Here is a 72,089-nt window from a genome sequence, read left to right as displayed (position 1 = left end):
CAAATTATGCTAAACGAATGAATTCCAATTGAAAAATATCAATTTTAAGCACAAAACCCGAAATCAGTCAAAACCCGACCCCGGACCCGCATCCCGGAACTGGACAAACTTTATACCAAAATGTTCTTCATCATCTCACGAGTCCGTACATTTAAAGAGTTAAAATATCGGAGTTCATTTGACCCCGCAAATCATCCCTAGAAGGTCTCATAATTATAATCTCAAGCCTTAACTCCACCTTTTTTTACTGATTTTCATGTCTAAATCCATGCAAGATCACATATTTAACTCAAAAATAGGAAGAAATCACTTACCTAGTGCTGCTTGGTGAAAATCCCTCCTTGAGCTTTCCAAAATCGTCCAAGCCAAATGAAAGAAATGAAAGAAATGGGCTAAAACTCGTGCTTAAAACAATCTGCCCAGGCTTCATCGAGTTGTACCTTGCGCTGTGCAGGTTGTACATCCTCTTACCATTTTCCCCTGCTGTACACCTTCTGTTAAAACGCCCATAACTCCTTGTGGAAATATCCAAATGACAAACAGTTTGAAGATTTAGAAATTAGACTTGAAGATCTTTCATTTGATAGGTTGTACACCATATAAATCTTTATATATTCCGAGATATATGCTTCTAAAGTCGGCTCCATGCATCAGAAAATTCTATCGAAATTGCTCCACTAGCTATCTTCAATCGATCATAACTTTCAGATAAAATGTCCAAATCATGAATGGTTTAACTTTCTGGAAACAAGAATACAAGGGCTACAACTTTCCTGTTTTGCAATTTTTCTGATTTCTTATAGATTCCAAGATATGAGCTTCCAAACGCGACAACTTGCATCAGAAATTTTCTGGTGAACAGCTGAAGGTCAAAAGTCTGCAACTTTTCCAAAGCATGAAATAGTCCGTTTAACCACCCGAAACTCACCCAAGGCCACCGGGACCTCAAGCAAACATGCCAACATATTCCATAGTCAATCAAACTTGTTCCAACCTTCCGAACGCTCAAAACAACATCACAACACCAAATTCGCATCGGATTCAAGCCTAAGAATTTCAAAATCTTCTAAAGTACGCTTTTGATCAAAAACCCAACCAAACCACGTCCGAATGACCTGAATTTTTTCACACACATCCCAAATGACACAACGGAACTACTGCAACTCTCGAAATTCCATTTTGACCCTATCAATATCTCACCTATCAACCGGAAAACGCCAAAAACTCAATTTCGCCAATTCAAGCCTAAATCTACTCCGGACCTCCAAAACACATTCCGATCACGCTCCTAAGTCCCAAATCACCTAACAGAGCTAACCAAATCATAAAATTTCCAATACGAGATCATATACTAACAAGTCAAATCTTGGTCAAATCTTTCAAATTTCAAGCTTCAAACTGAGAACTGTTCTTCCAAATTCATTCTGATTGCCCTGAAAACCAAAACCAGCGATTTACATAAGTCATAATACACTACACGGGGCAAGTCGTGCCCGAGAACTGGCGAGCAAAGTGCAAAAGCTCAAAACGACCGCTCGGGTCGTTACATCCTCCCCCACTTAAACATACGTTCGTCCTCGAACGTGCCCAGAGTTGTTCCAAAAGCCAACCAATCGCCGAATAACCTTACCACGCATATACCCAGGGGTGTTCCCACGTCACCCTATCTCATATAGGTCCGATAACACATTGTAACTGAAATTTCACAATCAAATCTAGCCCATAAACCATAGAACCACATTTTCACTTTTGAAATCATCAATACGATCAGAATCTCACATTTATACTGTGAATAAGTTCGAACAAGCTGTAACAAACCATATCTGTAACCTCAGGTGCAATTACATGATATACCCCATAACTCAAACACTAGTAGCGATAACTTCTAATCACAGCAGCTGCACACAACAACCGAATATCGATAGAGAACCTCTTATCAACTAAAGTCTCATTCCGTCACTTTCATATACTGCCAATGATAAATGAAACACGCAATAAGCCATAACCATTTCTCTGATCAACCATTCATGAAGCCACTTCTCCTTTGGCAAAGACCATAGCAAATTTCTGAGCCAAACCTCGATATTATCCTTCCAACATGCTGAAATCGAATCAGTTTGTACTCATTTCAGATCCCGACGATCTCATCTAATCCAACACCACTACTCTGGTGACATGACACATCAATACAATCTAAAGCCACTAATCGTGCAATCCGTGCACCAATAAACAACAATCTGAATGTACTCCAATCATAAAGACGACTCGAACGAAAGGCCTGTACCACCACAACAAAATGTTGAGAACCCATCACACGTCGTAGAAACAGAATACGCGAATCTAACCCGAAGGGTCATACCTCCACATAACTTCTCTGCAATGTGCGACCCTATCCAAACACTGGTCCACATGAAACACCTCAAGTCACTATGCTCGAAATCGACAACCACGCGCAATTTGATGTCTGGAACCAAAGCAAATCATTATACCCACGGTAAAGCAAATAACATACACCACACAAACCCGAAAGGACATAATCGATACGCCATTCACCGAGCAACACCCAATTACTCTTCCCGCTCGACTTCCACTATGAAACCCCAATAGAACCGCACCATATGTGCATATAACCAACAAATCATAACGCCTCGCAACACAGAAAGGTAACTCATAGATCTCCCCAGATTACTGATAAGCTCAATAACAATCGAATCAACATATCCCTCAACATTACAACTCGGAGCCAACCAAGGCGACTCAAGTTAGAACACACATCCACATTGGCCTGCCCACGAACCCCTTATCAAGGAAACCCTGAAGCTTCTCCTTCAACTCCTTTAACTCTGCCGGTGCCATACGATACGGTGCCCGGCACCAAATCAATCCCAAAATCAACAACCCGGTCCGACGACATGCTCGGCAGCAGGAAACACATCCGGAAGAATCCCTCATCACCGAAACTAAATCAATGGTAGGAGTCTCTGCACCGACATCCATCCCGAAAACCCAAGTAAGAAAAACAGTCCTTCCCAGCCATCCGCTGAATCTTCGAAATATAAAACCACCCTACTAGACCATAATCCGTCAAACTTCGCCACTCAGTCCGTGGCATTCTCGGCATAGCCAACATCGTCGCTTTAGCGCAATAGTCCAGAATAATACGACACGGAGACAACCAGTCTATACCCAATATCCCTCAAATCCTAACTTACCAAGCAGCAAAAGATCCACTCGGGTCTCCAAACCCCGATAGTCACTACATAGTGCCAATACACGCGACCCACAACCATAACATAACCTGTTTATGAGAACTCCCAGTCTCCAACTCCATATAGCACACGAATCGCCATATCCGATCTCATCTATTCGAGTTCCTCTGATTTCACCTTCAACTTGACACTTATTCCTGCTATCACATCACAATCCTCGACCCGGACTCGCCACACGAGACCCAAGCATAAAGCCACACTGTCTAAGGCTCATAAGTCGCTGAATACTTCCTTAAATATTCCCAAAAGCACCACGCTCAAAATACCTACCCCGACGAGACTTCCTGCAAATCCGGAACCATTACCTTCCTAACCCTTATATATATAGAATCCCATAATTGATATAGAAATGACACAAGTCTTGACACCCTCCAATGCAACCCTCGGTTTCTAATCGAATCATACACTTGAAAATTTCCAATTTTTACATGTACAATCTCGAACACATTCGAAACATTCTCTAGAGTCATCCACTCTACTCAAGCTTCAATTAGCCTGATCAAATGAACCGAACAACCCGTGCCTCATTAGCACTCCGACACCGCAGAATGTAACCTCATCCCAATAAAACCAAGAAACTTCCTGCTCTATGCATCGAGCATTCCTTACCAACAACAACTCAAGACATTCCGTGAATTCTCACACACCTATGAAGCATACTATAACCTTTGCCAAGAATTTTTTTACTCGAGCCATCCTCGGTCTCAATCTCCGTAGGCCAAAACTGATTCACCAGTACGCCTCAAACTGGAACCAACATAGCACATAACCGTGCAATCAACAACTCAATAGCAGACTCCCCCACTTGGCTCAAAGTCATAGGCCAAAACACACACAGTAACTGATAATGCATATACTCTATTGCTGTCATAATACCATAGTGAGATTAAACTCAATCCTTCATCAGCTTGTGAAACACAGACCATCTAGTACTTTAAATCTTCTGAAAATCTCGCATTCACTCTCGCAACAGTTAAACCCACTCTCTTAAGCGACCCAAACTTAAATTTCAACACATATATTTCACTTGTAAATGAGATCTTCTAGCAGACAACATAAGGATCACACAACTTTTAAACACTCCGCATGAGATAACCCACCTGTTTTGCCTCAAACTAACATTTCTGTATAGCTTCCACCATCATAAACATTACGTAGTCGCTTGATCTTCCTGAGTCTGAATTCATACCGCAACATGAAATTTACTTCACTCCCAACTAGGAAACATGAAAAGGTTCTTCACACACCCATAACTTGGGGCTATACCTCGAATCAAGATGGAAATCAAGCACCTAATAGTTCTTCTATCCTCCAGCAGACCCTTCTCGTCGCTTCTAAATCATATGAATACATCTCGCAGTCACATCACACTCATCACGTAACTATCCAGCCATCACTTCTACTAATAGGGGCACTACCGAATATACAAGTTCATAAACACGGCTCACATAATCAGTACCTCGGTGCTCAAGCTATAGGTAAAAATCTGGCCTCAAGTCCTCCAGACTGGACCAACGTCAAACACACAGAGATCACATCTCACCCCTCGATCAGGGAATCACAAGCCATCGATGCACATCAGATACTAAGCGCTCAAGCGCGCATACGAACGCGTGGAAGGAATTTCAAGAGTTACTTTTTAAGTTGAATCAAAGACGCACGATAAGAATTCAAGAATGTGAAGTTTTTCCTAAAGGTTCTGCAGCCTCTCGAGGATAAATACAGACGTCTCCATACCGATCCGCGAGACTCTACTAAACCTGCTCATGACTCGTGAAACCTATGTAACCTAGGCTCTGATACCAACTTGTCACGACCCTAAATCCCAACCCGGTCGTGATGGTGCCTCTCGTGAAGACAAGGCCAGCCGACACACCTCCAATTCACTTTAAACAACTAAAACAATAACTACTAAGTCTTTAATCAGAAATAAAATCCCAAAATGAGCATTTAACAATATAATTTGCGGAAATAAAAGCCAACACAGCCCGACATTGGGGTGTCACTAGTCATGAGCATCTACAAAGGTCCGAATACAACTAGAGTCAAAAATGTACTAAATACGGTCTAATGAAATTGAGAGGGAGAAAAGCAGTGCTGCGAACATCGGGAAGCTACCTTGCTAAACTCCGATGACTCTACCTCTGAGCAACCAATACCCGCTACCGGGTTCAGAAATACCTGAATCTGCACACAAGGTGCAGGGAGTAAAGTGAGTACTTCCAACTCAGCGAGTAATATAAATAAATGAAGACTGGGTGATAGGAAATCACGAAGAGTACATCAACATGCTGTATAGAAGCAGTACAAAACCAGTAAGAAAGCAATGAAGCTGTGAAATCTCTTGAGCACCTTAGCTCAGTTTAAACTTCTTCAAAAAATGGCTTTTCAACAGTTAAGCAATTGAATGCAAGCAATTAGAACAGATAAGCATAGAAGATCCGCCCCTCGGTCACAAGTACACAATTAAACAGGTACATGACAGGTAAATAAGAAAGATAAGTACATAAAGGTTCGCCCCTCGGGCACAATGTCAATAAATCCGCCCCTCGGGCAATATCTCAGAATAATACAAGCCCCTCGAGCTATATCTCAGAACCATACCAACCCCTCGGGCTATATCTTTCATCACAATGGGTACCCGCGCTCACTGGGGGTGTGCAGGCTCCTGGAGGGGCCCCTTACGGCCCAAGCGCAATATCAAGCCATCTCGTGGCATCATAAACAGGCTCTCGACCTCATATCAATATCAAGCCACCTCGTGGCGCACAATCTCAGGCCCTCGGCCTCATTATCATAATCAGTATATCACTGTTGCGGCATGCAGCCCGACCCAAAAGTATCCTCACAATACAGGCCCTCGGCCTTACTCGGTCAGAATCTCATAAGCCCCTCGGGCATCAGTAAAATATGAAGCCCAGCTCAAATATCTTTGAAAATATCAATTAATGTGTTTAAAACAGAATAACATAGCTGAGTTTTTAAAATAGTGAAAATATAGCATGACTGAGCACAAGTATGAAATCAAACAGTGAGGAAAATATCATTAACAATCCCCTAAGGGTTCAAACAGTTGGCACAAAGCCCAAATATGGCATTTAGCCCAAAGTATAATAATATCAAACAATTAGCTGCCAATTATATAGAAAAATAGTCATTCGGGATGGACTAAGTCACAATCCCCATTGGTGCACGACCCCACACTCATCATCTAGTGTGTTTTTCACCTCAATATAGCATGATGCTGTGCAATCCGGGGTTTCATACCCTCGGAACAACATTTAAAATCATTACTCACCTCAAACTAGCCTCAAAAGCTACTCTGCAACACGTTTGCCTCTCGACCCAACTTCCGAGTGCTCCAAATCTACCAAGTTCATATTTTTATCATCAAATTATACTAAACGAATGAATTCCAATTGAAAAATATCGATTTTAAGCACAAAACTCGGAATCAGTCAAAACCCGACCCCCCGGGCCTGCTTCTCGGAACTGGACAAACTTTAAACCAAAATGTTCTTCATCCTCTCACGAGTCCGTACACATAAAGAACTCGAAAATCGAAGTTTGTTTGATCCCTCAAATCATCCCTAGAAGGTCTCATAATCTCAAGCCCTAACTCCACCTTTTTTCTAGTGATTTTCATGTCTAAATCCATGTAAGATCACATATTTAACTCAAAAATAGGAAGAAATTACTTACCTAGTGTTGCTTGGTGAAAATCCCTCCTTGAGCTCTCCAAAATCGTCCAAGCCAAATGAAAGAAATGAAAGAAATGGGCTAAAACTCGTGCTTAAAACAATCTGCCCAGGCTTCACCGAGTTGTACCTTGTGCTGTGCAGGTTGTACATCCTCTTACCATTTTCCCCTGCTGTACACCTTCTGTTAAACGCCCATAACTCCTTGTGAAAATATCCAAATGACAAACGGTTTGAAGATTTAGAAACTAGACTCGACGATATTTCATTTGATAGGTTTTACACCGTATAACTCTTTATATATTCCGAGATATGAGCTTCTAAAGTCGGCTCCATGCATCAGAAAATTCTGTCGAAACTGCTCCACCAACCATCTTCAATCGATCATAACTTTCTGATAAAATGTCCAAATTATGAATGGTTTAACGTTCTCGAAACAAGAATTCAAGGGCTACAACTTTCCTGTTTTGCAATTTTTCTGATTCCTTATAGATTGCATGATATGAGCTTCCAAACTCGACTACTCGCATCAGAAATTTTCTGGTGAACAGCTGAAGCTCAAAAGTCTGCCACTTTTCCAAAGCATGAAATAGTCCGTTTAACCACCCGAAACTCACCCAAGGCCACCGGGACCTCAACCAAACATGTCAACATATCCCATAGCATCATTAAAACTTGTTCCAACCTTCGGAACGCTCAAAACAACATCACAACACCAAATTCGCAACGGATTCAAGCCTAAGAATTTCAAAATCTTCTAAAGTACGCTTTTGATCAAAAACCCAACCAAACCACGTCCGAATGACCTGAAATTTTGTACACACATCCCAAATAACACAGCAGAACTACTGCAACTCTCGGAATTCCATTCCGACCCCTATATCAAAATCTCACCTTTCAACCGGAAAACGCCAAAAACTCAATTTCGCCAATTCAAGCATAAATCTACTCCGGACCTCCAAAACACATTCCAATCATGCTCCTAAGTCCCAAATCACCCAACCGAACTAACCAAATCATAAAAATTCCAATCCGAGATCATATACTAACAAGTCAAATCTTTGTCAAACCTTTCAAATTTCAAGCTTCAAACTGAGAATTGTTCTTCCAAATTCATTCTGATCGCCCTGAAAACCAAAACCAACGATTTACATAAGTCATAATACACTACACGGGGCATGTCGTGCTCGAGAACTGGCGAGCAAAGTGCAAAATCTCAAAATGATCGGTTGGGTCATTACAATAAGGTACGAGCTGATAAGCCGCCATGTGAGACTATGCAACAAAAATTAGCCAAAAAATCCAAACTATACATGAGTCAACTCCTGTGTATGAGCCTTTAAAGGAACATAAGTGCTGTAACATTGCCAGAACAGGGCCCCCACATACCCATAATGTCTATAACAAAAGTGCATACCATGACCACGGCAAGTCCAGAGAAGTAATCTCCCTAATAACCGCTGAAGTGGGTAGTCTACTGTGGTAAGAAAGCTACGTCTACCTGTCTATCAAGACTTACAGCACGACAGCATCCACAAATAAAAAGGATATCAGTACGAATAAAGTACCGAGCATGTAGGGCAGAAAAGCGTAAATAAGAACAGTAATGTAAGCAGGGATAGAGAATAAACAACCTGTAACATTTGAGTGTCTTTGAGGGTGACTGACATGAAATGCATAATAGGTGTATCTCCCTGTATCGGCAAACGGTCTAATGAGTTGGAAACTAAACTCATAGATCTTCACTTTGGTAGGTATATCTCCCCGCAGTTCCAAGTAAATTGGGAGAAAAGCTTCTTAATATTTGACCTAAAATTTAAGTAAAATTATGAACGTAAGTTTCGACAACTTTTGCCGACATTTGTTTCATAACTCGTTTGACTTCAAGACTTACGATACGGATATTATATGATTCAAATACCTTAAAACACACCTCTTGAGAATATTAAGCACCTCTAGTTTTACCCAAAAATACGGGTTACAACATCTTTGATTCGTTTAACTTCGAATTCTTGTTATACACTCTTATACACCCTTGTATCATTTAATACCAATAGGATTAACTTCTTATCATCTCAAAGATAATATCTTCTCAGATTTATGTCGAATAATTTAGGGCATAATCTAACGTACGCGAATATGGTTTATAGTATTGGGAATGTTATAACCTATATTTTTGGAGTGATACAGGGGGATTAACATGATAATATGGTGATGTTATGAGGTATTTCACTCATTTGATATTCGTGTGATAAGTGTAGAAGTCAAACGAGTTATGAAACAAAAGTTGTCGCAACGTACGTTCATAAGTTTTTTGAAAATTTAGGTCTAATGTTATTGAGCTTTTCTCTCAATGTAATTAAATTGACGGGGCTATCCACCCACCAAATTTAAGACCTACGACTCTAGTTTCAAACGCATTAAACCATTCATCGATACAACGTAATAGTAGAGAGATATTCTCAATTTTGTGAGACTGTGAGAGCTGATAACTAGGGATTCTAGTTCATTTTACACTCCTTTTTACTTGATTTTTGATCAAAAATGTATACAAAATAGTCCCAAAGGCATACATATCGTACTTGTTTGCATGGTTTGGTCAAAATGGTGACAATTAGTCAAAACCAGCTAAAAAAGGAGCGAAACATGCACAAGTACCAAGGACAAGTCCAAGCACAGTTGAAACAGATCCACTGCGGCTGCAATCCATTTTGTGCGGTCCGCAGTGATGAGATTCAGAGAGGTGCAGTTTTTGGTAAGTCAAGCACTGCGGCCGCAAAGCATTTTGTGCGGACCGCAGTAGCCTCACCGCGACCGCAAAGCATTTTGTGCGGTCCGCGGAGATGAGATTCAGAGAGTTATGAAAAATGGAGATTGAAGGCAGCATGGTCCGCAAGCCATTTTGTGCGGACCGCATTGAAGCCACCGTGACCGTGGTGCATTTTGTGCGGCCAACGGTGGCCAGATTCAGAGAATGCAAAGTCAAGCCAAAAAGCCTCAGCGCGATCCGCGGAGCATTTTATGTGGACCGCACTACCTCGTCAGGGGTATTTTTGTCCAGAAAATTCGGCCTAGTATAAATACTTTCTTTTCACATTTTTAGGTCATCTTTTGTAATCTAACTTTGGGCTGAGCACGTGAACGACTCTTTTATTCTATTTTGAGTAATTTGTAGCTACATTTACGCTGAATCTTCATTATCATAGTTTGTAATTAAATATTATGAGTTATTCTTCATCTAATTTCTTGTTTTCCTCCATAATTATGAGTAGCTAGACCCATTAGCTAGGGTTGTGGCTCAACGCTAGTGTGGGTATTTGATGGGTCTTCTGTTTTAATGCTTAGATGTTTATGGGTGGTTGATATTTAGACTGATTTGTGTTTTGTATGTTGAATTAGTGGTTGCAAACACTAATTTATGCCTAAGTGACTTGGGCTCTTCTTGAGAAAGAGAGTTTAAATCTAGGAAATCAGTCCAACAAGAAATTGGGGCGTACTCAAGAGATTGATAGCCCCAATTAAAGGGTTAAATTTAGAGATAGTAATACCCGACTTGAGCCACATTTCTTGCTTAATTTCGACACCCAATTGGTCTTGAGAAAGTCAATTCAGGCAAAGTCACTCGAGCTACCGAGAGGTATAGAATGAGTAGTGTCGTGAAAATGACTATATTGCGATCCCAAACATAACATCTTTGCGTTAGACTTAGGAACCCGTCAAGTATTCACTTAGGGGGAAGTCACTTCCCTAGTGCCTCGTTATCTATTAGACAACCCTTTAGCAAGTATTCTTAGTTGAATTCAGCATCTCATAGTATAAACAAATAGAAGTAATCAAAAGAACAATTATGATTGGAAGTGTAGTTAAGAGCATTACACATTGCTAGATAGATAGGAAACCAACTCCCAAATCTACCTCCCTGTGGATTCGATCCCGACCTATTCGGGTAAAAGCTGCATCGACCGCTCTCGCCACTCTATAGTTGTGCAAGGTTAGCTCCGATCACCTTTTTGGCGTCGTTGCCGGGGAGCTAACGGTTTTGGCTATCTATCTAAATAGTTTTGAGTATTTTTTTTCTTTCTTTCTGTGATACTAATCTTTTTGGTGACGCCAATCCAGGTACAAAATGGCGGCAAACAACAACAATGACCCTCTTGGAAATGTGATCCCGGGGGAAGAGGTTGATGACATCGGTGAGGATGAGGTGCCTCTTGTACCTCAAGGACAACGGAGAGGCCGCCAGGCCTATGCTAATGCCAATGCTAATTTTCCAGAACCTCCCCCACCACCTCCGAGAGTGGCCCCTCGGGTGCTTCCCAATCTAGGATATGCCACTCAATTGTCCCGCCCCGGATCCGGGCGGGCAATTCCTCAAGGGTTTTGTTGATACATGCTGGGGGAGCAAGCAAACCAACGTGTTCGAGGATGCTTTGCGGTTGAGACTATTCCCTTTCTCTCTTCGGGGGAAGGCACTAGACTGGCTAGAGAGACTTCCCAACCATTCCATCCATACCTGAGATGAGCTGGCGGATAAGTTTATTGCGAAGTTTTTCTCACCGGGGCACATGGCAACTAGGGATAAAATCTTAGCTTTCAAACAAGAGCCCAACGAACCACTGCATAAAATTTGGGAGCAATACCGGACCATGGTTAAGGAATGCCCTAAAAATGATATGACTGAGGCAATGATACAACAGACCTTCTACCAAGGCATTAACACAACAAACCAGTGCATAGTGAACCAATTAGCTAGGGGCAACTTTATGAACACGCCGTATGATCAAGCTTTTGAGATTTTGGATGAGATGGCGGACACTTCTTTCGCTTGGCAAAGTAGGGCAAATGTGCCACAGGGTGACCCCACGGTCATTCATTTGCACAAAGAGCTCCATGATCATGGGCAGGCAATAGCAGAACTGACAACAACTATGAACCAGCTAGCAAAGGCCTAGTTATAACAGGTTGAATCTCTACGGCAAGTTAATGCTATGGAGGGTGTCAACATGTTAGTGAACAAAAGAAGACAAAGAGGGCAGCAGACTAAGGGAATTTGGATCAATACAACCAAGATAGTGAAGGGTTCCAAGATGATGGGTATGAAGAGAAGAATGAAGAAGTGCAACGTGAACAATTATCAAGGCCAGAGGGGCAATTCTTCCAACCAACAACAACAATGGAGATCCCAAGGCAATTGGGGTAATCAACAACAAGGGAACAATAATTGGGGTAATCAACAACAAGGCAACAATAATTGGGGCAACAACAATCAAAATCCTAATTGGGGCAACCAGATCAACAATCAGAACAATCAAGGAAACTGGGTTAACAACAACAACAACTGGGGTGGAAACAACAATCAGGGTGGTTGGAATAATAACAATCAGGGAAATCGGGGGGCAAGGCTTTCAAAGGCCCCCAATGTATCGGCAACCGAGCAATCCACCCCTATTTCCATATCAAGGGCCTAGTTCATCAACAATGACATGGGGAGAATTGAAATGATGTTTGAACAGATGATGCAAAAGAATGCTGACTCAGATGCTCAGTTAGCATCCCACAATACTTCAATCAGAAATTTGGAGGTTCAGCTAGGCCAAATCTCACAGTCCTTGAATACTCGCCCTAAGGGGGCTCTACCTAGTGATACAGTAGTGAACCCGAAGGGTGGGAACCATACCGGGCAAGCAATGGCAGTAATTACAAGAAGTGGACGAGGCGGTGATGTGAATGCCTCCAAACAAAAAGAAATTTTGAGTGATGAAGTTGAGTTGCAAGAGGATGAGATCCCTTTGGTGGTGGAGAATGTGATTGATGAGAACGTGAATAATGAAGTGAGGATTTATATCAAAGATACCGAGGTGGAAACTTAGAATGATGTGAACCCGTCTAGGGAACAGGTAATAGACATGCCTGAAGCGGTTGTGCCTAAAGCCAAGGCTCCTTTGCCAAGGCCACCTCCACCCTATCTGCAAAGGCTCGCGAAGCAGAAAAATGAGAACCAGTTTAAAAAATTCATTGACATGATGAAAAGCTTATACATTCATGTGCCTTTGGTAGAGGCTTTGGAGCAAATGTCTGGCTATGCTAAATTCATGAAAGATTTGGTGACGAAGAAAAGATCCATGGACTGTGAAACTATCAAGATGACCCACCAAGTTAGTGCGATAGTGCATTCAATGGCTCCGAAGTTGGAGGATCTCGGTGCTTTCACCATTCCTTGCACTATTGGAAGTGCAGACTTTGCTAAAGCTTTATGTGACTTGGGGGCAGTATCGAACTTGATGCCCTATCAGTTTCAAGACTTTGGGANCCAAGAGGAAGTTGATACCTGAGCGGACTTTCTTCGATAGGGACCTCTTGCCTCACAACCCAAATGTGAGGAGACAGTTCAGAGAGAGAGTGGGCTGGGACTACTTCACAAGCAATTGTGAGGATGCAAATGAGCACCTAATCAAGGAGTTCTACACTAATGTTGCCCACATCAAAAAGGGAACGAAAGTGACTAAGGTGCGAAATCTGACAGTGAAATTTGATGGGAAGACAATCGATGACTACTTGGGCTTCATGGAGGAGGATGAGACATTGTACTTAGAGAAGGTAGCATTGGGGGAGGATGCCCGTCCGTGGTTAGCAGAGTATTTGGCAATCCCAGGTACCACCCCAGTATGGTTGACAGCGGGAGTAAAAATTCTGAGGAGAACCCTGAACTTCGAAGCAAAAGGGTAGGGGACATTTGTATGCAGCAGGCTAGACCCCACCACTCATGAGAACTCTCTTCCTATCTCCCGGGCAATTCTAGTAGCTTCTATCATGGCAGGGTACCCGATCAACGTCGGGAATGTGATGTCTAGGGTGATCACATGGGTGGTCAATGAAGTAGATAGGCCGTACCGTTTCCCCAGTTTCCTGACTATGTATCTGGATGACTTGGAGGTGGACAAGAGGAGGTTTGATGTGAAGGTGAAGCCAAAGGCACCTTTTTCCTGGTACAGCCTGCAAAGTGATGGCAACCCCAAAGGCAAAGATCCGAAAGGCAAATCCACTGTTTCTATTGGCCAGTCTGAAGAGCTAGTAGTAGTGGTAGCTCCTACTCAGCCTGCTTCAGCTACCCCAGATATGCCCCCAGGACCCTCAGCTGCCCCAGATATCCCCTCATCTTCAGCTTACCCGTTGACTGCTCACCGCTTGAACCAGACCCTTGATAGTATCAACAATTGGATGCAGGTGGCCACTTCAAAGCTGTCTGTGCTATCTACCTCGGTGGAGGCCCATTCTGTACCACATCAGCCACAGGTCCCACAGTCAGTGGAGGACACTCTCAAAGAGCTTCTGGACAACCAAAAGAAGCTCCTGGAGAACCAACAATTAATATTGGATGTTGTGGATTCTCATGGAAAAGCATTGAAGGAGCTCGCCAGAGAAACAAAGAAATTGAGAAAGACTAGGGAATCTAAGGAGTCGGTGAAAGAGTTGAGGGTAGAGGTGGAGAAATTGAAAGCTGATAACTTGCCTTTGGAGCTATTATTGCAGGATCCAATCCCAACAGCCCAGCCTGAGCCAGAGCAGGAAACAGAGAGGTCATCAAAGAGAAGGAGGGTGATTCCCCGTGTTGATGATGCTGTGATAGAGTTGGAGGAGCCGCAAGGAGGTTCCTCTAGCCAGCCCCAGGAACCAGTACAGGCCCAGGATCCAGTGCAGACACAGATTACAGGGATCCAGTCACAGGTTCCCGAGCAGTCCGAGGACCCAGGGACGCAGACTCATGATCCTATGCAGACGGAGGGCCAATAGGGAGTTTTCTCTTTACTCTCTATCTTTTATTGAGCTTATTTTTGTTAGTTAGCGTTGAGGACAATTCTAGCTTTCATTTGACAGGGTAGCCCTATTTTGATGATATTGGGTTGTATATATGACACTACTTTCTATCTATGCTTTATTTTCACTTTTGGTATGTACATAATTTTACAATTTTAGTTCACTTTTCGTACTTTTACAACTTTGGTTTGTATATAAAGTTACTTTCTGATGTATATATTCATTCTCCCTTAAGTATATTCGACTAAATCCCCTCTTGTACATATTCATTTACTTTTCGCATTTTCTTTCTTCTTTACTAGCTTCTTATTTCATTTTGATAGCTTCTTATTTTTAGTTTTTGCGTGCAATAAGCCTTTGGTTTTCTTAATGTCGCGGTTCTTTTCAAAGGTGGAATTTGTGTGAACCGGGTGGCTCTTCCCAATGATGGATGGTATGAAGACCTTCTTAAGATTTTGAGTCTATTTTATTTTTCTTTTTGTGTAATAATAGTTAGTGAGTAGTGGTGCCTCAATCAAAGCTTCACTTGGGGCTAGCACATTTGTCTTTGATCCTATGGTCAAAAACAAATTGTTGTGTATAGGATGGTGGAAGTTGTGACCTTGAGACTCTTGTGTTGGCCGATAATCATCAACTGGTTTTTCGAGACCATTGTGTTGCTCAAGTCTTAGCTAAGGTCGTTGTGGGCCCCCGACTCAATCTCTTTAGCAATCCCATAGCTTGTGTGGTGAGAATTTGAATTGCAAGTCCAAGTCCCGTGCCATTGAGTCTAGAACTTGTCCTGAATATTTTTCTAGGCGAAACCCTAAGTGTAGTTTGACTTGAGAAGTGATTATAGGCTCTCCTTAAACCAAATAATATCTTGAAAACATCCATAGCCTACAAATGATAATATCCCTAGTCAACCCCTTTGAGCCATAGCCCTTTTTTCCTTCAAAACAATTATGATACAAGCCTTTACCCGTTTTGAAAAGACTCTCTCTTGGCACCCAATCTTTCCTTAGCACATGGAAAAAATATAAGTTTGGGGGGAGAGACGAGGAATGCAACAAAGTGGTAAAAGGTACAAAAGCAAAGAAAAGGAATGGAAATGAAAAAGAAAGAAAAAAATCAAAAAGTCAAAAAGAATGAGCAATAAAGAAGAAATAAAGGGATTGAATAAAAGTAAAGTGATGAAAGGCGTGGAAAGCCTAAAAAGGAGAAAAAGGTTTGAGATGAACAAGAAAGAGTGACAGTGCGTCTCTCTAACCCCTAAGAAAGAAGTAAATCACTTAAAAGTCAAGAGAATGTGTGCCAAAAATGAGGCAAATAAAGTGCTAAAGGGAAGATGTAACCTACTTAGACCAAATATTTTCTACCCTGAACCAAAAGCCTTCACTATATCTCCACAAAAGCTCTATATGATCATGAGTTGAATGAAGCTTACATTAGTGGTGACTCACATAAGGGGCAAGCTTATGGTACTTAGAGCCAGACTTGTGACCTTTCTTTGAGAGAGATGAGTGTGTTTCCACTATCCTCGTTCTGAGTGCTTCAATCTAAAAGTGAGATTTGCTTAGGGAGAGTTGAGGATGTATGAGTTTGGGTTCCACAATGGCCAAGGTAGTAGAAAGAGTTTCTTTGGTGAGTCGAGTCAATCCTTGATGTTCTCGTGTCGCACTAAAACCATGGTGTTTAAAAGGTTGAATGTTGTCAATGACTCATTTGATTTGAGGGCAATTGTTAGTCCCAATTGATGTTAGATGAGGTCACTTTAGGTCAGCTGAATTTTCTTGGTTTTACTCTTAAGAGGTGGGTCTTATTATGTTTGCTTGAGGACAAGCAAAAGCTTAAGTTTGGGGGAGTTGATAACTAGGGATTCTAGTTCATTTTACACTCCTTTTTACTTGAGTTTTGATCAAAAATGTATACAAAATAGTCCCAAAGGCTTACATGTCGTACTTGTTTGCAGGGTTTGGTCAAAACGGTGACAATTAGTCAAAACCAGCTAAAAAAGGAGCGAAACATGCACAAGTACCAAGGACAAGTCCAAGCACAGTTGAAGCAGATCCACTGCGGCCGCAATCCATTTTGTGCGGTCCGCAGTGATGAGATTCAGAGAGGTGCAATATTTGGTAAGTCAAGCACTGCGGCCGCAAAGCATTTTGTACGGACCACAGTAGCCTCACCGCGGCTGCAAAGCATTTTGTGCGATCCGCGGAGATAAGATTCAGAGAGTTATGAAAATTGGAAATTCAGCCAGTGCTGTCGCAAGCCATTTTGTGCGGACCGCATTGAAGCCACTGCGGCCGTAGTGCATTTTGTGCAGCCCACGGTGGCCAGATTCAGAGAATGCAAAGTCAAGCCAAAAAGCCTCACCGCGGTCCGCGGAGCATTTTGTGCGGACCGCACTACCTCGTCAAGGATATTTTTGTCCAGAAAATCCGGCCTAGTATAAATACTTTCTTTTCACATTTTTAGGGCATCTTTTGTAATCTGACTTTGGGATGAGCACGTGAACGACTCTTTTATTCTATTTTGAGTAATTTGTAGCTACATTTACGCTGAATCTTCATTATCGTAGTTTGTAACTAAATATTATGAGTTATTCTTCATATAATTTCTTCTTTTCCTCCATAATTATGAGTAGCTAGACCCATTAGCTAGGGTTGTGGCTCAACCCTAGTGTGGGTACTTGATGGGTCTTGTGTTTCAATGCTTAGATGTTTGTGGGTGGTGGATATTTGGACTGATTTGTGTTTTGTATGTTGAATTAGTGGTTGCAAACACTAATTTGTGCCTAAGTGACTTGGGCTCTTCTTGAGAAAGAGAGTTTAAGTCTAGGAAATCAGTCCAACAAGAAATTGGGGCGTACTCAAGAGATTGATAGCCCCAATTAAAGGTTTAAATCTAGAGATAGTAATATCCGACTTGAGCCTACATTGCTTGCTTAATTTCGACACCCAATTGGTCATGAGAAAGTCAATTCGGGCAAAGTCACTCGAGCTACCGAGAGATATAGAGTGAGTAGTGTCGTGCAAATGGCTATATCGCGATCCCAAACATAACATCTTTGCCTTAGACTTAGGAACCCGTCAAGTATTCACCTAGGGGGAAGTCACTTCCCTAGTGCCTCGTTACCTATTAGACAACCTTTTAGCAAGTATTCTTAGTTGAATTCAGCATCTCATAGTATAAACAAATAGAAGTAATCAAAAGAACAATTATGATTGGAAGTGTAGTTAAGAGCATTACACATTGCTAGTTTAGATAGGAAACCAACTCCCAAATCTAGCTCCCTGTGGATTCGATCCCGACCTATTCGGGTAAAAGCTGCATCGACCGCTCTCGCTGCTCTATGGTGGTGCAGGGTTGGCTCCGATCAAGAGCTACTCCCTTTGGGACCACAAAGTCGGTTGAGGATCATCTTATATAAAGTTGTGGCCATCGTCTCCAAGCATCATTTCGACCCAAATCAGACCTAAAGCACTTCTAGACCACCTAAACATATCCTTAGGGTATGGAAGCCAAATAAAATCTAGAGAAGGTGAAACAAGTGGGTTCAAGCCTTAGGAACCCGAACTAGTCCATAGTTTGCTACTTTCTATCTTCGTGGCTGATTGTGGAAGACATATCAATGAATGAAACTCTAAAAATTAGGGATTTGTGTGCTATAAGGTATGTTCTTCACCCCTTCCCTTGGGTTTTGTCATTTTTAGGCCATAGCAAGCCTATATGTTGAAGGAAAACATGTTAAACTTGAAGTTGGAAGTATGTTTGAGGTTTTGTGCGTATGGGACTATTTTGGAAGGTTTTTGAGCTAGGCTTCGGTTGATTCTGGATGTAGAAACTTGGATGTGTTGCTTGATGTTGTTCTTGTCGTTCTTGGTGTTGTTTTGAATGGGAAGAAAGTGATATAGATGCTTCCCAATTTTCTAGAAATCATAGGTGTATTGTTGTTGATTGTTGGACTGTTTGGGAGGCTTAATATGAGTATTGTTGATATTGTTTGGGAATTTTGGTGATTGTTGTAACTTTTGTGAAGTCATATAAATAAGGGAGGTGCTGCTCTTATTATGAAAAATAGGTGTTGGTCAATATATAATAGTAACGACGCTTAAACGATAACGATAGTATCATTTTTCTTATTGTATACTAAGGAGTCGTGACATTTGAATAGCTTGAGGTACGTGAGGATATCACTTTTTTTTTCGCGACTCTGATTTTATGTGACATAAACGAACAACTTCCAATGATACTCTACTCTTAGAAGCTAGCAGTACTTGTATGGTTTTCCTTCCTATGGAATGATTGATGTCGATGTTGCTTCTCTTGTTCTTATGTTATCAAAGGTTGTTGGTATTTCTCAATTCTTGTAACTTCCATGATGATGAGTTCTCTCTAATAATGTATACGGAGGTTATCGACCTTACATCACTACGAAAGGTTTAGAATGTGATTCCATAAGTCCAGCATGCATTATATATATGTACCTATTTTTCTCTACCGAGCAGCACTAAAATCGACCGGGTACGACACCTATTGTGCAACCACTAGGTATTATCGAGCTCTATGTGGCCGGGTATAATTCTACTGAGCCTTCTAATGGCTAGGTACATCTTACCGAGCCTATTAAGGTCAGGTATGATACGATGATAATGATGATGCTGCCCACAGAGGCATATGTTTTGAAAGTATATATGTGTGTGTGTGTGTGCATATACCATTACGGTTCCTATCTAAGCTTCCTGCCTTACATATCAGTACTTTATTCGTAATGATATCTGTTTTATTTGTGGACACTGCAGGCCGTGCTGCGGGTTCTGATAGATAGGTTGATGGTCCTCCCAATAGGCTACCAGTTCAAGAGGAAGTGTTGCTACACTCCACTTGCCTCGGAGTTGCCTTTCGAGTCAGTATACTTACGTACATATGTTTATAGCTATTGTTGACGACCAATTTTTACCCTCCCTTTTAAAATTAATTTATTTATACTTAATAATTTGCAGTGAATGTATTGAAAGTATTTTCTAATTGATAATACATATTCTACAAAAGAATTAAGTATTATTGATTTTGAAATTAATAATTTAGTATTACACTTACAAAATGTATCTTACTTACTATTTTAAGATTATTAAAAATAACTTTTATATACATCACATAGGCTTTAATTAATCATTCCTTAATTTCCAGTTAATAAGATTGTCATTTGTTAATAATTCAAAATTAGTATTATAATTTAGAAGACAAAGCATTTTACAAATAATTAATCCAATAATTATTAGTGTATTTGATAATTATAATTTTCATTACATTTTATAGAAAATAATTAGCAAAGATTATCGAAAAAAGGAAGATCAATATAGCTTGTATACAGGAGATTAGGTGCGTCTGAGATAAGGCGCGAGATGTGTGCAGCTTCAAACTTTGGTATTATGGGAGGGTGGGGGCAGGAACGACGTAGGTATATTAGTTGATAAGGACCTCCGTGAACTAGTGGTGGTGGTTAGAAGGGTGAATGACAAGTTGATGACTATTAAACTAGTTGTTGGAGGTTTTACTTTAACCATAATCAGTGCGTACGCACCCTAAACAGGCTTGGATGAGGAAGTTAAGAGGCGTTTCTGGGATGATTTGGATGAGATGGTGCATGGTATCCTTGGTTTTGGAGATAGAAATGGAGGAGGTACGTCTCTGCTGGACTTTGCTACAACATTTGATTTGGTGATAGCAAACTCGAGTTTCCCGAGGAAGAGAGAGCACTTGGTCACCTTCAGGAGTTCGGTGGCCGAGACTCAGATTGATTATTTAATCTGTAGGAAGTCTGATAGAGGTCTTTGTACGGATTGTAAGGTCATCCCGAGTAAGAACCTCTCGGCCCTTCACAGGCTCCTGGTCATGGACCTTGAGATCACGAGGAAGAGGGCGATGTATACCCAACATAGGATAAAGTGGGGAGCGTTGGCGGAAGCTAAAGCACAGGAGTTGGGGGTCAAGCTGGTGACTATGGGGGCTTGGAGAAGTAGTGCAGAAGTATGCGCTATGTGGACCACGACTAGGCAGTGCATTAGGTAAGCCATGAGAGGGGTATTAGGGGTCTCATAGGGTTACTCTGGTGGTCATAAGGGAGACTGGTGGTGGAATGGAGAGGTGCAAGGAAAAGTGGAAACCAAGAAATCAGCATATCTGAAGCTAGTGGAAAGTGTAAACGAGGAGGAGAAGAGGGCGAATAGGGAGCATTATATTTTGGCTAAGAAAGATGCAAAGCTAGCAGTTACGGCGACCAAGACTGCAACTTTTATTCGTTTGTATGAGGAACTCGAGGGCTAAAATGGTGATAAGAGGTTATTCAGGTTAGCCAAGGTGTGAGAAAGGAAGGCGCGTGACTTGGACCAAGTGAAGTGCATCAAGGACGATGAAGGCAGAGTTCTGTTAGATGAGGGGTTTATCCGTCGGAGATGGCAGGCCTACTTCCATAATCTCTTGAACGAGGAGGGGGACATGAGCATTGTACTGGGTGATTTGGAACTCTCTGGGAGTCATTGTGACTTTTGGTATTGTAGGCAGATTAGAGTTGTTGAAGTTGAGGGGGCTATGCGTAAGATCAACAGGGGCAAAGCGACCGGGCCGGATGAAATCCCGGTGGAGTTTTGGAAGAGTGCGGGCAAGGCGGGCTTGGAGTGGCTAACTAAGTTATTTAATGTCATTTTTAGAACGAAAAAGATGTCCGAAGAGTGGAGGTGGAGAACGATGGTTCTTGTATACAAGTACAAGTGTGATATCAAAAATTGCAATAACTCAGGGTATCAAGCTGCTTAGCCATACTACGAAAGTCGGGGAGAGAGTGGTAGAGCTAAGGGTAAGGAGGAGTGTGTCTATATCCGAGAACCAGCTTGTGTTTATGCCGGGGCATTCGACAACAGAAACGATCCACCTTGTTATGCCGGGGCGAGAAGCTTAAGGTTCTTATTGGCTCGGTTGGATCCAAGAGTAATAAGGTGCCTTATGTTAAAACACTTCTCAACTTTCTAAATCAGCATTCTAACTTGTCAAACACGGAACTATGGACTCCAGCAACCACTCGTGTCATTGCACTTTATGCTGTTGTTGATGCTTATGTGATGAATTCTCATCAACAACAACAACAAACCCAGTTTGATCCCAACAAGTGGGGTCTGGGGAGGGTAGTCTGTACGCAGACCTTACCCCTAATGTGATGAATTCTCAGGTGAGTCTTTATTACTTTATCTAACTTAATTACCGTTCAGTTTAAGAAAATATAGAATGAATATTCTTTTGTGAGATACTAATATTAAACAAGAGTTTAATGGGGAAGTGTGGAAAAGTAAGAAATATAGTTTCTGCTCTTAACAAGAAAGGTAACTGAATTGGATAGATGAAAGCAAGGAGGCCTAAGGCTCTGCTATCTTATAAAGATTTCTTACTGGATGTAAAGATTACGCAGCAATATATATTATTTTTTTGCAATAATCAGTACAAAGTCATTGGATTGAGCAACATAAACTGTGGTTCTTCCAGTGAAATTGAAAAGCTGAGTTATCTGGTTTGCTTGTATCCCGTTATATATTCGACTTGGAGATGTATATGAGGAACTGTTCTAAAGATCACGACTTAAAGGAATTTTTCTATTCTGTTTATGACTAGTTCTCTAGAGGGAAGAAGATAGAATGTAGTGCTTCATCTTCATAAGTGTCAACTAGAGACGTGCGGAAAAGGTTGTACCTTGAGCATGGAAGTTGCAGAAACCACTTTCGTGTATTAATATTTACGTGACACTGTCTTTTTCAGAATTACTTATGCAAGAAAAATAGTATTTTATAATTTTTTGTAATTAAGCTTCAGAAATGGTTAAGCACATGTGTGTCATATCGTCTTTACACAATTATCATAAGATAAAGTAAAAGGTGCAAGAACGCAACAGAAAGATGTGATTTTCCAAGTCTGACAATTCCTCCAAATGCACCAAAACTCCCCAACTCAAAGTTGTCAGTGACACAATTAGTAACTGGTTCATTTGATAATCTCAAAGAGTATTTATAAATTTGTAGGAGAGCTAATTTATAGAGGCATACACTTTATGTAGTTGTTACAATGATCTGTCAGTTTGCCAAATATATAGAGCCATACTTTTTGTGGTTTTGCTTTGATGTTGTATATCTCTCTTTAACCAAGTTCGATGCTACACATTTCCTATTGGTTTCGTTCATTATCATAGGATTAAGGTTGAGTTGACTGATGCATATTCAAGGTTTGTAAAATTTATAGAGGCATACTTTTTGTGGCGCTGTCTCTTGTTTATTATTCTTTGTGTTCTCTTCTCTGACTATGTTGATTCACTTCTTGTAGATTTTGCTCACGTTTTGTACAATGATATGCACAAAATTCTATAATGTTTAATTCTTACTTTTTTTGGTTGTTGTACTAATATATTTTTTGTATCTATTTTACATGCACCAAGATTATGTCATCTAATAAGCTATGGATGAGACTTATTCATGATCGACTTGCAAGTACAGTGTTTGATCAATCTTCATCACCACCATCTTCAAACGAATAAATTCATAACCTAACAGATTAGTAGATTAAATATTCTATTTTTAATAAATCTACAGTTCCTGGATATGTGGATGTGGAAATGGCAGTAGAAACCATAGTTGTGTCATGTAACATGTTGATTGTCTTTTAACATGCGGATAATAGCAGTAATATCTTCGATCTCCTTTATCCTGTGGATGTGATACAATAGCTTTATTTCTGACCAGTATGGAATCGGATATGCTCAAACATTATATCTCTTTGAATAATGTTTAGTTTAAAAGGTGTCACTAATCTTTCGAGATTTCCAGTTGGCATATGAAGCTGAAAATTATGTGCCTAAGTGTGAATAGCCAAATTTACATCACATGTTATAGTAGTTAAATATAAGCTTGAAGACATCGAAGCCTGAAGTCTATTCTATATAGCTGCAGAATAAGTTTTCCTTGTTGCAACTGAGATGTATTAATTGAAAGTTAGAAACATGTTGATTTGATGATTTAGCAATATCTTTTACCCTTGAAAAGAAAATGTAGACCTTTATAAATCGTGTTAGTAATTAATTTTGCTAAGGTTTTGTACTTCACATATTCAATAAATATGTTTGTAAAAAGACATTATTTGTATTCTAGACAATGTGATTTTAATTTGAAGGATAATTTTAGATTCTCTCTGGACGAGTGTGAAAGCATTGGTAACGAAAGGATGAGTTGAACATTTTAAATTCTTGAATTCACTTTTTAAGTTCCTGTCACTAGAATTTGTTAATATATTTTTGTGTTTATTTTTCTACTTGATAATATTTCCTGATTATTGATATTCAACAATAACACAAATAAGAGCGGACACATTTCTCAGTTTTTTAATTTTGAAAATCTTCCAGTATTGTTGGACTATCTGGTAGATGTAAGTTATTGATCGCGACCTTTATTAGATATTCATTGTTTTGCATCTTTTGTATGACTGAGCACTAAATATATTGAGGTCTCCTATTTTTTATTTTGTAGTTTATTCTTTATTGCTATATTGACATAAACTTGTTCTTTTATCAGATCAAAGATTTGAAACTTTGAAGATCCTTCCCTTGAAGGAAGTATAGAGCAAGTTGAAGTACAATATGTTTTTATTTTGCTAGGGGTGGTTCAAAGATAGTACTTTATGTACATCTGCTATAATTTTGTTCTCTTTTTAAGAGTTGATAAAAATGATGTCAACCAATGTGGATACGTATATTTTCTAGTAGTGTGATGCTTTAGTCCGCTGTATTAACAATGAAGTTTTTATGAATATTGATTATTTGTTTTATATATGGATGTGTCTATATGTGTGTATCATCATATGAAATAATTAATTATTAGTATTTGGTAATATATATATTTTTAATTATATATTTAACATTAATGAAAAAAAATTTGGCCTTTAAAAGTATCGTTCGAAAGTAACACACAATTAACGAAGGGAGTTTTGGCCGTTAAAAGCACTTGCATTGGCAGATTTAGTTGTTCGTCATTAATGCTTTTAACGACAGGATGACTAAGTAGCGAAGGGAAAAGCTTGTCGTCATATAACGACCGAAATTTATGTCATCGTTAAAGAATCTATAACGAGCGGATTGAGATCCGGTCGTTAACTTTTAACGTCAAGGCTTTTAACGACCGATGACGACCGGATTTTTTCCGATCGTTATTTATTTATAATGACCGGATTTGGACTTTTAACGATTTAATTTTCCCTCGCTAAAAGTCTATTTTCTTGTAGTGTTTGAACATTATCCTTTTGTTATGTCATGTTGTTGAAACTAGAATTCCATTATGCTAGTGCTAATATACTTAACTTGTTCAAGTGGATTAGTTGTCCTGTTATCAGAACCATTCCTGCATAACAAGAATGATCATTACTTTGAACTCCTGCAATTAACCTTTTGATCTGATCCTTTGTTACTTGAGACTTTGTCATGCCTTAGAATCTTGGAATCTTGTAAGAATACCTTATGTAATGTGTTTTGAAAGTGAAAGAAAAGAGCATGAAATATGATGTGCGGCCAACGTGCCAAGGATGATATTGTGTCATGGCCATTGGTGCCTATGAAATGAATAATATGTAAAAGAATATGAAATGAGTGGTAAATCCCTTTAAATAATAAATTCTTTGGGAGTATCGTTTAGTCATGGAGGAAGGCTAGGTCAAAATAACCTAATCCAGAAACTACAAGTGTCAGTGTATGAGTGATTGATGGGTAAATTCCCGTATCAATGCGTAGAGGTTGTTTCCCCTTATATGGGATGAGAGTGATGTGTTGAGATATTTCCTCTTGAATGGAATGAGATTATTTCTAGCAAGATATACCAAGGCTATGGTCGCTGCTTGGGGAGAAAGCTCAAATGATGATGATGATGAAGAACCAACACTTATGGCCATTGGAGAATCTGATGAAGAAGCTAAGGTAAGTCTCTCATCTCAAAGACAAGATTAAATTTCTATCTCAAGAAAGGTTATCTGAGTTGCTTCTAGAGCTAATTGATGAATCTAAGGATGTAAATAATGAAAAGGAACAGATGTCAAAATAATGTGTGGTCTTAAAAGCTAAGTGTAAAAACTTGGAACTTAGGGCTAGTGAAACTAAAAGTGAAAATGATGTGTTGAAGAACCAGGTTCATGAACTTGACACAACTGTCTTAGAACTTAGATCTGAAAATCTTAAACTAAAATTAGGAACATGCAAGAAGACAGCTGATCACACATAACTCACTCTAGAAGAAAATATAGGAAAAATGAAAGATGAGTTGTACAAAAGAGATGAGCAGATAAGAACCCTAAAGGAGGATTTGAGCAAGGTCAAGCATGAGCTAGACAGAACTTGTAAATGGAACAAGACCTCCAATGCACTTTCATGGCTACAAGAACACCATAGTAGCAATAGAAGAGGACTTGGCTTTGGGAACCCTACACTTAAGTGGGATCCTAAAAGCAAATACCTTACACTTCCTAAGAACAAGATTTTAACACACTGTGGTAAAACAGGTCACTATAAAAGTGAATGCACTGCAAAAGAAAAGGCAAGTCAAAAGAACAAAGAATTTGTTCAAGGGAAGAATAGGCTACCAAGTTGGGCTAAAGAATTTGATTCATCCTTTTTCCTATATAAAGGGACCAAACTAGTTTGGGTTCCTAAGACTAACCCCTGATTTTCTTTTGCTGGTCCAAGTGAAGGAGAGCAGTCAAATATGGTACATGAATAGTGGCTGCTCAAAGCATTTGACAGGAAGAAAGAACCAGTTCCTTTCGCTTGAGGAACTTAAAGGAGTTAATGTCTCCTTTGGAAATGGAAAGAAAGGTGATATCATTGGAGTTGGAAAGGTAGGTAAGACTGATTCACAAGGGAAGAAAGGTGATATCATTGGGGTTGGAAAGGTAGGTAAGACTGATTCTCACTCTATTGAGAATGTCTACGTGATAGATGGACTATAGTCTAATAAGTGTATTCACAATTGTGTGATAGATGTAACATGGTAGCATTCACCTATACAAAATGCTTTGTGATTAATCTTACCACTAACAAGATAGTTTTGCAGGGAAAATGAGTGAACAACATATATGTTGTGGACATGTCCACACTTTCAAAAAATAAACTCACTTGTTTATGTGTGTTGGATAATGATCCCCTCCTGTGGCATAAGAGACTTGGACATGCCAGTTTAAGTCAACTCAACAAACTAGTCTCCAAGGACTTGGTGATAGGGCTTCCTAACATTAAGTTCAATGAAGATAAAGTCTGTGAGGCTTGTGCAAGGGGGAAGCAAGTAAGATCCTCGTTCAAAAGTAGGAAAATGGTAAGCACCACCGGGATGATGGAACTGGTCCAAATGGATCTTTGTGGACCAATGAAAATATTAAGCACAAGTGGTAAGAGATATGTTATGGTGCTTGTTGATGATTACTCTAGGTTTGCTTGGACACTGTTTTTAATATCTAAAGATGAAGCATTTGACATGTTCACTTCTTTTGTTAGAAAAACTCAGAAACAACTAGGTAATCAACTTGCATCAATTAGGTCTGATCATGGTACTGAATTTGAGAATGCTAAATTTGCTGAATTCTGTGATGAGCATGGCTTAAATCATAACTTTTCTGCTTGCTCTAATTCCGGAACGAGGACCTCGCATGGAATGGGCACAACTCGGGCTCAGGAAGTCGCGATTCTGGTTCTCTCGGAGGAGATAAATCAAGAGCACCTAGGACTCTACAAAAAAATGGAGTAGTTGAAGGAAAGAATAGGACACTAGAAGAAATGGCTAGGACTATGATTCTTTCCGGTCAACTGCCCCATAACTTCTGGGCAAAAGCTGTGAACACTACATGCTACATCATAAATAGGTGCATGATTAGACCTCTTATTGAGAAGACTCACTATGAGTTACTTAAACGGAGAAATCCAAATATATCCCATCTTAGGGAATTTAGATGCAAGTGCTTTGTGCACAATAATGGTAAAGACTCCCTAGGTAAGTTTGATCCCAGAAGTGATGGGGGAGTACTTTTGGGATATTCTTCACATAGTAAAACTTGTAAGATTTATAAAAAAAGAACCATGTGTGTAGAAGAAAGTGTACATGTGGTTTTTTATGAAACTAACATTCTTTTTGAGAGGCGGGAACATGATGATGAAGCAACTGGGCTGGTAAGAAATTCAAATGAAACCATTGCCCAGATTGAAGCTGCACCAGAGGAAGGAACAGGTGATGGAACTGGTCCTTCCACCAAGGGAAACTTGACAGGGGGAATTGAACAAAGATGAAATGATCTTTAAAACTTCAGGGAACCTGTACATGAACATGTTCCTCAGCAACAAAACATTGAATGAACATCTAAAGGAAACCAGCTGGTTGTGAAAACCTTACAAGTATAAAAGTTATCATCCCATTGAGAACATAATTACTAATCCAACCTATGGAATTAAAACCAGATCTTCTTTGAAGAATCTTTGTGCCTTTGATGCTTTTTATCTCTTATTTAACCAAAAAATGTTGCAGAGGCTTTGCAGGATGCAGAATGGTGAATGTAATACAAGATGAACTCAACCAATTTAAGAGAAGTCAAGTTTGGCATCTGGTACCGAGACCCAAGGACAGATCAGTAATTGGCACAAAATGGGTCTTCATAAACAAACTTGACGAAGATGGAATAGTGACAAGGAACAAGGCAAGATTGGTGGTTCAAGGATATAGTCAAGAGGAGGGCATAGACTATGATGAGACTTTTGCTCCAGTTACAAGATTGGAAGCAATTAGACTCCTTATAGCCTTTGCTGCTTACATGGAATTCACTCTCCATCAGATGGATGTCAAGAGTGTCTTCCTTAATGGCTATTTAAAGGAGAAGTTTTTGTCAAGCAACCTCCAAGCTTTGAAAGCAAGGAATGCCCTAATCATGTGTACAGGCTTGACAAGGCACTTTATGGCCTCAAGCAGGCTCCAAGAGCATGGTATGAAAGATTATCAAAATTCTTGCTTGAGCATGGCTACAAGAGACGTAAAATTGACAATACTTTATTTTTGAAAAAAAAAAGGTAAGGTCCTCTTGGTAGTTCAAATATATGTTGATAATATAATCTTTGGAGCAACTACTGATAAGTTAAGTAAAGAATGGGGAGTGAATTGAAATAAGCATGATAGGTGAGCTTAATTTCTTTTTAGGCTTACAAATTAAACAAAATTCAAATGGAACTATGATCCATCTGCAAAAGTATGTGAAAGAGTTTCTTAAAAGGTTTAAAATGGAAGATTCCAAAGAAATCGACACACCTATAGCAACAGCCACAAAGTTGGATATAGGTGAACCCGGTTCATCTATTGATCAAAATTGTATAGGGGAATGATCGGATCTTTGTTATATCTCACTGCTAGTAGACCTGACATTGTCTTTAGTGTAGGCCTATGTGCTAGATTTTAGGCAAATCCAAAGGAGTCTCACTTGACTGCTGTCAAGAGGCTCTTGAGATACCTAAAAGGCACCACTGACCTTTGCCTATGGTACCCAAAAGATAGTAATTTCAACCTGGTGGGATATGCTGATGCTGATTATGCAGGTTTTCTTGTGTATAGAAAGAGTACATCAGGTATGACACACTTTCTTGGCTCATGTCATGTATCTTGGGACACCAAAAAAATTATGTGGCATTATCTACTGCTGAAGCGGAGTATGTTGCTGTTGCCTCATGTTATGCTCAATTGTTGTGGATCAAACAATAATTAATGGACTTTGGAATTGATGTAGGTTATTTCCCCGTCTTTTGTGACAACACTAGTGTAATTAGTATGACCAAGAACCCGGTTAATCATAAAAGAACTAAGCACATAGATGTTAGGCATCATTTTTCGAGGGACAACTATGATAAGGGTCTGATAACTATGGAATTTTATGCTACTGACAAGCAAATAGCTGACATCTTTACAAAAACTCTAAGTAGAGATCACTTTGAAAGGAACATGTTAGAATTAGGGATGATTAAGATCACCTAAAAGGAACTAATCCTAACTCAAAAATTGGTTAGAAAATTTGTGAATTTTGTACATAATTAGATTAGATTTTACTCAATCTCATACTCTCATCAGTGTACTCTTGTGTCACGTGCTAAAATATCTCATTAATCTCTAATGATATTATCTTTATTTTCTTGGAAAATTCAGACTTACACGAAAGATTTCTCTATGAATAACCTGGTTCATCAAGATTACATGGTATGTACTCTCCACTCTGCATATTTTGGAATAATTATATTTGAATTATAATAAAAATGAGAATTCCATTTAATCCTAACCTCCTTGAGCTTATCCATTACGAAATGAACCGGTTTCATCTAAATAGAGTCCCAAAATGTAATAAGTGCCTATATTCTGGAGAGAGTCCTCAACGTCTCTTCAAACTGACTCCCAGTTTGATTAGACTCCTGAGCTTCTAAATAAGCTCTCGTTACCCAATCAAATTATCCCTCTTTAAATTGGTTTGGCCTTAGTTATTTCTTCACTTCTAATTTACAACTGCCGAACAATTCTCTCTATCTTCTCTCATCTTCCAAACACACATAATCATTTTCTCTCATCTTCTAACCATCAATGGATAATATTTCTCAAAATCCCTCATCACCACCTAAAGAATCCACACCCAGTTCTTCAACCACACATATCTCTAAGAGAGGAATATTCAAGATGCTTGCTCGCAAAGTAGTCGCTAGAGGAGACAAATCAAGCAAAACAATGAGAAACTGAAGGCAAGTCAGGCAGATGAACCCCAAAAATTTGAAGATTCTTTTAAGTCTGCTACTGAGGGGGGAAGAAACTATTTCTTCTAAAATAGAGCAGGTAACATCTGATCCAAAAATTACTTCTGAAATCATCTATGAGGTTGCTGCAAATTTGGAAAATCGATTTGTTCTAGTAGGAACTGTGGCTGGGGTTGAGACCACTGAGTCTGAGAAAATTGGTGGTAAAAATAAAAAAAGAAAAGAAAAAGACAATGAGGGTGCTCAAGGTGTTATGAGGGGGATGAAAAAAGGAGTGGCTGGATTTCACCCAATCCTATTGGTTCAATTGAAGAAACAGGAGCTATGGTAGTATGGAGTGAGGAATTTGCTGCTCCAAAGGCAAAGAAAATCAAGACTTCCAAAAAGAAGTCTTCTTCAAAGACAAAGTCTGCAGAGCCTTCTACCTTGGCTAAATAAACCAGGCCCGCATTAAAATCTAGACAAGTGAAATTAGTGGAGGAAGAAGAGAGTGAAGAAGAAGAAGAAGAATCTGATGCAGAGAAGGATAAGATGGTTACGTTTGGGAAAAGAACCATCTTGAAAGTAAGACTCCTCAGCGACTTGGACGACGAAGGCATGATGATGATGCTGGAAAAACTAGAACTGCAGGGTTCGAAGGACATGGTTTATTAGATGGATGAAAATCTTGCCAGAACTAAGATTGTGGAGTTCATGGAAAATTGTGAGATAAAAAATGGCAGAGTCACCAGTGTGGTAAAGGGGGTGGTTGTGAGCTTTGATGACAAAGAGTTGGGAGAAATTCTGGGAGTACCTACTGAAGGGTACAATGACTACAAAAAGTTAAAATGGCCAAGCCTAGAAAACCTCCCCACATCACTTGCCCTTACAAGAAAGTTTGCTGACAATGAGTTAGAGATAGAAGCCAAGGCTGTATTAAAAACTGAGATGAAGCCACCCCACAAAGTGCGAGTTGAATTTATAAACAAAGTTGTACAACCGAGGTAGGAAAAAAGGCACATTGCCACATTCATGGACCTGGTCCTTATGGAATGTTTGGACAGTGGGAGGCAAATCAATTGGCCTGGGTTTATCATCCAGCTTCTTGTAGGGTTCTAACTGGCACAAAAACTCATGTCACACCCTATGGTTTCATTCTCATGGTTGTACTTGCTCACTTCAAGGTACCCCTCAAGAAATGAGAAGCTGGTACAAGCAAGGACCACTTTGGGGCAAACACTTTGACTAGTTGTGACAATGAATTCCACACCACTCCCAAAGAACCTGGTTTATCCAAAAAGGTACTTATGGTGCAAGAGAATAGGGCTAAGCATGCTGAAATTAAAAGGATGAAGAAGAGGTTGGCAGAAGTAGAAACTGAGAGAGATACTCTCAGAACTGAGCTTGCAAAGAGGAAGGAGAAGAATGAAGGCATTCTTCATGATATGCTGAAACTACTTCAAGCCAAGAACCGAGAACCTGGTCCTTCCCAGCCTTAAGATCTTCCTAGCCTATTTAGACAAACTAGTGGCTCGGATGAGATTTTTTTTGTTCTTTTTGGTCATGATCCAATATCTTTATTTCTCTTTATGCTTTGTGGATGACTAGTATTAAGGATAATCAACTGTTTTTGGGCTCTAGCTATTTGTTGGTGCTTCTTAGATGGCTAATATCACTAGATTGATTAATAATGCTTGACTTCATGATTGCATTTGAAGTAGCCCCAGTGGCCATGAGTAATATTTAATAAAATCTGGTTATCTAACATAATTATGCAACTTTTTGATGATGTCAAAAGGGGAAAAACAGGTTGTGCTTTTTACATTGGACTGTGATGTTTATAACTTAATGAATCTGGTCCTTGATGATTACTACTTTAAAATAAAAAGTGTTCTAACATTGTGTTGATGTTGAGTGGAGTTAAAACAGGGCTTATGGTTATAAAAAGTACATAGTTTGTCATCATCCAAAAAAGGGAAATTTTTTGGCCCAAGTGAAGTTTGTTTTGATGATTGACAAATGAACTCAAGCATGAATCAGGTCCATAACAGTGTACATAGACACGGGTAGATTCGAGCATAGGAGATACACGTGATGGAGATAAGCTAAAAGTTATTATATTTGATATCTCCTAAACGAAACGGTCGCATAAGTGATAAGGAGAAGGACTCATGAAACGAAGAGAACTCTATCCAAGATAAGGGAGGAGTTGGAAGTTGTAGATAACTAGAACTCTTCCACCAAGGAAGAGTATAGTATTGGAACTCTAGTTATTTCATATTCTACTAACTCTATATAATTCAGGAAGTTCTCATTTTACATGTATGCACAAATGCTGAAGTTAAACGTGAGTTGAGAGCAAAATAGCAAGGCATTTTGCAAGAAATTCGTGTGTGTGTCAAGTGTGTGAACCTGCAACTACATGAACCAGTTCTAAGTGTCTGTCTTTTATTCTAGTTCGATTGTAGTAGGGCTTTTCAAATTGCACCTTTCAGCTTTATCTAGAAGCAATAGTATTAGGTACTCTGGGTATTGTATTCAAGTTAGAGTTAACTTGAAGTTGTCGCAACAGTTAGAGGCTGGTTGCCACAAAGGTATTAGAGGTTATCCTTAGGTTTACAATGAGTTTTCTAAATGTTGTTTTGGCTAAGTGATTTGGTGAAGTGTTGGAAAAAATCCTACTGAGTAGTAGGTCGTGGTTTTTTTATCTTTTGAGCCGAGTGTTTTCCACGTAAAAATACTTGTGTTTTTTACTTTCCGCATTTATTTTTTCGCAACAGTAGTATAAGAAACACATAGAAAAACCAGGTCCTTCTATAATCTGTGCACTGAAAAACTAGGACACCACGCAAATCAGCCTCTCTTTTGTGTGGTATTGAAGTATAAAACATCAATATATGTACACTTTCATACATTTTAACAATATGTGAAAGTAAGTTTAATAGAAAATAAATGACGAACATGGCTAAGAGAATTCACAAGGAAGAAGGACTCGGGGACATGGCTGGAGTTTTGAAGAATTGGAAGGGATGTGTCAGACGAAGAGTTGAAGAATTGGAAGGGTTGTGGTAGAAGAAGAGGTTGACATTGACTCTAATGACCTATTATTATTATAAATCACACGCTTAAAGAATAGATAATAGGAATCTTTTTCTTCATTTACATTCAATGTTACTCCATGTACTTATAGCTAGAAGTGGAGTCGAAAAAAATGAAATTCAAAAAAGTCAACTACTCATGTTCAAATTTCAGTCTCTATCAAGTTTAAATATTAGAATAGGGGATATAGTCATGATTCAATACACAAAGCTATAATTTAAAGTTTATGAGTTTTGAACTATGAAAATTACGTGACGTGTTCCCTAATGAGATTGATCTTAGTTGAATGTCCTCGTAATTGGTGGTATTTAATAAATGTATTCCACTTTTTTGCCCCTCCAGATCTTTCTTCTCCATCTCTTTTCCTTCACCGAGAACATCATAATTCTTCAATTTTAAAAGATTAAATTCCAATTTGGGATTGAAAATTCAAAGTTAATAGTTAATTACTGTTTAAATCGTTTGAGTATTAATTATTTATACTTAAATTTTTAGTTTAAACATTGATTTAGCTTTTTACTTTAATTAAAAGTCTCAAAACTCCAATGTTGGTCTTTAGAAATTGTTGAAGAAATCAAAATGGCTCTTCTTGATTATGTATTATTTTAGTAAATTGGTGATTGAAGATCGTCTGTATTGATATTTCGAGGCTTTATTTTAATTTTTGAGATCATCTGGATCAGATTACTCGAAATTAGAATTGCACGTGTGAAGAACATTTTGCCGAACAACAAAGAAAAATTATATCAATCGGATAGACTTAATGAACATTTAACAAATACGTGAATTGCATATAACACAAAGTGATGCCAATCTGCTAGAGTTTGGTGAACAATTAAACGAGCATAAAATCATGCCAACAGGTGGAGCTTTTGATTAACTAACAATATAGATAGAGTAAATATAGCATAAACTCTACCAATCCGGTAGAGAAATCCTTGAAGAGTTGTACGGGTCCGGGGCCATTTTTAAATATATTCAAAAAGGAGAACAATATTTAAAGACCAGCTCGTTATAGGGTCATTCCTGTCAATTACCCTTCCGAACTTGTCACCGAACTCTTAGCTCGTCTTAGTTAATTGGTTTAAAATTATGCATTTATACATATTTAATATGTTTCTTAATACAAATTTAGGATCTAAGCAAAGCAATAGAATTCATTCGAATCCACACTTAATACTCTAGCTCCGCCCCGTTTATAGTACATTAGCATTTGAGTATTTTAGATATTGAATAACTTTAAGAGATAGATGCAGAGGGAATCTATTAGGAGTCCTAATTACTCAAGACTTCATTGAACACCTGGAAGCTGTAGTTACTCCAATACGACCACTATCATAGTCATGACACTATCTTTAGTTTACGGAATTTCTGCTAAAGAAATCCTGTTGATGTTTTGGATCACCGTAGGTCAAAACCAGTAATAAAGTGTGATTTCTGATGTAAATAATATTAGGTAGTCGGTAAAGCAATCTTTAAGAGCCTCGTCTTGTTGTTCACGGAGAGCCATGTATATGTCCTTCTTCCGCCTGTTCTTTAAGCTCGAACTCAAGCTGACTGATTTCCAAGCGGGACCGGAGGAAGATTTTATGATGGAGCACCGAAGCCTGAAAAACAATGAGGTCATTAGAACATGCTAAAACTAAGAAAAATTCACAAAGGATACAAAGAGTAGACATCTTACCCGGTTCAGTGCCTGTTGCGCCTCGTTGAAGAGGCTCGATGTGCCTAGTTCATTCATCTTCGCATGGTCCTCCTCGGTCACAGGCAACAAAGGTAGCTGGCCACATCCACTGGAGCGGACAGCACCCGAGCATCAGTTGGGATAGTAAGAACGTCCATTCTCTTACAGTCGGGATCTACACTCGGGGTAGGGAACTGCCTCACTAGCTTCGGGCTCAAGCTCGGCTCGCCCTCTCTCGATGGAATGTCCTTTTTTGGGACCTCCAGGTGACCAAACTCGGAGTAGTCTACCAACGCGCTCATGCCCATGTTGTTGAAGAACATATCGAGGGCATCATCTGGGCCCGGTGCCGTATCAGTTGATTTCTCTTTATTTGCTTGAGCCTCTTCAAGAATGGACTCTGTGTGGGACGGTGCTCCGGTGATGTCAATGAAACCGGCTACCTCCTTTGGATCAGGATCGGCCTCTCGGGAGGCCGTGGCCTCTGATTCACCTTCTGGTTCCCGATCTAGAGGGGAATCGACCTCTCGAACACCTTCCTCGATTTTCGCCTGCTCTCCCTCTTCAACAGTCGACCCATGAGCAATGAAATCAAGATCGTCATCCTCAAGGTAATCCCAGAGCCGGAAGAGGGAATCTGGGTCCGGCACCCTGGCTTTGGTGTTCTTTTTGTTACTTTTTCGGACCCGAACAACAACCCTCTTCTTCACCTCGGCGTCCAGGGAGCCAGAGAATTTCCTCTTTTTCTTTTCTCCTCCTTTGCGGCATCCCCGGGCTGTCACGAAGCAGAGGGTTCAGCAAGCGAGGATGGGCCTCGTCCTCATTCAATGGCTGAAGCTCGGTGGTCTTGGGCAAACCTATGAAAGGGAAAGAGACTTAGAAAATATAAAAGTTAAGTATGTAAATGTGATTATTCGGGCAGAAAACTCACCATGTGAACAGGTCTCCCAATTTCCCCTCGAGAGCTTGCGCCGTTCGCGCTCGAAGTAAGACATTTGTTTGCAAATCTCCTTGATCCACTCCTTGAAGCGGGGGATTGCATTGGGAACTTGGGTGATCGCTGCCCAATGGTAGACGCATGCAATTAGAAAAAGAACTAAAGGAAATAGCAAGCACTCGAGAAGGAGAAGACTTACAGGATGAGTTCCATTTCTTAGGGAATGGTAGAAATGGGGGGGGGGGGGGAGGGGGGAATGAGATCTTCGATTTTCACCCAAACCAACCACCCCTGCCAACCTCGATCTCGATCTTCATCGATGCTCGAGAATAAAGCTTTACTTGCTAGACAAACAAGCTTGATTAGCCCCACTCGGAAGATTCGGGGACTGTGGAGACGAAGCAGGTGGTCGAGCGGTGAATCGAGGTGCTTTGGTGTTGTTTACAAAGTGGCGAAGGAGGATTATGATCCTCCAAAAGGACGGGTGAGTCTTCCCAAGACGAACATCATACCTCTTACAAAAGCCAAGGATTATAGGGTCTACCGGGGTGAGCGTGAAGGGCTAACTGTAAACATTTAAATACCCCTCCACATGAGTGTTGATGTCCATATTGGACCCAGGAACGACCACCTACTTGCCCTCCCAATTGCAGTCCACCCAGACTGTGCGGAGTATATCTTCGATGGTCGAGAATATGTACCTCCATACCCCCTCGCCTCGATCTTGCTTACTGGAAACCTTCTCAACTTTGAAGTCATTTTCGATGGAACAAACCCCAGGAATGAAACTCTTTAACGGAGGCTCCGAGACCACCTCAGGAACAGACATCTCGATATTCGCAACTGGGTTGGAAGTTGAAGGGGCGGTTTGTTGAGCCATGGATTGGAAGTTTTTGTCATCAGATTCTGAAAAAATATCAATATTTGAAGAAAAGTATGAAGGTTTGAAGTTGGGGATGAAGATTTGAAGATAGAGATGAAGATATAAGATCTGATTTGAAAATGAAGATATGAATATATGGAAAGCAACATATGAAGATTTGAAGAGTTTGTTGTTAAGTGGAGAATTCGAGGGTAAATCAAACTGCTCTAAAATCGAAAAGTGAAAAAGTGAAAAGTGGTCGGAGTTTTTGTAGAGGAAAAGAGTAATCAGTGCGTGACATTAATTTCGCATTTGAGTACAGTCAACCGGCGGCTGACACATGTCCGAAGTCTGAACAACGCGATTGATGGGACGTTTCGCTGACCCGTCAACCCAGGTGTAACCTACATAGGAAGGAACCAGGGTTAATTCATCGCTTCTCGTCGCTTCGATAAACCTACTCTCCAAAAAACGAGGGGACCATCTGTGTACGGCTAAAATCGGGGGAAAAGTTCCCCTTGATTCCCCGATGAGAGAACGAAGGGAAAGTATGGATTGATGTTATTATAATCGAGGTCGAGAACCCCTCATATCGATACCTAGGAAGAATGAACGGTGTGTTGAAGATCGGACACTGTAAGGCGACGTACCCCGGACCAAGTATGGCTTCTGTACCTCGCAAAGCACGGTGAATGGTTATGCATGATGGATAGGGGATGTAATATTCGCCCTCAATCTGATTTTACGGCGCGAATCCCGTTCGGTGTTCATTATAGACCAAAAATTCCTAAGAAAATAAGATTTTTACCTTTTTTAGACTTGTATTAGGATTAAAATTCTCCTACTATATAAAGGGGAGGTTTTTCTTTAGCCTGATATTGTAACACGCATTTCAAAGTAATAAAAGTTTACTTTTGTCTTCTAGCTACTGTTCAAGGCATTATTCCCTTGTTCTTTTATTCACTCGCGATCGAGGTTGTACCAAGGGTCCAATCGAGGACGAGCCCCATTGTCCAATCGGAGATCAAGTTAAGTCATTACATTGCGATTGTTTGATCCTTTATTTCGTCTTTAATTCATGTATCTTTTATTCTTAATTGTTCGTATTAAATTAAACCATGTATCCTTTAAACCACATACAAATTTAATTGTTACTCATTTTTGCGATAGACACATTCAAAAAGGAGAACAATATTTAAAGACCAACTCGTTTATAGGGTCATTCTTGTCAATCATCCTTCTGAACTTGCCACCGAACTCTTAGTTCATCTTAGTTAATTGGTTTAAAATTATGCATTTATATATATTTAATGGGTTTCTTAATACAAATTCAGAATCTAAGCAAAGCAATTGAATTCGTTCGAAACCACACTTAATACTCTAGCTCCGCCCCGTTTATAGTACATTAGCATCTGAGTATTCTAGATATAGAATAACTTTAAGAGATAGATGCAGAAGGAATCTATTAGGAGTCCTAATTACTCAAGACTTCATTGAACTCCTGGAAGCTGATAGTCATGATACTATCTTTAGTTTATGGAATTTCTGCTAAAGAAATCCTGCAGAACCGCAAGTCAAAACCTGTAATAAAGTGAGTGATTTCTGATGTAAAAAATATTACGTAGTCGGTAAAGCAGTCACAAATACGTATCATGCTGCTTTCTGGAGTGTAAGAATTTGTGCATAAATTTGGTCTTTCTTTTGGTTAATTCTATGTAAACGCTTTTCGATAGATCTAATGTCTTTTGTAATGACTTGCATTTTCTGTTTAAGCCTCTCCACATTGGCATTGGAGATCATTTTGATGGGATGTGTTTGATTGAAGAGAACCTGCAAAAAATACGGAAGCCAAGATGTTAATGTCAATTAGCTAAACTATTAATAAGAGAGTGTTTGGCTAAGCTTATAAGCTGGTCAAACTGGCTTATAAGCATTTTTTGGCTTATTTACGCGTTTGGTAAAATTAAAAATGCTTATAAGTTAAGTGCTTATAATCCAAAAATAAGCCAAAAGTCATAAGTTGGTCTCCCCCAGCTTATCAAATTTCAGCTTATAAGCACTTTATGTTTGACCAAAATATTTACTATTTTATCCCTAAAATACTTCTTTTTAAAACAAAACTCTTCGTACACCCAGTTCTTCAGCTGCTTATTATTAATTTCAGCACTTTTATCCAAACACGTAACTGCTTATTTTTTAAATCAGCTTCAGCACTTAAAAGTGCTTTTCAGCACCTAATGCGTATCAGCTACTCTAAATCAGCTAAGCCAAACGCGCTCTAAGCCATCTCTCATTAGCTATTCGTTATTTTCCTGAGATGTTCATGCTTTTTGAATTTTCGTTCCTCTCTTTCAATTAATGATGCCTTAGATATTAAACACACATTACAAATTAGGGACAAGTAAGAAGGGATCAATTAATTAGAGTAAAGTACTATTTCTTCAACTCGGCTATGGGGCACAATACGAATTTAATTTAAAAGCTTTGTTGGGGTGGGGCAGAGCGAGATTATATTCATCTTCGAAAATACATACTAGCAAAAATAAAATTTTCAAAATTCCATGGACATGCAGAAGACAAATTCATATTTAAATTTGATAATTTCCCCGTACCTTATTGTGAACCAATTTGGTCTCTTTAGCACTTTCAACGTCTTCTCTTGTATCCATTGCTGCTGTTATCTCCCGAAAAATCTTCTTCTCATCAGCTAAAGAGTTACTCCCGTGTCTTGTCTTGCAACACAAAGTCTTAATCTGTAATTAACAAAAGGTAATTAGCCTCAACATAATAATCAGATTTAGGACGTCGATCGGTAGTTTAATTTGGACAACTTAGCGTTCCTAATACAAACACAGATGCGTTTCGGGCACCTCTCACCCAAGTCCTTGCCATAAGAAGCAAAAGGAGAATAATCTTGGGAAAGTGTCTTACCGACAGAGGCTCATTAGGCTTTGCTTCACATGTACTGTAGACACCCAAGAAAGTCTGTTCTATATATTCAAATTTTCGTTGTCTTGACTCATAAGAATATAAGAACGGTAGTAGCCTTCTTATGTTTTCAGATAATTTGTCTCTGTCAAGCTGCATATAGAGTAAGGACAATACCAAAATGCAAAAAAAGTCGGTCAAAACAATGTAGAATAATGCAAGTTATAGTAACGAAAATGAATAACAAAAATTAATAATAATAATAATAATAATAATAATAATAATAATAATAATAATTTTTATGGCAATAGCTCCAATTTTACCGATTATGGTTAGAGATTTTTACTTATTTATAACAATTTTGAAATTTATTTACCCTCACTATTGAGGGTTTAACTTAATTACAAGTCAATATACAAATTACCAATTTTATACAAAATAATGTATTAGGCTCTAATCTTTCATAGTTTCTCTCCCTCTTCCACCCCAAAACTAAAATTATAAATTAACAGAAGAATGTTTGGCCTTTTACTTGTCAACTTCAGCCACACCTTTACGAGAACAAAGAGATTTGGCATCAAGCAATTCTATTATTTTTTCTCTTTCTTTGTATTTTCTATTTTTTTGTTATGTTAAACAATTAACGAATTATCACTTTGAACAAGGGAAGATCATAAATTCTTTTAGATTTTTGGAATCAATAAACAAATAGTATTAATCAAAAGCGAATAGATTGAATTGGAAACTATGTTAATCCATTAGAAAGCATAAAAGCTTTGAATTTGAAAATCGAAATTTGCAAAATTATTTGTTATTCGGATTGGGTGTTGTTGTGAATGATTGGGAATTTGGTGAAGACTCGAGAAAGTTTTGGTTGAAATTTCATATTAAAACTCGAAAAAGAAGATATAAACAAACTGTACAGATTTTGCATGCCGTACGGTATACAAAACATCTGCAATTTATATAATTGTATATAAGTTGTATATAAATTGTATGTAAATAATGGTTTTTGACCGGATTCTGTACAAAAAAATATACATTTAAGTATCATTTCTGGATTTTGACCGAATATGTATATATTTTGTAAAAAAAAAAACTTTAGTGTACAGAGATCTGTTGCTTGATGGTAAAGTCTTCATTTTTTTCTTAAACTTCGTGCCCAGTCAAACAGGTTCACATAAATTGGAACGGAGGAAGTAATATTTTGCCGAAACTTAAACCTGAGACCTCATGTTTCTTATCCTCTTCATAGACCATTAGGTTCACCCAATGGGTTATGGTAAAGTCTAAATTGCATCCAATGGGTTATGGTAAACTGTTTAAGACTTGAGAACATAAAATGTTTGAAAACTTCGGATTTTGGGAATATTAACTAGTATTTGGGAAATAACAAAGAGATGAATGGGGCTTCTGAAGAAACAAGTGAAAAAAAAAAAAAATGAAACAGAAATAAAAACAGAGGATGAAAAGGCTAGTTACCTTTCTCTCTTGTAACTTTTCAAAAATCTTAGCTCGAGTTTGATTTTCCTTGTGTAGCAAATTTAAAGCTCTTTCAATTCTCCAGTTGATTTCAGGGGTTCTGGAAGCTTCATTGCTTGATGCCATGAATTTTTTTCTAAATACTCTAAACCCGATTTCTTGAAGGTGTAGATAAAATATTAAGAAGGTTTATGTGGAGAAAAACGATGAATGATTCGTTGAAGAAAATTAATTATACTACTGCTTAAATATAAAAAAAGGAACTTGGGCATCAAGAAAGGCAACTCCAATTTTCTTCGTTATTATAATATTTGTATCATAATTTCGTCACAATGGAGACTTCTGGGTATTTTTAAAAGAACATTTCAAGACCTGTTCAAGATACACACCTTTCCATTGAATTTTTACGTGGTCTTTTGGGAGAATTTTGAAAACTTCACTCCTATACAAAATTAATTATCTGATAAGTTGATTGACCATCAAAGCTTAATTATTTTATGGTACTTATCAAACTTAGAGAGTGCCAACTCTTATTTTCTTATTAAAGAACTAGATATGGATGCCCGTGCAGCACGGGCCCAACACTACAACCTAGATGTTTGAGCTCATGTGAGCAAGATGTTGACTGTGGTTAAAGCTAACAAGCTGATATAACTAGAGTCAATTAGGTTGTTAATCTTATTTAGTTAGTTAAGCTTGGTAGTTAGGAGTTAGTTAGAAAGTTTCATAAATCAGTTAACACTGTAGCTTTGCTGTATATATACTCTTAGTGTACAGAGATTGCTTAAGCTTTCTCATTTTATTGAATAACATTTCTCTCTTCTCAATCTCGCCTCTGTTCTAGTTCAACTGCCATTTCCATGGCAGTCAACATGGTATCAGAGCTTTGAGACTCGATCTACGCTCAATCACTAACTCAATTTCACTCTTCATCTCTAGTGTTGCTTCAATTCTGCAGAAGATCTGTAGAATTGCTTTCGAGTGACACATCTTGAAATTAGGGTTTGCAAGTGTTGAATCTAGGTCAAAAATCCAGCTCAGCAATGGCGATTGGAGATGATGTGAATGTCACTACCGCTGATACAGGTGATGGCACAGCTGCTACTGTCAATATTTCCACAATTGATCACAATCATCCTCTCTTCCTTCAGCCAACGGACACTCTAAGTAGTACTCTGATTTCTCTTCAATTAACTGGATCAGAAAACTATGCTTTGCGGAGTAGGTCTATGAGGATTGGTCTGCTATGCAAGAGTAAACTAGGTTTTGTGGATGGACGATTTCCTAAATCTAAGTTTTCACCTGAACTGTTTTATCAATGGGAGAAAGTCAATGTTGTAGTTCTCTCATGGATCATGAATGCAGTTAGACCAGGCCTACTAAGTAGTGTAGTGTATGCATATGATGCTCACAAAGTGTGGGAGGACCTAAAGGAGAGATTTGATAAAGTCAATGGGTCAAGACTCCTCTATCTCCATAGAGAAATTCATACATTTGACTCAAGGAACCATGACCATATCTGATTACTTTTCGAAACTGAGGGATCTTTGGGATGAGTTTGATGCTTTCATGCCCTGCCCTGGCTGTCCATGTCCAGAATCAAAGAAGTATGCTCAGTACTTTGAACAACACAAACTTCTACAAATTCTCATGGGCCTAAATGAGTCATACTCACAGTCCAGAAGCCAAATTATGATGATGTCCCCAATTCCTAGTATCAACAAGGCCTATTCTCTACTGGTGGATCAGGAAAGTCAATGAAGTTCAGAAAAATTCTCACACATAGTTCAAGTGTCTGAGACAATGGAAAGTACTGCTCTTTACAGTAATAAAACCCCTGCAAATTCAGGAGGTAATTTCAAACAAAGGAGAAATGAAGTACAATGTGAATATTGCCACTACAAAGGCCATACTAAAGAAAATTGTTATATGCTAATTCGCTATCCAGCTGATTTTAAACCTAAGAAGAAAGGTGGAACCCCTAGTCTATATGCTAACCATGCTAGTGCTGAGATTAATCAGCAGGGAGAAGGGCCACAGATGCAGGTTGGAGTTCAACATCCAGGTCAAAATGGTAGAGGAGATCATTCTGCAGTGTCTCAACCTGTCATTATGCCTCAATGCCCTATGATGTCTATGATGCCTCAATCTGCTCCTTATTCTCAGCCTTCACCACCTGCACCTTATCTCACACAACAACAATATCAACAGATTGTCCAGCTACTCAACAAAAGTGTTGAGGAGAGAACCTCTTCTAAGGCTGCTGCTGCAGGTACTCTGATAGCCTTACTATCAAAGTATCTTAATCATAACTGGATAGTAGACACAGATGCCTCAAGTCACATGACATCCAATTTACAGATGTTAAACAAGTATCAGGTCTTACCAAAACATCAAAGAGGTACAGTTCATTTACCAACAGGAAATGTAGTAACAGTATCACACTCAGGAAATACTACAGTACTTAAAGACCAGAACAATAGTGATGTGTTGTTTATACCTAACTTTAAGTATAATCTATTGTCTGTCTCTCAATTTACCAAGGAATTACATTGCTTAGTGGCATTCTTCTCTGATTTCTCCATATTTCAGGACCTCTACAATGGTCAGGTGCTGGGGATTGGTAAGGAGGAGCATGGACTCTATCTGCTGAAAGGGAACTCACTCCAGAAATCACAGCTGTTAAATAAATGTGCACACTCAGCTAACCTTAGTTCTGAGCCTGTTAGTACTGAATCTACTCACCTATGGCGTCTTAGATTAGGACATGCCCCTATTGATGTAATCAAAAGACATGATGAACTTAGAGCATTGAATAATGATGGTTCATCTCATTGTACTGTGTGCCCAGTAGCAAAGCAATCAAAATTACCCTTTCAGTTGAGTACTACAGCTACTAAATCAATTTTTGAACTGGTACATTGTGATATCTGGGGGCCCTACAGGGTACCTACATATGATGGAAAAAGATAATTTGTCACAATTGTGGATGACTTTTCTAGGTACATTTGGTTGTTCTTGATGCTATAGTGGTCATAAGAAACTTCTTAACCACAGTGTAGAATTCTTTTTCAACTACTGTTAAAACTCTCAGGACTGATAATGGGAGTGAATTCTTTAGTGCTGACTTTAAAGCATTGGTCTCTTCTCTTGGTATTATTCACCAAAGTTGATGTGTTTACACTCCTCAGTAGAATGGAGTGGTAGAGAGAAAACACAGAACAATCCTTGAAATGGCCAGATCACTCAGATTTCAAGCAGCTATTCCCCTAAAGTTCTGGGGTGAATGTGTGAGAACTACAGTTTACCTTATTAGCAGGATACCCCCTAGAGTGTTACATAACAAATCACCCTTTGAAATGTTGTATTTGCATCCTCCTTCTCCCTCACACCTCAGAGTCTTTGGGTGTCTTTGCTATGCATCTAGTCCAAATGAGCATGATAAGTTTGCACCAAGAGCTTTTCCTACAGTTTTACTAGGTTATTCCTCCACTCAAAAGGGATACAAGCTCTACAGTCTGTACACCAAGTCCTTATTTGTGAGCATACATGTAGTATTTCAGGAACATCTCTTCCCTTTCAAACATATGAAGGATGTTGGTACCCCTATATTTCCTATTCTTGACTTGCTACCAACTGCAAAGATCTACACACAAGATGCCTCCTTACATCCTTCTGCTCCCTGTCAAGAACTACCTCATGCCACTGATTATGCCCCTAGTGAAGAATATCAGCATAGTGCCACTTCCACATCTACAGAGTTCACTGCAACAACCTTAGAGCCTCATGATCAACCTTCTGAGACGCCACCTCCTCAGGAGTTAAGAAGGTGTACTAGAGAAGGAAAGCAACCTGCCTGGATGCAGGATTATGTCATTCCTATCAAGCCCAAATCTTGTTCATATCCTATGGCTTCATATGTGTCCTATGCTGCTATAAAATTGCCTTACAAGCAGGCTCTGTCAGCTTATACAGCTATCAAAGAGCCTCAGACCTTCAAAGAGGCTGCTTTGGATCCAAAATGGATAGAAGCTATGCAGCTTAAAATTGCTTCTCTAGAAGCTAATCATACATGGAGTGTTGTTGATCTTCCTCCTGAAGAGATCCCTATTGGTTGAAAATGGATATTCAAGATCAAATACCAAGCCTCAGGGGAGATAGTGAGATATAAAGCTAGACTAGTAGCTCAAGGCTACAGCCAAAATAAGGGCCCGGATTATATAGAAACCTTCTCACTTGTGGCAAAGATGGTGACAGTGAGATCAATAGTGGCCCTGGCAGCATCCAAACACTGGTTCATCTACCAAATGGATGTGCATAATGCCTTTCTCAATGGTGATCTATTAGAAGAAGTCTATATGCAGATTCCTCAAGGGTTTGCCAGACGGAGGGGGGGGGGGGAATCTGAAGGACTGCAAACTACATAAGTCCTTATATGGGCTCAAACAAGCACCAAGACAATAGAATAAAAAGCTAACAGAAGCACTAGTTCAGATGGGGTTTCAACAAAGCCATTATGACTACTCTCTTTTCACTAAGAAGGCGGGCTATCATATTACTATAATACTAGTATATGTTGATGACCTATTAATTGCAGGCAGTAGCCAACAGCTGCTAACTCAGACAAGGAAAGACTTACAAACCAAGTTCAAAATGAAAGACTTGGGAGAATTTAGATTCTTCCTTGGCATTGAGTTTGCAAGGTCCAAAGAAGGAATTGTTATGTGTCGAAGAAAGTATGCTTGGAACTTATTGGTGAATCAGGGTTAGGGGGAGCAAAACCTGCAGGTACTCCTCTAGAGTTCAACCAAAACCTCACTTCTGAGGAATATGACAAGTCTGTTCAGAAGGGCACTCAAGAGGATCTCCTCAAGGATCCAAGACCTTACCAGACTTGTGGGAAGACTACCCTATCTCACTATGACTCGACCTAAATTAGGATTTGTTGTTCAAGTACTAAGTCAGTTTATGCACAGACCAAAGGTCTCACACATTGAAACTAACCTTAGAGTTGTGAGATATGTCAAAGAAGCACCAGGTCTGGGCTTATTCATGCCTGCTCAGAACACTAATCAGTTACTAGCCTATTGTGACTCAGATTGGGGAGCATGTGTACAAACTAGGAAATCAGTTAAAGGATACTTAGTAAAGTTTGGAGATGCTCTAATCTCATGGAAATCAAAGAAGCAAGGGACAATGTCAAGAAGCTCTGCTGAAGCTGAGTTTAGGAGCATGGCATCTTGCACAGCTGAGATTATCTGGTTAGTAGGGCTGTTCAAAGAGCTGGGAGTTGAAGTACAAGTGCCAATGAAGCTAATGTGTGATAGCAAGGTTGCAATCCAAATTGCAGCCAATCCCATCTTCCATGAAAGGAAAAAGCATATAGATATAGATTGTCACTTTGTAAGAGAAAGAATAATGCAGCGTCTGATACAAATTGAGCATGTGGCAACCAAAGAGCAACTGGCACACATCCTTACAAAAGGTTTGGGAAAGGCACAACATGATAACCTGCTTCAAAGACTTGGAGTGAAGAATATGTTTCCAACTATCAGCTTGAGTGGGAGTGTTGATTGTGGTTAAAGCTAACATGCTGATGTAACTAGAGTCAAGTAGGTTGTTGATCTTATTTAGTTAGTTAAGCTTGGTAGTTAGGAATTAGTTAGAAAGTTCCAGAAATCAGTTAACACTGTAGCTTAGCTGTATATTATACTCTTAGTGTACAGAGATTGCTTAGCTTTCTCATTTTACTGAATAACATTTCTCTCTTCTCAATCTCGCCTGTGTTCTAGCTCAACTGCCATTTCCATGGCAGTCAACACAAAATGAATATAAGTTTGATAATTTAGAGAGAAAATGACATGACTTTACAACTCACTGAATTTGTCTTCTCCAATAAGGAAAAGTCAATATCTTTTAATAAGTTTGCAAAGTCAGAATAATGAAGTGTAATTACTTGTGTTCATAGTAACTACAACTCTTACACAATGACTTTCATGTAGCTTTCCATTTTTTATCGAGATATACTTGGATTAAAGATAGAAGGCAAAAAGCAAGTGAAATTTAAGTAATTTGTTAAATACAAAATGAAAAAAATAGATTTGAAGCTTGAAACTAATGACCATTTAGAGTATCATCAAGCACTTAAGGTAAAGTTCGACCGGTAAATCTCTATTGGCAAAAGGAAATTGCATTCAAATAGAAGTGCAAAAAGCACGTGGATGAAAATTACAATAGATCACATCTAAAGGAAATGTAAGAGTAATAGAAAAAAAAGCTCCTTGACTGAATATCCCAAACCAAAAGTAATAAATTATTTCTACATATAAGAAAAGTTTCTAAATGCATGGTTAATCCTTCCTAAAACTTCTCCTTTTTGTTATAATTAGGCGCTCTCAGCTCAGTTGGGACTACTTTAATATGTCAATATGCAGAGGACCAACATTTATTTAGCCACACAATTTGAATAGTAATCATGCCACATAAGTTGATATTAGTGTAGATTCAAACTAAACAGCCTATTCACATCTTTCAACTATGTCTTCCAACCAGCACAGTCAAAATTGATATTGAATCATCCTCGGAGAATGTCACCTAAAGTGAAATGCTATTCGACATAACAAAATAAAAAAGCTAAAGAGTTGCGTCAGAGAGCTACTTCTCTTGCACTATTAAATAATAGGCCATCTAGAGCTTCAACCCTTAATTCCGTGTTTCGAAATCTCAAATGGCTCCTTTTAGCGTTCCTCAATTTGGCGCGCAGTCCGTTTCTCTTTCGAAAGGCTTTTATGTGAAAAATTGATTAAAATGTGAATTCGTGCCTTAAAATTCATTTGAGTTGACTTCGGTCAACGTTTTGAGCAAACGGACCCGGATCCACATTTTGACGATCCCGATGGGCCCGTATTGTGATTTGAGACTTGGGTGTATGCCCAGAATCGAATTTGGTGGTCCCTAGCTCGAGTTATCGCAATTTGTCAAAAATTTAAAGTTTAAAGGTTTAAAGAATTTATAAATTTGACCGAAGTTTGACTTTATTGCTATCGGATCCAGATTTTTGTTCCGGAACATGGTATATGTTCATTACTGTTTTTAAAACTTGTCTGCAAAATTTGATGTAAAACAGAGTTGATTTGACGTGATTCGGACGTCCGGTTGTTAAGATAGAAGTTCTTAAGCTTTATTGAAAAATTCATTCCTTTTGGTGTCTGATTGTAGTTCTATGTATTTGATATTTTGATCGAGCGAGCGAGTTCGTATGAGGTTTTTGGACTTGTGTGCATATTTGATTTGGAGCCCCGAGGGCTCGGGTGAGTTTCAGATACGCGACGGAGTGATTTTGGACTTGGTAAAATAGCTAATACTCTTTTGCTTCTGGTGTTTTGTTGCAGGTCTCGCATTTGCGAGATCTGGCTCACATTTGCGAGCCCCGCTATTGCAAACAAAGCTTCGCATTTGCGAGCATGGGCTGGCCGGGGAAGTCTCGAATTTGCGAGGCAAAAGTTCGCATTTGCGAACTTGCTCTTTTTTGCTTTTGCGAAGGCAGAGTCGTATTTGCGATGACTGGTCTTCTGAGAGGAGTTCGCATTTGCAACATCATTCTCGCAATTGCGATGTTCGCAATTGCGAACTAAATATCGCAATTGCGACATCCGCAGCTAGTTAAAAATTGAGATAGACGGGATTTTGCTCATTCTTTCAAATTTTCAACCCTAAAAACCTTAGAGGCAATTTTTCCAAGAGCTTTTCTTCCTCAATTCATTGGTAAGTGACTCTAATCTACTTCCTTTCAATTACCCACTATATTTCATAAGATTACAACCTTAAATCTAGGATTTTCGCTGTAGAAATTAGGGATTTGGGTAAAATTAAGGATTTTTGTAAAATTGGATTTCAGACCTGGAATTGTGGTCGGATTTTGAAACAAATTACATAACCGGGCTTGGGGGTGAATGGGTAATCGGGCTTTGGTTTGAATTTCGGGTTTCGACCAAGCGGGCTCGGTGTTAACTTTTGTTGACTTTTTTAATAATGACCTAATTTGAACCTCTTCATTCATGGGTAGTTCCTAGGGCTTATTTTGAATTGTTTGGTTAATAATTTGCTAGATTTGGTTGGTTTGAAGGCTTGTTCGAAAGGCAAGGCCATGGTTGGACTTTGAGTCGATTGCGAAGCGAGGTAAGTGTCGTGTTTAACCTTGACTTGAGGGATTAGGACTTGTTTGCCTATTTGCTACGTGTTTAAATATGTGGCTACAATGTATATGTGAGGTGATGAGTACTTATGCATTGTTGTTGGGTTAAAGCATACGAGTGCGACTTGTTGCTTGTAGTTTATCGTCTTCTTTACTTATGATATCCATGCTTAGATTAGTTTATTTCTTATTTGATCAGTCTATCCGCATTTATGAATTAAATTGTGATGGTTGAGTATTTCATTAAAGTTAAGGATTGGTATCTTGGAACCATTATTGACGTAAGGTTTATTCTTACTTAATCTTATATTCATTACTACATGCTGAGGAAGAGAGTTAAAGCACGAAGGGTGATGTCGTGCCGTATTTATCGTTTCATGAAGAAATTGAGAGTAAAAGCACGAAGGGTGATGTCGTGCCGTATTTATCATTTCATGGAGAGATTGATAGTAAAAGCACGAAGGGTGATGACGTGCCATTATTATTGTTTTATGGTGAGGTTGAGAGTAAAAGCATGATGGGTGATGCCGTGCAGTCTTTATTCATTATGTTTATCCATTTTCATTGGTTGGTGATTTATTTGACTGTCTTATGTTGACATTCCTGTTATAGCTATCGTATCATGTTCCCCTTCGCATGTCCCATACCAATCGTACGTTTTTAATCTCTATTTGTTGTTATGTTGCACACATATCTTCGTTTGTATAGGCTAAATTACGTGAGTGTCCTGTCATAGCCTCGTCATTACCTATTCGAGGTTAGGCTCGACACTTACGAAGTACATTAGGTCGGTTGTAATCATACTACACTCTGCACTTTTTGTGCAGATTTTGGTACTGGTCCCAGTTGTACGTGATGTGCATCACAGATTGGCATATTTGGAGACTCGAGGTAGATCTGCTGGCGTCCGCAGACCTTGAAGTCCCCTTCCTCTTTCCTTATTTACTGTTCATTTCATTCGAAACAGTTGTATTTATTTCAGACCCTAAAAGAACTTCTAGTAGCTCGTGCACTTGTGACTCCAGATCTCGGATTGTACTTAGGCATTTTTGGGTTGATTTACCTTTTCGCACATAATTTCAGCTTTATTTCAGTTTAAATGGTCTTAATTACTTGGAATGTTAAAAATGGAAAATGATTTACTCTAACGTTGGCTTGCCTAGCGAGTGAAATGTTAGGCGCCATCACGGTCCCGAAGGTAGGAAGTTCCGGGTCGTGACAAGTTGGTATCAGAGCACTAGGTTGCCTAGGTCTTACGAGTCACGAGCAGACTTAGTAGAGTCTGGAGGATCGGTACGGAGACGTCTGTACTTATCTTCCAGAGGCTATGGAGTAATTTCACTTCTATTCTTCTCTGTCGTGCGAATTTATTCTATCATTGATAATTGAACTCTTCAATTCTTGTTCTCTCGCAGATGGCGAGAACACGTACTGCATCTTCAGCTGGATAGCAGCCGGAGCCCCCAGTGGCAGCTCCTACGAGGGGTAGAGGTCGAGGCCGAGGTCGCGCCAGAGGACGAGGCAGAGGTAGAGCTTAGCCTGGAGCTCGTGCAGTAGCACCAACAGTGAAGCCTCTGATAGATTTTGATGAGGAGGTTCCAGCTCAGATTGAATCAGTTAGACCAGCTTAGGTCCCCGAGGGGTTCATCGCCACTCCCATGCTTCAGGACGATCTAGCCAATTTGGTGGGCCTAATGGAGAGTGTGGCCCAGACCGGTACATTTCCGGTGGCACCGGCAGTTTCTCAGGTTAGGGGAGGAGCACAGACTCCCACTACTCACACTCCAGAGTAGATGGCTCCCAGTATCAGACTCCAGCAGCCTCACCAGTTGGGGTAGTTCAGTCGGTTGTTGCGGTACATGCCGGTGATAGGCCCGCCATATCTTCTGAGGCTTTATTGAGATTGGACAAGTTTACTAAGCTCTTTTCAGTTTACTTCAGTGGTGCACCTTCTGAGAACCCACATGAGTATGTTGAGCGCTGCCATGAGGTACTACGGAACACAAGTATAGTTGAGACCAATAGGGTTGATTTTGCTGTGTTTCAGATGACGGGTTCCTCCAAGAGGTGGTGGAGAGATTATATGTTGACCAGACTAGCTGGGCCACCTGCACTTACTTGGGACCAGTTCTCTCAGCTATTTCTAGAAAAGTTCCTCCCTGTCACACTGAGAGAGGATTACCGCAGGCAGTTTGAGTGTCTCCAGCAGGGTAGTATGACTGTTACTCTGTACGAGACCCGTTTTTTGGATCTAGCTCGTCATGCTCTTATCTTGCTTCCTACTGAGAGGGAGAGGGTGAGGAGGTTCATTGGTGGACTCACTTACATTATCAGGCTACAGATGGCCAAGGAGACCAGGGGTGAGATTTCCTTGCAGACGACTGCAAATGTTGCTAGGCGGATCGAGATGGTTCTTGCTTAGGAGAGGGTCTGATAAGAGGCCTCGTCATTTCAGTGGGTTCAGTGGTTCCTGTCTAGAGGCAGGGTACTTTTGGTAGAGCCCTCCTCCGAGGCAGTTTCAGTCAGCGCTCCAGGCATCTCACAGTGCTTCAAGTAGTCGCAGCCCTTATGTGTCTCATCTCGACCACCTAGCCTACAATGCACCACCAGCTCCTATTAGTGCACCTCCGATCCAGAGTTTTCAAGGTGGTTACCTAGGTCGATAGGGTCAGTTCCAGGGCCAGCAGTCGCAGCAGCCGAGGGCCTGTTATACTTGTGGTGATCCGAGGCACATTACTAGATTTTGTCCACGGGCACCGGTAGCACACAACATCAGGGTTCTCATGCCATGGTTCCGGCACTGCCTGCTCAGCCAGCAGAGGCAGAGGGCAGGCACCCAGAGGTGGAGGTCAGGCCCTTAAAGGTGAAGGCCAGCCAGTTAGTGGCCATCCCAGAGACGTGGTTCATAGTGGTGTGGCCCAACCCCGATGTTATACTTTCCCAACTAGGCCTGAGGCTGAGTCATCTGACGCTGTTATCACAGGTATTGTTCCAGTTTGCCATAGAGATGCTTCAGTTCTATTTGATCCAGGCACTACTTATTCCTACGTGTCATCCTATTTTGCTTCATATCTGGCTGTGCCTCGTGATTCTTTGAGTGCTACTATATATGTGTCCACACCTGTGGGAGATTTTATTTTAGTAGATTGTGTCTATCGCTCATGTGTGGTTACTATTGGGAGTCTTGAGACTAGCGTAGATCTCCTACTTCTTGATATGGTAGATTTTGATGTCATCTTGGGTATGGATTGGCTATCACCTTATCATGCTATATTGGATTGTCACGCAAAGATGGTGAACTTAGCCTTGCCGGGGTTGCCTCGATTAGACTGGAGGGGGACTCATGGCCATTATATCAGCAGGGTTATCTCTTATGTGAAGGCTCGACGTATGGTCGAGAAGGGGCGTCTAGCTTATTTGGCTTATGCCCGCGATTCTAGTGCGGGGGTTCCTTCCATAGATTCAATACCAGTTGTTCGTGAGTTTCAAGAGGTGTTTCCTGCAGATCTGCTGGGGATGCCACCCAACAGAGATATTGTCTTATGTATTGATTTGGCTTCGGGCACACAACCCATTTCTATTCTGCCATACCGTATGGACCCGCCAGAGTTGAAAGAATTGAACTTCATTAGACCTAGTATCTCGCCCTAGGGTGCGCCCATGTTGTTCATGAGGAATAAAGATGGATTGATGAGAATGTGCATAGATTATCGACAGTTGAACAAAGTCACCATCAAGAACAAGTATCCGTTGCCGAGGATTGATGACTTATTTGATCAGCTTCAGGGTGCTCTGGCTACCATCAGTTGAAGATTAGGGCATCCGATGCCCCTAAGGTAGACTCGGTATGTGCATTATGAGTTTCTAGTGATGTTATTTGGGTTGACAATTCCCCAGCAACATTTATGAATTTGATGAACCAGGTGTTCAAGCCCTACTTGGATTCCTTCGTGATTGTATTTATTGATGATATCTTGATCTACTCCCGCAGTCGAGAGGAGCACGAGCTAAGAGATAGCCAGTTATATGCCAAGTTTTTGAAGTGCGAGTTTTTGTTGGACTTAGTCGCCTTTGTAGGCCACATCGTATCGGCAGAGGGCATAAAGATGGATTCTAACAAGATTGAGGCAATTCAGAACTGACCTAAACCTATTTCAGCTACAGAGATTCGGAGTTTCCTGGGATTGGCGGGTTATTACCGCCGGTTCGTGGAGGGGTTCTCATCTATAGCAGCCCCATTGACTAGATTGACCCAGAAGGTTGACCCATTCAGATGGTCAGATTGGTGTGAGTTGATCTTCAGAAGCTTAAAACTGCTTTGACTACTACGCCAGAGTTGGTGTTGCCCACAGGTTTATGATCTTACACGGTGTATTGTGATGCATCTCGTATTGGGTTCGGTGAAATATTGATGCAGGATGGTAGGGTGATCGCATATGCGTCATGACAGTAGAAGGTTCATGAGAAGAATTACCCTGTTCATGACTTAGAGTTGGTAGCCATTGTTCATGCGCTGAAGATTTGGAGGCACTATCTTTACGGTGTGTCGTGCGAGGTATTCACGGATCATCAGAGTCTGCATTATTTGTTCAAGAAAAAGGATCTCAACTTGAGGCAGAGGAGGTGGTTAGAGCTGTTGAAAGACTATGATATCACCATTTTGTATCACCCCGGGAAGGCCAATGTGGTGGCTGATGCCTTGAGTAGAAAGGCAGTGAGTATGGGCAACCTTGCATACATTCTAGTTGGTAAGAGACCGCTTACATCAGATGTTCAGGCTTTCGCCAATCAGTTCGTGAGGGTAGATGGTTCGGAGCCCAGTCGTGTTCTAGCTCGTACAATCGCTCGGTCTTCCTTGTATGATGGCATCAGAGAGAGGCAATATGATGACCCTCATTTGCTTGTCCTTAGGGACACGGTGCGGCACAGTGGTGCCAAGCAGGTTACTGTTGGAGATGATGAGGTTTTGAGAATGCAGGGTCGTATTTGTGTGTCTAATGTAGATGGACTTCATGAGTTGATTCTTGAGGAGGCTCACAGTTCCCGGAATTCTATTCATCCGGGTGGCGCCAAGATGTATCAGGACTTTCGGCAGCATTATTGGTGGAAAAGGATGAAGAAGGATATAGTTGCATATGTAGCTCGGTGTCCGAATTGTCAGCAGGTGAAGTACGAGCATTAGAGGCCTGGTGGTTTACTTCAGAAGTTAGAGATTCCGGAGTGAAAGTGGGAGCGTATCACTATGGATTTTGTTGTTGGACTCCCACGGACTCCGAGGAAGTTCGATGTGGTATGGGTCATTATGGACAGGCTAACCAAGTCAGCGCATTTCATTCTTGTGGTAGTTACCTATTCTTCAAAGCGGTTGGCTGAGATCTACATCCGCGAGATCGTCTGTCTTCACGGTGTGCCCGTGTCTATCATTTTTGATCGAGGTACGCAGTTCACCTCTCACTTCTGGAGGGCATTACAACATGAGTTGGGCACGCAAGTTGATTTGAGCATAACATTTAATCCCAGACAGACGGACAGTCCGAGCGCACTATTCAGATATTGGAGGACAAGCTTTGCGCTTGTGTTATGGATTTCGGGGGGTTCTTGGTATCAATTCTTGCCACTTGTGGTGTTTGCCTACAACAACAGCTACCAGTAGAGCATTAAGATGGTTCCCTATGAGGCATTACACGGAAGGCGATGTCGTTTGCCAGTTGGATGGTTCGAGCCGGGGAGGCTCGGTTGTTGGGTACAGATTTGGTACATGATGCCTTGGATAAGGTCAAGATTATTCAGGATCTACTTCGCACAGCTCAGTCTAGACAGAAGAGTTATGCCGACCGTAGGGTTCGTGATGTTGCATTCATGGTTGGAGAGAGGTTATTGCTCCGGATTTCACCCATGAAGGGTGTGATGAAGTTCGGAAAGAAGGGCAAGTTGAGCCCTAGGTATATCAGGCCCTTTGAGATTCTTCAGAGAGTGGATGAGGTGGCCTACAAGCTCGCAGTGCCACCTAGTTTATCAGCAGTCCATCTGGTGTTCCATGTGTCCATGCTCCGGAAGTATCACGACAATCTGTCGCATGTGTTAGATTTTAGCTAAGTCCAGTTGGACAAGGATTTGACTTATGAGGAGGAGACGGTGGCTATTCTAGCACGGCAGGTCCAAAAGTTGCGATCAAAGAGTTATCCTTCAGTTCGGGTGCAGTGGAGAGGTCAGCCGATCGAGGAAGCCACTTGGGAGTCCGAGTCGAATATGCGTAGTAGATATCCACGCCTTTTCACCAGTCCAGGTACTTTTTTATGTCCGTTCGAGGATGAACGTTTGTATTAGAGGGGGAGAATGTGATAACTCGATAGGTCATCTAGAGCTTGAACCCTTAATTCTGTATTTCAAAACCTCAAATAGCTCCCTTTATCCTTCTCGATTTGCATGCGCAATCCGTATCTCTTTCCGGAAGGTTTTTATGTGAAAAATTGATTAAAATGTGAATTCGTGCCTTAAAATTTATTTGAGTTGACTTCGGTCAATGTTTTGAGTAAGCAGACCCAGATACATGTTTTAACGGTCCCGATGGGTCCGTATCGTGATTTGAGACTTGGGCGTATGCCCGGAATCGAATTTGGAGGTCCCTAGACCGAAGTTTGACTTTATTTCTATCGGGTCCAAATTTTGGTTTCGAAACTTGGTATATGTTCATTACTATGTTAAAGACTTGTCTGCAAAATTTGATGTAAAACGGAGTTGATTTGACATGATTCGGACGTCTGGTTGTTAAAATAGATGTTCTAAAGATTTATTGAAAAATTCATTCGTTTTGTTGTCCTATTCGTAGTTCTATGTGTTATTTTGGTGTTTTGATCACGCGAGCGAGTTCGTATGAGATTTTTGGACATATGTGCATGTTTGGTTTGGTGCCCCGAGGGCTCGAGTGAGTTTCGGATAGGCCACAGAGTAATCTTAGACTTGGTAGAATAGCTCATGCTCTTTTGCTTCTGGTGTTCTGTTGCAGGTCTCGCATTTGGGAGCCTCGCTTTTGCGAACAAGGCTTCGCATTTGCGAGCATGGGCTAGCGGGGGAAGTCTCGCATTTGCGAGGCAAAAGTTCGCATTTGTGAACTTGCTCTTCTCAAATATTATAGTTCACGGGAATAATTACCCTCATATACAAGTTTAGATATGTTACTTCCCTCAAAAGCGTGAATCAAAACTCCAAAAAGCCCTTCCCGCACGAGTCGACCTCCGAACGGCTGGAATCTAGTCACAAACAACTTAATATAACCAAATACTACCGTAGGAAGCAACCCCAAACAATAAAGATTTGATGTTTATCAAAATTAAAAGGTCAATCTGGGCCCGCACTCCAGAACACGACAAAACTCACAAATTCTGAACACCCATTCGAATACGAGTCCAACCATACCAATTTAATTCAATTCTGACTCCGAATCGGGGTTCAAATGCTCAAAGTACATTTAGAAAGGTTTTTAGTAAAATCCCCAATTTCTTTACTTAGATTCAATAAATTAAATGCTAAAAACAATGATGGAATCATGAATAATGAACAAATCGGAGTAAAAAAATACTTACCCTAATTTAAATCGTGAATATTCCCTCCAAGATCGCCCAAATTCGGGCTCTATAAATCAAAATATGATAATGACCAAAGCCATCGAAATGAAATATTTAAGTCTCTCCCCAGGCATATGCATCGCGATCGCGGGACCGTCATCATGATCTCGAAGAACAAAAATTCAGCTTCAAAAAATACCTTACGCGAATGCTGCCCCATGCTCGCGATCGCGACTCACTAGCTGCCAACCCTCAGCAAATGCGAAACTATCCACGCGATCGCGATAGCTAAACACTTGACACGCCTGACCATCCTTCCCTTCTACGTGAATGCGTCACCCTGTACGCAAACGCGAGGAACACTACTCCTCAAGCTGCGCGAACGCGACCTCCTCATCGTGAGCGAGTAGAGCAAAACTCACCTGCTAGCAAAAACACTATGCGATCGCAACCCTCCTCCCGCGATCGTGATGAATAACAGAATACCAGTAAACTACCGATGCAAAACAAGGAAAAATGGCCCAAAACTATCCCGAAACACTCCCGAGGCCCCCGGGACCCCGTCCAATTATACCAACCAATCCCAAAATATAACATGGACCTGCTCAAGGCCTCAAATCACATAAAACAATATCAAATCCACGAATCACACCTCGATTCAAGCCTAAGGAACTAATGAACTTTCAACTTCCAACACTCATGCCGAACTATATCAAACCAACTCGGAATGGCCTCAAATTTTGTATGCAAGTCCCAAAGGACACAACGGACTTATTACGACTCTCGAAACTACAATCCGTACCAGATCTTATCAAATTCAACTCCCGGTCAAACCTATGAACCTTCCAAACTTTCAACTTTCCAACTTTTCACCAAAAATCACCAAATCAACCTACGGACCTTAAAATCTAAATCCGGACACACAACTAAGTCCAAAATTACCTTAAAAACCTAATGGAACCCTCAAAATACCATTTCGGCATTTTCAATACAAAAGTTAAATTCCGGTCAAACTTTACAACATAAGCCTCCAACCAAGGGGCAAAGTGTCCAAATTCACACAAAAACCTCCTCGAACACAAACCAACCAATCCCGCAAGTCACATAACATCAAAGATACATATGTAAAGCATCAAGTAGGGAAAACATTGCTCAAATACCCGAAACGACCGGCACGGTCGTTACAGTTTGTTAGTTCTTGTTTTAAGCGAATGAAGTTAGGAGTTTAATAATTCTTCTAGTAAGTTGTTCTTGAAATATGTGTTTGATGTTATAAAATAGTGCTTGGTTAAATATATGGGACAAGGTGAATTTATGGTCACTTTTAACTGCCATAATAACTCCCACTAAAATATATCTTTTTTAATGGGAATTATTGCATTAGGCAATAAGAAAAGTCGCAAAATATGTTGATTAGTACATTTCTGAGACAATTTTAGTGACTATAGTAATTGTCGCCGCTATAATAATTGTTTTTAGTTAAAATAAAATATATCTTTTCCATCATTTGGCACAAATGCCGCTAGTCTTTAGCGACTTTGGATCCAATTGGTATTTAATCAATTGCCCGTCAATATTTTTGCGGCAATAAATAACTCCGTAAAAAATAATTAGTAATCCAATTGGTACCATTAAAAGTCTTTTTCGGTGTACTGTGCAAACTCATGAATGTTCATTAAGTAATGCAATTACCAAATCAGTCTCAAAGTTTACTTTGTGCTTAGAGAAATATTTAATCATATATGGTAAGCACTGCGTATATTTATAACAGCTTACATATCTCATTACACAGTGTTGAAGTAATTTCTCAATTTCATGACTTAATCGCAGAAGATTGTGAAACACAAGATAGCATTGGATATGTATTTGTTAATTTTCTAATAGAATGGTACTATTATAAATGGAATAAATTAAAATAATATGAAGTCCTAAATTTGTTAAACGTCATGTTTACCCTAAAAATTGGAGAACAATTTAACTTATAATGTGATTTTAAGGATATGTGATTTCACCTAATACCAATTGATGAATATGAAGAATAATAATGGAAATTGACAATAAGATAAAGCAAACCAGTGTTATAACGTAATTCAGCCCTCGAGCTTCGATGCCCTCAAACTGGTTGGTGCAAGAATAGTAAACAATATAACAAGCTGATGAACAAGAATATGAGCTAAAGAGAAAGTGTTATATTGCTTTGATACGTGAGAGCAATGTGTCTTACAAATGATTAGAGTCCTCTTTACATAGTAGAGGAATCCTATTTAGGGTATAATTCTAATTACGGAAGTAAATCACATGATGGGCTAAATAACCGGTCCAGACTTGATACGTGCCGAGATTTCCGCCACGATCCCTGCCCGATAACGGATATCTCGGCTTTCTTTTATTCGACCCGAGAGGCTTCCTTCGATCTTGTTCGATCTCTTTCTGGTCTCGATCTTGATCGTCCATCGATCCACGAGCTTACCAATCCATATCTATTCTATGGTCCGATATAACCGAGGCCGAGCCTTGAGCTACCACCCCGATTTTGGTCAGCCATACAAAATTAGGCAAGCCCGATTATGACCGTATACAGATAGTCCCCTCATTATTTGGAGTGTAATGAAAAGAAAAGAATTGAGTCTTTGAGTTTCTTTGCTTGTTCTTCCCGAAATATCAAATATTCCAATCTCTATTCTTCCTTGCTTGCGAAAATAAAATGGCCAAAACATCTAAAACTGTTCCGCAAAAGGAAACCGCTCAGGTTCGGACTAAGGAGCGCACCAAGTGTCGGCCTCGGAGGGGGACCTTTGAAGAAATCTATGCTCGGGGCTTTGTTCTTTCGACCGAGATCGATGGACCCCGAATGACCATTTGAACTAGAGTTTGAGTAGCTCTTAGGCTTAACCGTTGAGTGAGGATTTGCTCGAACATAAAGTATAGTTAGCCCTTAGGCTATATAGTCGAGTGAGGATTTGCTTGAACTCGGAGTAAAGTTAGCCCTTAGGCTTTATAGATAGTCCCCGAGTGAGAGTTTGCTCGAACTCGGATTAAGATAGCCCTTGGGCTTTTATGACCGAGTGAGGACTCGCTCGAACTCGAAGTAAAGTTAGACCTTAGGCTTAATAGTTGAGTGAGGATTTTCTCGAACTCGAAGTAAAGTTAGCGCTTAGGCTTTATAGTCGAGTGAGGATTTGCTCAAACTCGAAGTAAAGTTATCCCTTAGGCTTTATAAATAGTCCCCGAGTGAGAGTTTGCTCGAACTCGTGTTAAGATAGCCCTTGGGCTTGTATGACCTAGTGAGGACTTGCACGAACTCAAAGTAAAGTCAGCCCTTAGGCTTTATAATCGAGTGAGGATTTGCTCGAACTCAAAGTACAGCCCTTAGGCTTTATAGATAGTCCCCGAGTGAGAGTTTGCTCGAACTCGAGTTAAGATAGCCCTTGGGCTTTTATGACCGAGTGAGGACTTGCTCGAACTCGAAGTAAATATCCCTTAGGCATTATAGTCGAGTGCGGATTTGCTCGAACTCGAAGTAAAGTTAGCCCTTAGGCTTTATAGTCGAGTGAGGATTTGCTCGAACTCAAAGTAAAGTTATCCCTTAGGCTTTATAGATAGTCCCCGAGTGAGAGTTTGCTCGAACTCGGGTTAAGATAGCCGTTGGGCTTTTATGATCGAGTGAGGACTTGCTCGAACTCGAAGTGAAGTTAGCCCTTAGGCTTTATAGTCGAGTGAGGATTTGCTCAAACTCGAAGTAAAATTAGCCCTTAGGCTTTATAGTCGAGTTAGGATTTTCTCGAACTCGAAGTAAGGTTACCCCTTAGGCTTTATAGATAGTCTCCGAGTGAGAGTTTGCTCGAACTCGAGTTAAGATAGCCCTTGGGCTTTTATGACCGAGTGAGGGCTTGCTCGAACTCGAAGTAGAAGTAGCCCTTAGGCCTTTGTATTTGTTACGGATTTCGGATGTCTCCGATCCGTGTTAATTTGGCCATAGACTCTTTAGTTCTGAAGTTGCCCTTTGGGCTTATTTCCTGCTTCACTTCGAGCTTGCCCGAAGTGTCAGTCCCCGAGTGGGGTGGCCGTGGCCTGTAAAATTGTGGGTCGCCTTTAAGATCTTACGGTCTCAAAATTTTAGTAATTCGATTTCGTTTGTTTTTCGGACAACAGTCCTCAAGCGTGGGGTTAGTTGTTCGAACTTCTGTCATGATCGGCCCTTAAGCCTGTTTACACAATAGATCAAGAGTATGAAACGGGAAATTTTTCTAAAGACATGAGATATCGGCAAGGAAAATACTTCTCCCTATAAATGATTATACACGTGGGCATATTTGATGTTAGGGCTCGAGTAACCTATATGGGCACGATTCATCTGACCGTTTGACCCTTACAACATTTTCCTATCGAGACCCCGCTATCATGAAGTAATTTCCTTGCAACAAAGTAGACATTCGAGGGTAATGGCCCCCAGTACTCGAGGCTTATTGTAGGGAACCTCGAATACTGTTGAATTGCTCTAAGTTAGCACAAACAATGGTTGCCTCATTAAAAACCTCGCCGGAAAAACCCATTTGGGACAAAAACCGTTCTAAGGAAAAAAGAGTGCAACGCGTGCTTTAAGATCCAAAGCTTCGTGCCGATCCTCGTCGATATCCTGCAAGTGTTAGTCGAAAAAATAGAAAGAATTGGAATGGGGTCGTACCTTTATTCGGATTTTGGAGATTTCACGTGATCTTCCTCGGAATCAAGCCCCCGTGAATTTTGACCTCGATCATTTCTCCTCTCATTTCGTGCGAAGCTTCACCCAGACTCGCTTCCTCTACGGTCTCCGTTGTACGGTTGATATCGATCTCTATTCGACCTTATCTCTCGATCAATGTCCCTTTTGATCCTATCTATGGCTTGCTAGGATAAACAGACCCCGAAGGAGTCTCCAGTTGATCATCCTCGACACTAATCTTCGACTGATACCGATTAAGTACGTCGGCCCAAGTGACAGCCGGGTACTCGATTAAACTTTGCTTCAACTACTGTGAAGCTATGGAACTCCGAGTATTGAGACCTTGAGTGAAACCTTGAACAGACCAGTCATCGGTGATCGGAGGTAAATCCATTCTCTCCGCTTGGAACCGAGATATGAATTCCCTAAGCATCTCGTTATTTTTCTGCCTTACCTTGAAAAGGTCCGACTTCCTCGTTGCAATTTTAATGGCTCCGGCGCCTGCCTTTACAAAAGAATCTGCAAGCATAGCAAATGAATCAATAGAATTAGGGGGTAAGCTATGATACCATATTAAGGCACCCTTCGATTGAGTCTCCCCAAACTTTTTCAACAGTATGGATTCAATTTCGTCATCTTCCAAGTCATTTCCTTTGATGGCGTACGTATACGAGGTAACGTGTTCATTCGGATCGGTCGTCCCGTTATACTTGGGAATCACGGGCATACGAAACTTCTTGGGGATTGGCTTTGGAGCCGCACTAGGGGGGAAGGGTCTTTGCACGAACTTTTTAGAATCTTGTCCTTCCAATATCGGTGGCTCCCCCAGAATTTGATGAACTCGGGAGTGTTACGCTTCTACCCTTTTATCGTCTTCCTCAATCTTCTTCTCCCCCGATTCGATCCATTTTGCGAGTTCTTCGAGCATCTTCATAATGGCGGGGTCAGTCCCCGATTCGTTCTCACTTAGCCTCTCCGGAACTGGTTCGGTTCCGTGAACAACTTCTAGTGAGAGTTCAGGCTCGATCCTGCTTGGCGCTCGATTCTGATTTTGGAGTTGTGCTATTGTAGCTTGTTGAGTCTGCAATATTTCGAATATCGTTCGAAGGCTAATCCCACCTTCTTCACCGCCTGTGCATTCTAATCGGCTGTTCGAGCAACCCTGCAGACGCTATTTTCCGGATCGACGCCCAAATTTCCATTAATGGCAATATGGGAGCTGACGTCGATTGGGTCCACGGCCGGAACTCCATCGGGTTGACTGGGGGTACTCCGTTTCCTGGGCGGCTATGTTTTCGTTCTCGCCATGAAGGCCAAGGCCGTTGTCTGTGAGAGTGGGTGCTACTTGAGAGTTTGACATGTTGATTTCTAAAACCAAATACACTTACGAGAACAAGCATAAAGCAGTGTGTGTTATGAGAATTAATACCAGACAATCACTATTATCCTTAGCCCCATGGTGGGCACCAAACTGTTTACCCTAAAAATTGGATAACAATTAAACTTATAATGTGGTTTTAAGGATATGTGATTTCACCTAATACCAATTGATGAATATGAAGATTAATAAAGAAAATTGACAATAAGATAAAGCAAACCAGTGTTACAACGTAATTCAGCCCTCGAGCTTCGATGCCCTCAAACTGGTTGGTGCAAGAACAGTAAAAAATATAACAAGCTGATGAACAAGAATATGAGCTAAGAGAAAGTGTTATATTGCTTTGATACGTGAGAACAATGTGTCTTACAAATGATAAGAATCCCCTTTATATAGTAGAGGAATCCTATTTATGGTATAATTCTAATTACAGAAGTAAATCCCATGATGGGCTAAATAACCGGTCCAGACTTGATACATGCCGAGATTTCGCCACGATCCTTGCCCGACCACGGATATCTCGGCTTTCTGTTATTCGACCCGGGAGGCTTCCTTCGATCTCGTTCGATCTCTTTCCGGTCTCGATCTTGATCGGCCATCGATCCACGAGCTATCCAATCCATATATGTACTATGGTCTGATATAACCGAGAACGAGCCTTGATATGCCATCCCGATTTCGGTCCGCCATACAAAATTAGGCAAGCAAGATTTTGAGCGTATTCACGTCATAAAAGTAGTAGCAAAACGGATAGAAACTGTTTGAAGTAACCTAAATTTTGGTAAAGTTGCCCACATAAGCTATCATTTTTTCCTATTAGTTAATTTGCTTGATTTTTAAAGGTGGAACAACCAAATGTATTTTTGAATTATGACAACATGAAAGGAGGAACACGATTTCTTCATTCTTTCACTAAGTATAAAAAGTTTACGGTGGTTGTGTATATATACACATGCAAGATCTAATTTGAAATTAACAAGAAGAATAGCATAGGAGATCCTTGCTAATCTATCTACTTTGAAATAACTCAAAACTTCTTTCCCACTATGTTTTCCTCGAAAAACGTGAATTACAATTAAAGATAATTTGTGGTTTTAAAGATATGTGATTTATTCTAATACTAGTGAATACACAAGTTATATTGGGTTAGAGTGGGAAGAATTGATGAACCAAACCAGTGTTGTTAGAGCAACGGGGACCTCGAGCTCGATTATCTCGGGGGCCTCGAGGTGAGTTAAAAGCAAAATAAAGTATGAATAATAAAGTAAAGACGATAAAGCTGAAGAGCAATTGTGGAGCACGGTAAACGAGAAAAGCAGAGCAGAATATTCTATTGCAGTGAATCAGATGTCTTTTTACAAAGATTGGGGTCCCCTTTATATAGAAGGGGAAAACCCTAATATGGTACATTTCTAATTATGGCAAAGAATTCTATTGGTACAGCTGTATAACAACCTAGTACGGACCTGTACTATTTCGTACAAATCTTATCCCTTATTTCATACTCTGACCCACGTGTCCTTGAGAAATTCCCGCTCTTTCTTGAGTGTCATCGAAATTGTACTGCCCTCGAGGAAGATGACGTCGGGTCTTCAATTTTCTCGAGGTACGCATTTTTCAGTCAACTCTGGTCTTTACTTCGTGCTGCCTGTCACACCTCCTTTTTTACACGCCACCCCGGAAGGATAGTGTATAAGGGAGTTTTTCCAATTAAAGTGACATTATTCGAAATTGGATTATTTATTCAATTCAGAGTCGCCACTCGGGATAATTTATTTGGTGTCCTGAGTCACCGGTTTATTTTGAATCCCAAATCGAGGAAGTTTTCGACTTTCCAAGTGAAGTCTGCGAACCAGAAATTCTTGAGTAAGGAATTCTGTTAACCCGGGGGAAGGTGTTAGGCACCCCCGGATTCCGTGGTTCTAGCACGGTCGCTTAAACTATCATAATTGGCCTATGTTTTAGCCTATGGTATAATTTTAACTTTAAACCGCTTTTAATCAATTTTTAAGGAATTTTGCAACGTTATTAAAACACGTCTCGAACCACGTCACATAAATGCACCCGTGCGAACCGGAAATTCTTGAGTAAGGAATTCTGTTAACCCGGGGGAAGGTGTTAGGCACCCCCGGATTCCGTGGTTCTAGCACGGTCGCTTAAACTATCATAATTGGCCTATTACCTGATTTTAATACATGTTTTAGCCTATGGTATAATTTTAACTTTAAACCGCTTTTAATCAATTTTTAAGGAATTTTGCAACGTTATTAAAACACATCTCGAACCACGTCACATAAATGCACCCGTGGTTTTTGATATATTTCAACATTGTTGAGATTTGAATTTGGGTCACATAAATGCGCACCCGAGTTTAGTAAGGTAGATTATTAAAATGCGCGCCTAAAGCAACTAATGTGTTGATAAATTTGCGGGGGGTGGGGGGGGGGGGCATGAAAGTTTGCTAAATGGCGCATCCCGAGTTCTAAGTATTTTAATGGAAGTAATTAAAGAGGGCCACGCAATTTGTGATTTTGGTTTGGCGCGGCGCACCTCGATCCCATTTTTAAAGGATATTAGACCAAGCTTGAAGGGTCGTGAACTATTACGTTATCTAAGATGACCTTCCTAGAATTATTCTAATGGTCCTAGTAATTAACTAAGGTAATAAGAGCTGGATATGGGTTGTCAATTTAAAATCTAGTTACTAAATACAAGGGCATCCATGTGACACAGCTGGGCCTGAAAGAGAAGCCCAATATTTAATATTTGAAATCACTGAAGCTGCCCGCATACTAGCGCCTCAGCTGTAAAGCTGTTCAATTTTTTGGGCCCATAAACAGTCCCATTTCAATCACCTGGGCAGCCAATTGTTGACACTTCAAGTAACAAGCATAAGAAGATAAATTAGAACTTTGTTTATTTTTCTTTTAAATTCGAAATTATTGATTGGTTATCACAGTAGCGATTTCCTTAAAAGAGCTGAGACAATTTAAAACAACAAAAATAATTTAAAATAACCAAAACAATTAAAACAGCTAAAACAAATAAAACTGCTCACGATCCACTTTTAAAACAACTAAAACACTTTAAAAACAACTAAAACAATTTAAAACAACTAAACAACTAAAACTGTTCACGATACACTGAAACATTTAAAACAACTAAACAGTTATATTATCAGATCGATTTCCTGTATTGACTTTAAAAGCCCATGTGTTTAGGCCCAGGACACCTGAGACACATTCAGTAAACTAACATGAAACTTGAACAATTGAACCTAATGGACCTATTTCCAGATTTAAAACAGGATCTAATCTAATCTCAGCAAAACTAATTAATCCAAGCTTCTCTTACAAAAATCCTAATTCAATTACACATGACTTACCTACTTAAAACAGAGTTTGACTAAATGAATAACACAGTCCAAAGCAAACAATGTTGTATACTATCAAACACATATGGCTGCTACTTTTACTTATGGCTATTGAACATCTGAAGCTTTAAATGCATAGATCAATAGGTCGAGCGACATATAGGATTACATTTTTTTATTACAAATCAAATAAATAGACAGGGAATCAGAAAAAGGAAGTCAGCTTGCAAAAACCTTTTATTCAAATTCAATCTTCAACTACATGTTTCCACAACCACTGGCCATTCAAAGGTTAAGTAAATACCTGGAAATTGAAGACAAAAGTGAGCAGGAGTATCAGCAAGCAGTAGGGGAAATCAGCAACAAATAGTAACCCAGCTAACGATTTGAAATGCTTTGGAATTAAACCAATTGAATAATAACCCAGCTGAATCTATCACCAAGCTTCAATGGACAAATTTTAAACAATTCTCAACCAGAGGAATTCAAACAGTAGCTTTTACTTGATTTCTAAGCTATTTTTTGTGCTGATTTTCAGGATTTTCCTTTCTTCTCTAAGATCTAAAATCTATATATCTGAACTCTCAAATTCTGCAGAGATTTGTGTTGAATTTCAGTAGCTTCTCAAAAAACCATTCAAGACTCTCAGATTTCCCCCCAAAACTCCCTTTGTAATGCCAGGGGCAATGCCTTTTATAGGCAAATATTTAGGGCACCCTTCAGATTCTATTTTGCACCTTAGCCCCCTCTTTATTTTAGCTTTTTTGCTTAAAAATCCTTAGGGTACTGACTTGTTACCCAAGTTATACTACTCAATTTCTGAAATTCAAATTGGAACCCCAATCTAGAAGGTTCTAGGGGGTTCTACTTTCAGTTACTGCAAGATTCCTTAATTGAAATACCCCAATTACCCTTGATACCCCTGAATTTTACCTAAGTCTACCAACTAGGTCTGGGCCAAGTGACCCAATTCAAATGGACCTACTAATTTCAGGGAACAAATCAAACGAGGCCCAAATCCATAATTTGAAGGACTGATCCAAACTCTTAAAAGGGCCAAAGGAACTAAAATCGAACTAGGAGGAAACATTTAAACTAACTGATCAAAATATAACCTAAAACTAATTTTGCTATTACCTAATGAAAACAGTAAAAGAAAACACAATAAGAAAATCTAATGAGGCTGAATCAAAGACAAAGAATAAAGGAAAAATTAAAACGAGCAAACAATAAAAATAATGCAAAAATCAGAACCCTAATGACTACAATTTTAAACTAAATCAAAAACAAGCAAACAAATAATTATTCCAATAAGCAAATAACAGAAAACGAATGTACAAATTAAAAAAATGAAAGAAGAGGAATATCCGAATTAAATCAAGACCTGGGCAAGCCGCTTGGAATCTCTTGACTAAAACAGTCTTTAATCGTGTGTTTTCATGAGAAAACACACGACTAAAGTCTATCGTAGTCAAATCGCCCATAAACCCCCCTTTTATGAAATTAGGGTTTTCTTCAAACCTATATTTGAAGGAATCAGGGGTGGTTTGAAAGGAATAGACTACGGATCAGGGAAGAGGGGGTGGTGGAGGTGGTGTGGTATCATTTAGTGGTGTTTGGGGTGGTGGCGCCGCCGGACACGGCGGAGGCGGCTGCTAGGGTTTTGATTATTCGAAGGGTTTGGGAGGGTTTTGAGGCAGACTAATGGTAGATCGGGGTTAAGGAGGTCGAGGCGAGCCTATGGTGTTAATTTAGGGGCCTTTGGACGACCGCTGCCGGCGGAGGCGATTTTCGGCCGGCGGTTTGCGGTGGTAGGCGGCGGAGTTAGGGTATCCAGTGAGAGGTTTGAGAGAGACGAAGGGGGAGGGGGTGCTGAGGGGGGTAGGCTTGTTAAGACATATATGTATTAAACAACCTAAGCTTCTCAACCGTTGGATCATAAAACCTAGACGGTTGAGATTTACCTAAGGGCAAAACGGGGTCGTTTGGGGAATTAAGGTGTTGGACCGGGTATTTTTGGGCTGGGTCTGGGCATTTTGGACGGGTACCAGGGTTTAAAAGGTTGGGCTGGCATTTGAGCCAAATAACTGGCCCAACATTTAGATATTAACAAGCCCAGGTTTTCTCTTTTTTGTTTTATTTCCTTTTTCAATTAATTTCTTTTTGTATATTTTTCCTTTTTCTTTTTAAAAATAAAACCTGAATTAAAATCCTAAGGACCTAATTAAACTAATTAACCCTAATTGATGATTACTACAATTAATTGAGACAAATTAAAAGAAACTAACAAAATTCAAAGCTAAAAATCAAATTTTTTATGATTTTTTGTATTTTTGTAAAACTCTAATTACTAATTAGTCTAAAAATATAAAATTAAATCTTAAATGCAAATGCAATGCGTATTTTTGTATTTTTTAGATGAATTATGCTAAATTAAAAATGCACACAGAAACAATGCAAATAAACACGAAAATTATGCAATTAATTCCTAAAAATTGAATAATAAAGAGAAAAATCCTAATTTTAAGAATTCTGTAGGAGTAATTCAAGCGAGGCAAAAATCACGTGCTCACAGCTGCCCCTCTTTGCTCGGAGACACGAAGGGTTTTCGGGCAAAGATAAATGAGCAATTATGAGGGATTTTTGCCTGCTTGGCACTCCATGAGAAGCATTTTTGAAAAATGTCTGACCGAACCTTGCTTCAGAGGTTGCCTACATATCCTTGGCTGTAAAGGAATCAGGTCAGTGTAGTTCTGGAAGTTTTGGTAGCTGGGACTACCGGGAGCTGTGATTTCACTGCTGTTGCTGCTGCTACTGCTTGCTGACCTCCTTATTACACCAAAAGGAAAATCAAAGCTAAGGTAGCTATGCCTATCAACTATGAGTTACAAGATTCCTATCTATAAATCTCTTGAAGCTTGATCTTGAGTCTTAGCTGATTTTGCTGTGGACTCCGATCTGAATCTTGATGCTCGCAAGTTGTGGGTGTTGGTTCTTTCTTCAGCACTTGGATCAAAGCGGGACAGGCGAAGCTTGTGACTTCAATCAAATTTTGAGCAAATCCGCATCTTTGTCCGCTTCAGCATTTTGAATTCACTTCTTTTTTGTTCTTTTCTCTTCTTTTCTTTATATTGGATTGAGACTCATTCTTTCAACTACCTCGGATCCTGTGCCTCGAGGTCAAACCTGCTTAGACACCAAAACAATCAAACGAACGAAATTTTTCTGCCCCAGTTTTCACTAGGAAAATTTCGTGAGTTATTTGTGACAAAAGCCTGAATTTATTCTCTCTTTTTTCTTTTTTCATCTTTTTTTTTTGAATAAAACAAGAATTGTGTTTGTCTAGGATGGCAAACATTAGGGAGTGGAGCCCTAAATCTAAAATGTCAACTCAGGGATTGGAGCCCTAATGTTGGTGCGAAAACGACTAGGGAATGGAGGCCCTATGTTTGAAAGGCGCAACTCAGGGATTGGAGCCCTAATGTTGGCTAAAGGGTAAAAAGCTCAACTTAGGGATTGGAGCCCTAATGTTGGCAAAAGGCGACTAGGGAATGGAGGCCCTATGTCTAAAAGGCGCAACTCAGCGATTGGATCCCTAATGTTGGCTAAAGGGTAAAAAACTCAACTCAGGGATTGGAGCCCTTATGTTGGCAAAAGGCGACTAGGGAACGGAGGCCCTATGTGTAAAGGGCGCAACTCAGGGATTGGGGCCCTAATGTTGGCTAAAGGGTAAAAAGCTCAACTCAGGGATTGGAGCCCTAATATTGGCGAAAGGTGACTAGGGAATGGAGGCCCTATGTCTAAAAGGCGCAACTCAGGGATTGGAGCCCTAATGTTGGCTAAAGGTAAAAAGCTAAACTCAAGGATTGGAGCCCTAATGTTGGCAAAAGGCGACTAGGGAATGGAGGCCCTATGTCTAAAAAGGCACAACTCAGGGATTGGAGCCCTAATGTTGGCAAAAGGCGACTAGGGAATGGAGGCCCTATGTCTAAAAAGGCACAACTCAGGGATTGGAGCCCTAATGTTGGCTAAAGGGTAAAAAGCTCAACTCAGGGATTGGAGCCCTAATGTTGGCAAAAGGCGACTAGGGAATGGAGGCCCTATGTCTAAAAGGCACAACTCAGGGATTGGAGCCCTAATGTTGGCTAAAAGGTAAAAAGCTCAACTAAGGGATTGGAGCCCTAATGTTGGCAAAAGGCGACTAGGGAATGGAGGCCCTATGTCTAAAAGGCGCAACTCAGGGATTGGAGCCCTAATGTTGGCTAAAAGGTAAAAAGCTCAACTCAGGGATTGGAGCCCTAATGTTGGCAAAAGGCGACTAGGGAATAGATGCCCTATGTCTAAANTTCATATTAAAACTAGAATTAAACCTAGCAAAAACTATTAGTAAAATACCAATTTAAAGAAAACTAATAAAATTCAAAGCTAACATTTAAAACCCAGCAACAATCAATCAATTTTTTTTTTTAATTTTTGTATTTTTATAAAACTCTAATTACTAATTAATCTAAAAATATAAAATTAAATCCTAAATGCAAATGCAATATTTTTTTGTATTTTTATGAATTATCTAAAACTAAACATGCACACACAAATAAAAATACACACAAAAATTACGCAATTAAATCCTAAAAATCAAATAATAAAAGGGAAATTCTAAATCTAAGGAATCTGTAGGAGTAATTCATGCGAGGCAAAAATTACGTGCTCACAGCTGCCCTTCTTTGCTTGGAGACACGAAGGGTTTTCGGGCAAAGATAAATGAGCAATTATGAGGGATTTTTGCCCGCTTGGCACTCCATGAGAAGCATTTTTGAAAAATGTCTGACCGAACCTTGCTTCAGAGGTTGCCTACATATCCTTGGCTGTAAAGGAATCAGGTCAGTATAGTTCTGGAAGTTTTGGTAGCTGGGACTACCGGGAGCTGTGATTTCACTGTTGTTGCTGCTGCTACTGCTTTCTGACCTCCTTATTACACCAAAAGGAAAATCAAAGCTAAGCTAGCTATGCCTATCAACTATGAGTTACAAGATTCCTATCTATAAATCTCTTGAAGCTTGATCTTGAGTCTTAGCTGATTTTGCTGTGGACTCCGATCTGAATCTTAATGCTCGCAAGCTGTAGGTGCTGGTTCTTTCTTCAGCACTTGGATCAAAGCGGGACAGGCGAAGCTTGTGACTTCGATCAAATTTTGAGCAGTCCGCATCTTTGTCTGCTTCAACATTTAAATTCACTTCTTTTTTGTTCTTTTCTCCTTTTCTATATATTGGATCGAGACTCATTCTTTCAGCTACTTCGAATCCTGCC

General features: G+C 39.9%; 2 protein-coding genes across 2 annotated transcripts; one reads left to right on the top strand and one right to left on the bottom strand.

The window, feature by feature from the left end:
- Window positions 38,562-41,784, bottom strand: LOC109228952. Its single transcript, XM_019394234.1, has 4 exons — window positions 41,571-41,784; window positions 40,092-40,241; window positions 39,773-39,913; window positions 38,562-38,990 (listed from the first exon to the last, which is right to left on the bottom strand). Exons 1-4 carry the CDS (start codon window positions 41,694-41,696, stop codon window positions 38,811-38,813), a joined length of 597 nt encoding a protein of 198 aa, XP_019249779.1. The 5' UTR covers window positions 41,697-41,784; the 3' UTR covers window positions 38,562-38,810.
- Window positions 44,804-45,688, top strand: LOC109237463. Its single transcript, XM_019403774.1, has one exon. It carries the CDS (start codon window positions 44,804-44,806, stop codon window positions 45,686-45,688), a length of 885 nt encoding a protein of 294 aa, XP_019259319.1.

This window comes from Nicotiana attenuata, chromosome 1 (genome assembly GCF_001879085.1).
Source record: "Nicotiana attenuata strain UT chromosome 1, NIATTr2, whole genome shotgun sequence".
Lineage (NCBI taxonomy): Eukaryota > Viridiplantae > Streptophyta > Magnoliopsida > Solanales > Solanaceae > Nicotiana > Nicotiana attenuata.
This window is presented reverse-complemented; position numbering and strand designations above follow the sequence as displayed.

Coding starts and splice junctions, on each gene's coding strand:
- LOC109228952 (XM_019394234.1), bottom strand. CDS start 41,696: ATGGCATCAAGCAATGAAGCTTCCAGAACCCCTGAAATCAACTGGAGA. Junction 39,914..40,091: donor AGCCTAATGAGCCTCTGTCG/GTAAGACACTTT, acceptor TGTTAATTACAG/ATTAAGACTTTGTGTTGCAA. Junction 38,991..39,772: donor CCAAATTGGTTCACAATAAG/GTACGGGGAAAT, acceptor TATTTTTTGCAG/GTTCTCTTCAATCAAACACA.
- LOC109237463 (XM_019403774.1), top strand. CDS start 44,804: ATGGCCAGATCACTCAGATTTCAAGCAGCTATTCCCCTAAAGTTCTGG.